General features: G+C 40.4%; 2 long non-coding RNA genes across 2 annotated transcripts; one reads left to right on the top strand and one right to left on the bottom strand.

The window, feature by feature from the left end:
- Window positions 1-31,641: 31,641 nt before the first annotated feature.
- Window positions 31,642-37,243, top strand: LOC148777612 (uncharacterized). Its single transcript, XR_016037515.1, has 3 exons — window positions 31,642-31,771; window positions 33,028-33,193; window positions 37,008-37,243. It is a non-coding gene; the product is annotated as an uncharacterized LOC148777612 (long non-coding RNA).
- A 545-nt stretch (window positions 37,244-37,788) lies between these two features.
- On the bottom strand, window positions 37,789-62,086 carry LOC148777611 (uncharacterized). The gene is made up of 3 exons (XR_016037514.1): window positions 62,026-62,086; window positions 39,539-39,630; window positions 37,789-37,887 (listed from the first exon to the last, which is right to left on the bottom strand). It is a non-coding gene; the product is annotated as an uncharacterized LOC148777611 (long non-coding RNA).
- Window positions 62,087-72,089: the final 10,003 nt, after the last annotated feature.

Here is a 72,089-nt window from a genome sequence, read left to right as displayed (position 1 = left end):
TACTAAATTAATTCTGAGCTTATGATTACCCAAGGCAAAAGAGCAGTATCATGGGACCTCTTTGTCAAGCAAAACGAAAGATGAGTTTTTAAGGAGAGAACTTTTTATAACACATTCTAAAATCAAGGACAAATTATTCACATGGATCCTAATCACGGAGACTTTGAGAAACCCACTGGATAATATCAGTTCTATAAAAACATGTCACATATATATCGCATGGCCATTTCTTACATCAACTCAAAGTAGTTGAGATTATGGTATATAACCATGTTTAAGTGATGGACAGGGAGACCTGGCATGCTGCGGTTCATGGGGTCGCAAAGAGTTGGACGTGACTGAGCGACTGAACTGAACTGAACTGAAGTGAGGACATTTGGATGAGAAATTTGGCTTATACTACCCAAATGTATTAGTTGTTGGCTAGAATGTTATCAGATGGATGGTTAGTATTCTCTTTGGCAGTTTGCAACGTCATTCATTCTTACCAAGGTTTTGACAGTTAAGATTGGGATTTCTGAAAACTACCTCAAGTACAGATGGTCCATCTTGCTTGAAAATAGATCTGTAAGGTTTTAAGATACCAAATGATGGAATCACACTGGAAAACACAATACTCTACTGTACCGTCTCACAATAATCTTTCTTAACAAATGTCCCTCTTTTTCGAACATATATTCAGATTCCTAACGGTTCATGTACTTGGTGTATTCTGCTCCTATGAGCTCATTATCATCTATTCAGTTCCTCTAAACAAAATTCTTGTACTTTTAGTCCCTGAACTTCTAACCCACCCCATATTTTGCAGTTAACAGTGGCAGCATTGCTTTTATACTGCTGCTTGACTTTATGATCTTCTTACCGTCAAATAATCATTATATGACCAAGAGAAGAAATGAGGGTTTACAACAGTATACAGCAGTAGGGTGAGAAAGGAGATTCTCAGTACTACAGTAAAATCATATTAAAACTATGTGATAAATCCCCTCCTTTAAAAATGTTTATTACAATAGTGCTATCCAAGAGAAATATTATGAGCTACATATGTGACTTTAAAATTTCTAGTAACCATATGAGAAATGAAATATTTTATGCCATATGAATAAACAAGGATGTCACAGTCATCAGTGATTGCATTCTTCCAATGTGAGCTGGTGAGTCTGAGGAAAGGAATACCTGCCATCTAGCAGCCATCTGACTACTGCCACTCCCTGCAGTCACTCCCTATGGTGAACCCTGAGAAAACTGGATGTGAAAACACAGGATCAGTTCAGCTCAGTCTCTCAGTCGTGTCCAATTCTTTGTGACCCCATGGACTGCAACACGCCGGGTTTCCCTGTTCATCACCAACTCCCAGAGCTTGCTCAAACTCATGTCCATTGACTCGGTGATGCCATCCAACTATCTCATCCTCTGTCCTCCCCTTCTCTTCCTGTCTTCAATCTTTCCCAGCATCAAGGTATTTTCCAGTGAGTCAGCTCTTCCCATCAGGTGGCCAAAGTATTGGAGATTCAGCATGAGTCCCTCCAATGAATATTCAAGCCTGAATTTCTTTAGGATTGACTGGTTTGATCTCCTGCAGTCCAAGGGACTCTGAAGAGTCTTCTCCAACACCACAGTTCAAAACCATCAATTCTTTGGCACTCAGCTTTCTTTATGGTCCAACTCTCACATCCATACATGACTACTGGAAGAACCATAGCTTTGACTAGACGAACCTTTGTCGGCAAAGTAATGTCTCTGCTTTTTAATATGCTATCTAGATTGGTCATGGCTTTTCTTCCAAGGAGCAAGCGTCTTTTAATTTCATGGCTGCAGTCACCATCTGCAGTGATTTGGAACCCAAGAAGAGAAAGTCTGTCACTGCTTCCATTGTTTCCCTATCTATTTGCTATGAAGTGATGGGACAAGATGCCATGATCTTCATTTTTGGAATAAGTTTTAAGCCAACTTTTTCACTCTCCTCTTTCACTTTCATCAAGAGGCTCTTTATTTCCTCTTCACTTTCTGCCATGAGTGGTGTCATCTGCATATCTGAGGTTACTGATACTTTTCCTGGCAATTTCAATTCTAGCTTGTGCTTCATACAGCCCAACATTTTGCATGATGTACTCTTCATATAAGTTAAATAAGGAGGATGACAATATACAGCCTTGATGTACTCTTTTCCAATGTTGAACAAGTCCACTGTTGCATGTCCGGTTCTAACTGTTGCTTCCTGACCTGCATACAGATTTCTCAGGAGGCAGGTAAGGTGGTCTGGTATCCCCATCTCTTTAAGAATTTTTCACAGTTTGTTGTGATCCACATAGGCAAAGGCTTTAGCATAGTCAATGAAGCAAAAGTAGATGTTTTTCTGGAAACACGGGATACTGGCCCCAGATAGGTGAGATGCATAATCAAAGGAATGATTTCAATGAGTCCAGACTCCCAGACAAAGAAAAGCACTAAATTTCTTAATTTTTGATTTCTGATTTTCTTTAATTAATCATCTTTTGATGTTCTGACCACCTGACTTTTGTTGCAGAACTTCCGCATAACCTGGCTCCCTGTGGTATCCTCCTTGGCGCAGTTATCTCAGGTTACCTGAGATGCTGTCTCCTAGGCTTGAAGTTCTAAAAATTCCCACCAAATAAAACATAACTGTTACTTTTCAGGCTGTGAGCATTTTTTAAGTCTACAAATTTTTAAAAAATAAAAAGAAACCAGTGAAATTAATATATTCAAAAGACTATCATTTCAGTATGTAACCAAAATTTTAAAACATTAATAAAATAATTCAATATCCAGTGTGTATTTTACAACATATCTTAATCCATTCTACCTGCACCCTAATCTGACTAGTGGCTGCTGTACTGAACAGTGTAACCCTACAGTATATATTACACATCTCTCAGGAAGCTTTTTTGGTGAACTTCAGTCTATAGTACTGAAAAATATTAGGAACATAGAGCTATTAAAAAGGAGTCAATATTTAAATTCTAAATAATACCCAGCATGCAATTACTTAGAGAATTAATTAATGTATTGATTAGTTATATTGTTCATTCAATAAATCTTTATTGAATCCTTAAAATATGCTGGACAAGTTAAGAGGTTTCTAGATTCCTTGAAGGGTTCAGTCAACAGTTACTTCCTGATTGTTTTACAAAATAACAATCAGCTTTGCCACTCCCGAATATTTAGATATGATGTAATTTAGCCTCCTTTGTGAAGGTGGAAAGAGGGACTCTGAAGGAGCTGGAGCCTACAGAGTGTCAACTTGGAAGCAGGTCCTGGAGAGCTGGCAAAAGACTAACTCCATACACTGACATAGTAAGAATAATAATTCCACAGCTGCAATACTAGGAGAGGCAGCAAGGACACCCTGATTGAACAGGGCCTGAGGGTTGAAACCAAACACAACACATAACTTTTATAACATGCTGATATTTTTAATTGTGGTAGAAACTTTACGTGACTTGAAAATCATAGAAAAAAAAAAAAGAAAAAATGCCTCTAATTCAACAACTTACAAGTATTTTCATTCCACATTTTGATGCATTTTCTTTCATCCATGCCTACTCCCCACCACTTAAGTCCCAGGTCTCACAAGTCTGAGGCATGAGAAAATGTCATGCTTGCTTTTTATACCTAACTCGGCAATGATAAGAACCACCACTGCCCCAACTGAACCCCTCCCTACCAGCTTAACCCCTGGGAACTTCTCTGCCTGACAGGTCTCCTGCATCTTGGGAACACACTCCCCTCTCCCTTCACCCCTCCAGTTTCAGCACCACGGCATCCCCCTCTGGTCACCTGGTTGTACCCGATGTCCACCATTTTCATGATGTCACTACTTTCCAGGGCCACCCGTGTGCAGTGATTCTCTCCTTACTTTAGCCCAGCCAAGGGGCTTCTATAGGTCCCTCCCTTCATCTGCTACTAGACGTGGTGGCTGAGTCCATTCAACAGCCACAGTCAGCCTTCTTCCTCCCTGGGCCGGGTCTGACTTAAGTCTCATTAATCAGAACTCTCTGGCATTGCCACACCTTCCAACTTAACCCCCAAATGAAGCTTTTCATATCCAGAACTAGCCTCTTCCCAGGACAGCCAACAGCGGGAACACTCATTCCTTTACGAAAACATCACCTTCAAGGGTATGATCTTGCCCATGGCCTCCACAGGACAATCAGGGCAAGATAATCACAGCAGCAGTCCAACAATGCTCTTCTCAAGGCTTGCTTTCTTTTTCTCTTTTTCCCTTCCTTCCTCCCTCCATCCCTTCTTTCCTCCTTTTTATAATTTTGCTTATCTAAAATGGTATGAAAATATTTTCCTGTTATAAAAGTACAGTATATTCCCATTGTGAAAATGAAAAAATACAAATAAACAAAAAGACTCATACACTTACCACTGGCGAGTTTACCATTCCACCACTCTAATATACTTATAACATCTTAAGAAGAATCTTAGACCTGAGGTAACCTCAAGTATTAGAGCCCTGGAATAATCTAAAAAGGAGTGTGCCCTCATTTAGAATTAAAAATATACCCAAAAGGGGAATTCTAACAAAAGTCTGAAGAAAACTTGAGGGCTAAATTAAATTTTGATTGATAATAAATTATCTAGTAGTATCCAGTAATTCCCAAAGTGTAGGCAGATATTTATTTATGTAAAACTTTGTTAAGATAATTTCTTATGCTGGTGTATTAAAGGAATTTTAAATTAAAAACACTTAGTTACCACTGTGTTAGACTACTGAAACTATGACCAGAAAATTATCTAAAAGTAGAGAAAGAATGTGAATTTGAACCCCTAAGTTATACATTAGTACCAGTAACATCATATTCACTTTAGAAACATAGACCTCTACTGTAACTTTTCGGCTAGTACTGCTTCCTTTCCCTTCCCTTTATGAGCCAATAAAAGCAATGCAAAACTGGGAATCAAAAAAATCTAGATTCTAGCCTTATTTTTCTCACCACCCTGGTGACTACTGCTTGATGTCAGATGGAGATGAGAAAATCTGTCTCAGGCAATTCTGTGAAGACAAAATAAGATATGTGATGTCCAGTAATTTTAAAATGCTGTAGTAACTGCATTAAATATATCATTTTCAGGAAAAATTACTTTTTAGGGGATTTTTAAAAACATAATCATTACTTGAAGCTTTTTGGTGAAAAATGACACCAAAAAGAAAGAATCCCTTGGTATTGCTCCACCCTTCTATTTTAAAATGTTGAGTTGCAGATGCTTGAGATAGAAGATGTGTGAGTGGTTAAGCTCTGTCTTTTCCACAGGCATCTTTATATTCCAGACTAACACCATTAACTTAGTTTTAGCAATCATGTTTTTTAAATGTACAAAACTCTTTTCTTGTAAATAACCTAGACAGAATGCCACATTCACACCTTCATCATTGCCACTAATTAACCTTAGAGACATTTCTCAGGACTTCAGTTATAGAACTTCATACAAAGCTAGCAAACAAAAATTTTGCTTCACGCCATTTGAAATGAAATGGGTTTTTCTAAGTTTTGCAGGTAACTTGACTAAAGAGCTGAAAGCTTCCTCATAAAAGGCTGTGATATATTCAAAATTTAATGAGGTTACATGACAAAACCCTTTGCAACCCTACTAAACGCTGAAGAACAAGTCATTTCTTTCGAACAAGTCATTTCTTTCATACAATGTACAGGACACACATGCTACCAACTGGCAAAGGAGTGTTAGCAGATTCACAAACACCCTTTCGACTACTGCCTCATCAGCAGGTATGTACCTAGAGGCCCCTGTTGTGAGAGTATGTCTGGGCACCACACACTGTCAACCCATTGCAAGATCTGTAACCATTTTTTATTCCTCGCTGCATTCACTACTCAGGGCTCTGCACTTAACATCTAGCACCTTCCCATGACAGATTATAGTTAGGTGGCATGATGGTGGTGTGAGCGTGCTAAGTTGCTTCAGTCGTGTCTGACTCTTTGCAACCCTATGGGTTGTAGCCCATCATGCTCCTCTGTCCATGGAATTCTCCAGGCAAGAATACAGGAATGGGTTGTCGTGCCCTCCTCCATGGGTATTTTATGTCTCCTGCCTTGGCAGGTGGGTTCTTTACCACTAGCACCACTTGGGAAGGAAGACATGATGGTGGATACGGCCCAATTTAAAGCATGCCAAAAAGACTCTTGTTTCCCCCTTTGATTCTCTCTGTGTGTGTCTCTGTCTCTCTCTCTCTTCCACACACAATTTGTCCAGATCATAAAATCCAACTGATATATTCTAAGTGAAGATCCCTGATTTATATACATATTTAAAGTGAAAGGGAAATCTTGAACTATTAGTCATCAGAAGCAGATTTTGAAGGAGTTTATTAGACTACCTGTCCAGTCAACCTGAAGAAGAGGAAATTACATTCAAGAATATTGAGACCAGGAGAAAATAGAAGAGCAAAATAGGTACGAAGTGTGGGCTATACCCCAGAATAACATCTAGGGGGATGCTACATGGCCGTGCCATGCCAGGGGGCCTGAGATAATCTCAGGGCACTGGGCACCTTGAGGTGGGAGAAGGGCAGAAAAAGTGGGTTCAATTCCAAGCATTTTACAACCACCAACAGACAAATCAGGAGTGTAAGCAGCCTCACTGTACAGTGAGGAAAGGCTTGCCTTACTGTACAGGACAGTGTCACGTGAATCCAGGTAACCTAGATCTCACTCGGCTGGTATTCTCTGTGTGAAAGAAACTCTGGAATACTATATGAATTATGAAGAGATGATCAATGACTCTTTATCTCAGTATTTTTAAAGTGATTCTCAGAGAGGCACAGGGGAAATAGAGAATCTATTTCCAAAGGCAAAAGTCTGAAATTCTTCTTGCAGAACAGGCCCAAACATTGGGAGGTGGGTAAAAAGAACATGAGGAGAAGGAAGGCACACACACAACATTGCAAATCTTTCTTCAGGACTATTGAGCCAGAGGAGAGATGATGACAGGAAATAGCAAGGGCCAAAATAAATAGTAAAAGAGAAAGTCACAACTCACACCCTCAGTCTGGGGATGCTGTGGCTAAGGCTCATTTCTCGCTCACTCTGACTTCATGAGTGATGCTCATGGGTTGGTGGGTGCCATCTAGACCCCAGATCTTCTTTCAGTATCAGTTGACAGAGCCTCTTCCTTTCTCTACCTACAGCTGTGTAGTTAGCACGCAGTGTCTCATCTGCGCTTGATGCTCCCTCTGTCCACTCACACCCACACACTCACACAGACACACACACAGGTACACAGGCATGGAGGCATAACCCCAGGTGCTTGCTTCACTCTGCTGCTCTTCTAGGCCAGCTCTATTTCTAGAAACCTGGTTGTACAGAGTAAGGAATATAAACTAACAGGGGCCTTTCTGCCTTCCATGGGAAAAAATCACAAGGTCCCAAGTAAGGGTACTTCCTGAGGCCTTGAACACCAAGAGCTCTTCGCTCAAATGCATTTCAGCAGAACTTCCAAAAACAAGATACTTGATAAGCAATTTAGTTTATCAAAACCAAGACAAAATGCAAATAATGAACTTGAAGCAACAGCAGGCCAAGTCAGACAGAAAACCACCACTCACCTCCTTTCCACCCCCACACAACCATCTTGCTTTCAGAGTAAGTTTCTATTACCATGGGGACTGTGCTAAGAATATATGAGAGAAAGCAAAAGAGGGCTGTCACAGGGGGGTAAATTATCTGATGGATCTGCATGGCAGGCGGTATTTCTTGTAAAAGTGTGGTTGAAGTTTGTACCCGGGTAGACAGTGCACAATGAAGATTTTTGAGATTTTTGTTGTACTTCATCTATTAGCTGCAAGTCTGAATTCATTTGAAAACAATTTGCTCTGTAAACTCCTGTTTCCAAATTAATTTCAGCTGAGAAAACCAAGCAGCCACAATATATAAAAACTTGCTGAGACACTAGAAAAATCTCCTATGAGGCTTCCTTGCTCTCATGTCTGTCCAAGTCACTAAATGCCTGGCAGCCAGTCATTCCTGGATATTGATCTGGTGCTTGCTGTGTGTGTAAGAAGCTTCACGAGATACTTTGAGGACATGAACCAGATGTATCTCTGTTTTCAAGAAGTTCACAGTCCAGGAGAGAGCTGAGTAGACACACAAGTAAATACGGTAGTGAAACCAGGGGTAATCATCAGTCAAGTCCATTTTATCTGCCTTCACTAATGTAGGTCATTTTAACTGTTGCTACAAAAGACTTGCTTGTCCTCCAAGCTGCACACAGTCAAAACAAGAAGATGTTTGCCCCAGCTGTTTTCTAGGAACTTGGAGTCACCTGTGTCTAGTTGAAGCTGAGCTGGTTAAGACTGTATTAGAGCAGTGTGAGTGTCCATATGGTGACCTTTTGACGTCAGACGGCTGAAAACTCTACCCTTAAGTCATGCTAAGTGCCTCAGTGTTTGAACGTGCAGAAACCTGTACCTTAGTTACACCTACACAGAATCATAATTAGATATTTTTCCAATCACCTTTTCCCAAGCTCCCCTTGTCTCGGATGGCCCAGCTGCTATATTCTTCATCCCATAAATAGCTGGAGCCCTTTGCCTTTGAGGGGAGTGGGATCTGAGATGTGTTTTCCCATCTCCTAGCTTGCTGCTGCTGCTGCTGCTAAGTCACTTCAGTCGTGTCTGACTCCGTGCAACCCCATAGATGGAAGCCCACCAGGCTCCCCCATCCCTGGGATTCTCCAGGCAAGAACACTGGAGTGGATTGCCATTTCCTTCTCCAATGCATGAGAGTGAAAAGTGAAAGTGAAGTCGCTCAGTTGTGTCCAACTCTTAGCAACCCCGTGGACTGCAGCCTACCAGGCTCCTCTATCCATGAGATTTTCCAGGCAAGAATACTGGAGTGGGTTGCCATTGCCTTCTCCTCTCCTAGCTTGACTGCCTTGCAAATAAACATTCTCGTTGCTGGAAGCTTCGGCATCTTAGCATTTTGGCTTGTTGCATGATCAGTAACAGTAGAAAGTAGAAAGTAATATGAACCCTAGGAGAGGCAGAGATGGGGCTACAGGAATTCACAGGGAGGGTGCACTCCTACACAGAGCTGTCAGGAAGACTTCGTGGAGGAGGTAGGTCGAGGTCTGAGGGAGTTGGGGGTGCCTGCATTCCACTCAGAGGGAAGAGAATAAGCAAAGCACCCACCAACGTCCACCCAGAGACAGAAAATGGTGTTTGGGGGTTCTCAAGGAACAGAAGCAAGGGGACATAGCTAGGGAGCAGATGTGAAAGACCTTGAAAGATAGGTGAGGAGATTTGGACTTTATTCTGAGAGCAGTGGAGACCAATGAGAATCCAGAAGCCCAAGGTAAAGGCAGGTCTTCAGAGTTTAAGTTAACATAGATGTTGATGTTGAGAAGGAGAGACCATTCCCAGGCTGTTGCAGGAATCCAGGCAAGAGGGGTGAGGGCCACCCTCTGAAGGAGTAGTACTAGAATAAGAGAGCAAATGACAAGAGAAATATGGAACACGTATGAACTCACAGGCCAAGAGGCGAGCATGGAGGGCTTTCTTCACTCATCTCGGTCCTCCACACGTTAAAAGCGGCGGTGGGGTGGGCAGCTCACCATGATTGGCAGCACCTGGGAATTTTCCTTCTGTTCCAAACAGGCTGTTTGTATATATGCTTGGAACAGTTGAGGATGAGTAAAGTAAAAGAGTGGTTCTACTCTTACAACAAAAGATTTAGGGCTGATAGAAAATAAAATTATTTAAAAGCAAAAAAAAAAAAAAATCATATGAGAAGCCATAGCTCACAAATGTTTAGACAAAGGGCATGTTTCAGAACTTTTGCTTAGATGCTTTCAGAAACATTGCTTAGATGGATATCACCAAAGGGTACTTGGGCTTCTTAATCATACTTATAAAATATCGGTAGTGCCAGGGCCTGGAGGCCGGGAGAGTCTCAAAGATCAAATTAAACCAACTTAGTTTTCCAGGTCTAACATGACAAGTCATGATGTAGATGGCTACTTTAAGCATCATTTGAGAGTGTCATGAATGTCAGAAAATACATTTCCAAGAGAGATTTTGTCGAAACAAGTTCTCACACTGCAACCAAGAATAATAATAATAATAATAATAAACAGTCACTGGGCTAAATGATGGATCTTGGAGTCTCTCTGGCGTTAGGAATGGTGGAAGGAGGTGGAACTTACTTCTTGAATATCCCGTCACTAGATGCACAGAGCAAGGCTGGGTTTTGTTTTGCTCTCCTGGGCAGATCAGTTACTGAGTTAAATCCCAACCACACTTCTGGGAGAAAAAGATTCAGGAGGTGTCAAATCAGATGTTTAATTTCCACAAAAAGTACAAGGGGGAGTATTTTAAAATCCTGTTTTGCAGCCACAATTCACTCTCTTTATGCTTGTACATTCCCATAGGTTTTTGGTCACATAAAGCCAGTGTGGAATTTGACAAGCTCTCCACAGGGTGGGAGGAAAGAGCAGCCTCCAGGGTGTTGGCTTTTAAATAGTGTTGTGTATCCAGCGAGGAAATTGATGACAGAGTCCTCTGGCATAATGCAGCATGTGCGTACTAAAGGTTTCACTACTGTGTGACTAAACCCAGCTTTTATGCTACTACTTACTTTAGTTTTTAATGCTTGCTATTTATTGAATGCTGCTTTATTTAAAAACATTTTAGTAATACTTATATATTACTATATATAAGCTATGTACCATATATTACTATGTTAACAACATAGTACATTTATATGTAGTAATATGCTAAGAGTTTATGTACATGATCCCATTTAATCCTCTCAGCAACCCTCTGGAGAAGCAGTATGCCCCCTACCATGTAAATGAGAAATGAGGCTCAGAAGCAAAGAGCATGTCGGAGCTGGGATCTGCTGCTTCCATTTACTTGCCCTAAATGACAAGCAGCTTTGCCTCCACTTTTCTCTGACCTTGCATCATCCTGCTCTTATCCTGGCTGACTCTTTTGTTCCTTCTCTCTAGCCTGTCCTTTAATGTAGGTTGTTAAGGGTTAAGGCCCCTCCAAAATTCATATGTTGAATCCCTAACCCCCAGGACTTCAGAACATGGCCTTACTTGGAGACAGGGTCTTCAAAGAAATAACAAAGTTAAAATAAGGTTACTATCGGGGGCCCTAGTTCAGTATGACCGGGTCCTCCCATAAAGGGGAAACTTAGACACAGATGCACACAGGGTGAACAAGATATGAAGATGATGCCTGAGATCAGATGACAGAGATGCTTCCACAAGCCAAGGAACCCCACAATGCCAGCACAGCCCCAGAAGTGAGGAGAGAGGCCTAGAACAGAGCCTTCCCACAAAACCCTCAGAAGGAACCAGTACTGCCAACACCCTCATCTTGGACCTACAACCTTCATGCCTGCAAGACACACATTTCTGTTGTTCAAGTCACTTACTTTGTTATGGCAATTTCTCTCTCACACACCATATAGTTAACTTGGTATCTTCTCCTGGACACGCTAAGCATTTTATGCCTTGTTCCTGTGTTATGCTACTTCTCCTTTCTGGAATACCTCCATCAGTATTCCAACTCAATTATCACCCCCTACAGGAAGCTCTCCCTCACTTTCTCTAATGCTCATTGACCAAGAAGAGTTAATCATGCCTTCCTCTGATTTATACCTGTTCCTTGTACCCGCTCCTATGGTACACAGTACCCTGGGCATTTATATGCTAACTTGTCTGTTTCCCCTACTGGGCTGTCAACCCTGGGAGGGCAACTGCCCACCTTATTCCTCTCTACTTAAGACGGAGCAGGTGATGTCCTCCTTGGAAGCTTTAAAACAGTTTCTCCAGGTGGATCCCCTCAACCACAGTCCAGGGGACTGTAAACTGAACACAAAGTGAGAGGAGACAGAATGGTGCCCTGGTTAAACGCATGGACACAGTAAGTGACAGAATGTGTCCTTCCAACAGGGCTGGGAAGTGGAAGAGAAGCATTTAGGAAAGCAGCAGTGGGAGAACCTTCCCAAGAATTTTCTGATGGGGAATCTTGGTTGTTTGGCTTCAAATCATTTCATCCACACAGGGAAAGCATTCTCAAGAGACGGATGCTTCAGTCTCTTATCTCTTTGCCGTTAAACCCTGGTCTCATCTAAGTGTCCTTGTTTGGCTTCCACGCTTACCAAGCATTGTCCTCTTTCCTCTCTGGATCTTCATACAGACCAGGAACATGTACTGTCTGAACTTATGCTCCCAGTCCTTGAGCAGCGATCTCTCTTGGCCAGCAGATTAAGTGACTTTGGATTATGTTTGGCTCCCAAGCAGTCTGATGACAGGGAGAGGAGGCTTGGATGGGGATGGTGCAAGCATGAGAACTCCTGGTCTGTCTGAGACACGCTTGTCATTTGAATGAATACAGGCATTCTCATAGCTACCCCAGTCTTTCATGGGTTTTGGTTGGCGTGACCTAGGGAGTCAGATCCATCCTGATTCATATTTATTAGTTACTCAGTGACACCAGCTGCTGAAAGAGAAACACCCTGAACGTTAGTGGTTTAACAATAAAAGTGCATTTCTCACTTGTAGCCTCACATCCACTGCAGGTGGGTATGGCTAAGGACTCTGCCCCACAAAGTGATTCAGTCTTAGCTCCTCAGTGTGTTTTATGAAGCTGGCAGTTGTGGAAAGAAAAAAATTTTGCTTTCTTGCAGAAGATAAAATGGGCTCAAGGGATGTATTCATGAGTCCGGTCTGGGAGTAGCCATATTGCAAGCACTCCAGTGCCAGTGGCCAGAATTTGGTCATATGTCCAATCTAGTGAAAGGGAGACTGGAAAATGTGTCCCAGCCAGATACTTAAGAAGAGAAGAACTTGGCAAGTGGTCAGCCCACGTAGTCTCTGCCACATGGGGGCACAACAAAATTAGATTCCAGAGATCTTTGGGCAATATCGTAACCACTTCCAGACTTAACCACCCTTCCTTCCTTGCGACACCTGCATCAAGAAGAAACTGGTTCACGTTTGTTAAAAAGATGAATGAATGTAACCTTGGACCTTTTCTCTCTCCAACTATCTTGGAAATCCTGAGGCTCTAGTTATCACCTCTAGGTGTATGGCTCCCAGTGTCCTCACCTCTCTCCTGAGCTTACACCTTACATTTCCAGCTTGTTGCTAGACATGGTCACACAGGGTTCAACCACCCCTTCAATTCAACACACCACACCTGAGCTGGGCCATCTCTTTAGTCCCGGACTGTACTTTCCTTTGCTCAAGACTAAGACAGAACCCTTGTCCGACTCAACTTTCTAGCCCTCTAAGCATTTAGTACAACACCTTACATGCTGTTGGCTATCAAGGCATCTTTATATATTTATATACATTTTTCTATTGTAGAGACATGTATTTAAATCACATTGCACTAAGATGTGCAAAAATACAGCTCCTCTATTTTTCTATAGGTTATTTGCTCTTCCTCATAAACATTTACCCCTCTAAAACACAATATGGTTGTAAACTCAGTTACATAAAATAATGGGAAATTTCCAGGTATCTGAATCTAGCGTCTTTAGGAGAATATTCCATTTTCGGATGCCACCTTTCTCCGCTTCCTGCAGGAGGCATCTGTGTCAGTGGCTGGGACCTGCTGATTCCTGGCTGGGGCAGTCTGGCCAGTAGCCCTTGGCTTATAAGGTCTGTTATTCTCACCACAGCAACATCCCAAGTAAACTCACCCTCCAGTGCTGTTAGCTGACTCCTGCACAGCTCTTCACAGGGCCCAGGAGCCTCAGGGCACCTGGGGGTGCAGGGAGAGAACTAAGTGCAGGCTTCCCTCGCCTCACCGTGCCCCAGCTGCCAAGTCTTCTCTGATGGGCCATCCGTGTTGGCCAGTGGGGAGGAGGGACATCTGGGAGGCTGCATCTTCCCACAGCCCCAGATGGAAATGAGGACAATTCCACTCTGCTCTCTACTTAGCCTTCCATTCGTCACTTCAGTCCCCTTTCAGGAATTTCCTACTGGGGCAGCTGTAATAGGTGACTCCAGGCCCACTTGGCCTATTCCTGCTGCAGTCTACTGCAGCCAGCTGCTTCTCTCCAGGTGGCTAACGGGCCCATGTACCGATTCTGCTGCTGCCCCAAGGGCACTGGCTTGCCAATGTTCTCTGGTATATACAGTGGACTGACTTCTGTGTATCACAATGTGCAAGAGAGAAAATGAGAAACACATTTTAAAAATATTTTTTAATGTAAGGAACACTTACTAAGTATCAGGCACAATTCTGAGACCCTTCCAAATATGAACTCATGTCATCCTATGAGTGGGTACTACTATCGTTCCCATTTTACTGACAAGAAAGCAGAACACAGAGTAGATGAACAACTTGGCCCAAGGGAACAGAGCTCAGGTTCAGACTTAAGAGAGAATGGCTCTAAATGATTAAGCATATTCTTAATCACCATGTTAAGGTGCCTATCACATTCATTTTATATTTTTAAAAATATTACTCCCAGTTTACCTTAAAATATAAAGGATATTTAATTGCTTGTCACATTTCCTCAGATGCATCTAATCGAAGATGTCAAGTGAAGACTTCTCTCTTGCATGAGGCAAAAATTCACATGACCAAATCTTAGTGTCAGTGATCTATAATTTGAAAAACAAATACCCATAAGACGTGATATACAAGCTTCAAAAGAACTGTTTTCTCTTGGATTCTCACCACTTTTGAAGACTTTAGAGGAATGGGGTTTACTTCCCCTTCTATAGATTCTCCTCCCACCCCTCCAGTCCAGCACTTTAGCACATGTGTGTGAACTTGAGCACACACATATACATGCACACACTCACACACTCATTGACGTCAAAAACTCACTAGAATCCTGCAAATCTACTGCAGGGCCATTAATTCTCACCAAGAGGGCCATTCTGATGCACAATTTTAAGGTGGCAAATAGTAAAGTACAGGCTTTTCGAATCACCATTTCACATTTTAGAGATGATCAGAAGATCGTGAGTTGCATTTCTGTAATAATATCCCTCTACTTCACTTACGTGGAGAAGGCGATGGCACCCCACTCCAGTACTCTTGCCTGGAAAACCCCATGAACGGAGGAGCCTGGTAGGCTGCAGTCCATGGGGTCGCTAAGAGTCAGACGTGACTGAAGCGACTTAGCAGCAGCAGCAGCAGCAGCAGTTCACTTGCATTCCCTCTCTTAAATAGGAGAGAAGGGAGAATTCCAACCAGAGTGCTGGGAACTGCACAAATCCTGCAGCCTACCTCTGAGAGTGAGCAAACTTTACTGCTATATAATAGTCCCAAGATTGAGATTATTTCTCTGCTAAAACAGTCAGGTCTAAAGCTCATCACCAAGAGTATGGACTGTGGTCAGATTGCCTGGTTATTAGACATGTCCTGAAAACTTAGTTTTTGCTACATGACTACTCCTTAGACATAAAAGCTAATGATTAACTGATTCTTTTAGGCTTTTCAAAAAAAAAAAAAAATCAATGTTTCCTGGCACTATTTAGGCCCATAACAAAGGTTTCTGGGATTAAATAAATTCAGAGAACTTTATATACTTTCTTTTCCCCTTGAAGTTTCACAATATGCATTGTCCTACTAAAGGAACCCCATAAGAAAAGAAACTTCATTAACTGCTCATAAACTGGAGTTCTCCAAACAGATTTGACAGAGAAACCCTTAAGTTTTTTTATGATGCGTGCAATCATAGTTTCTAACACAGACTCTTATCTTGAGAATTTCCCCACTGCCCTTAAAAAGAAGTCACCTTCTCGTTGTACAGACCTACAGACACAATTTGTAGTTGCTTTTGGGGTTGTTAGGTGGGTAATGACCCAAGCCCTAGAAGAAAATGAGGAAACGGTGCAGGGAGAGAAGGATGTCTTCAAGTGACTAAAAGGCAGAGGAGAAATCAAAGAATTCTTCCTACCTTCCCAGCATTCAAAATTCCTACTGCTAAAGAATTCAAGTCCAACTGGAGGAAATAAAAGAGGATATCCACATAAAGACCCTAGCTTATGATATTTACCACGTATTCAGTACCCCTTTTCTCCAAGGTAATTCATTACTGTTATAACTGTATGTACTGTTACAACTGTATAATTCATTCGTAACTGCTGTTACTAATGAAGACATTACAAAGGATAAAAGGGCCTGGCTGCCACTTCTCAGCATGGAGCTGTGTGGCACCCAGTGAAATGAAACGCTTCTGTAGCTGACAGCTGGGGAAAACCCTGCCACCACAGTCACAGTGTCGAGTGTGTCTGCCACCTCTGTGTGTGCTACTTCTGCATCTGAGAACCCCTTTTCCAATACAGCCCAAAATAAGGAAAGAAAACTGGCTTTTGCCAGCACAGAGGATTAGCTGTACTGTTGAGAAAGCCATAGGGATATTTGGCATGGACTCGGGATTTAAGAATTTTTTTTCCCTGAGGATTCTGCAGAAAGTATTTTTCTATGAAGGGTTTAATGAGAGTTGCTTTTCCCCACATTGGTCATAGAAGAGAATCGGGATGTTAAGTGCTGATCCAATTTATACTGCCATTTGATCCCGTAAGTGCTGGACAAGACTTAGTTACTTATGGAAAAGAGCTCCTGCCAGATCAAATACTCCCAAAGCCAAAGTCACAGGACTCTGACTTCACATGCTCTGTTTTGCCACCATTCATTTTGCCTGTTAGACGGTTATGAACTCCCCGAGCAAGGAGGCTGTCCACCATACAACCTCATCTCTTGCTGAGACAATTAGTAGTCAGGCCACTTATGCTCTTGCAAAGCTTTTCCTCATGAAGATCTCTCCAAGTGGATTCAAAGGAGTCCCTTGCTGCCTTTCTCATCCTTGTCCTATTCGTTCACATCCTGCATCAAAACTGAAAGCTTAAGTCTGTATGGAGGAATACTGATGCTGAGTGGTATTTGGCGTGTCTGTAACTGTTTGTTCTAGTTTGTGGGAAAGGCTGTGTGTACACTGTGCAGGTGTTTATTGAATCCTTGTATCTGACAAACACCCTTCTTTACGAAATACTCTGCAGACTATTTATACTATATGCTATCTTGGATTAAAATTTTCGACAGGGCTGGATAGGTGCCTTTAAATCTAATAGGCACTGGATCATGTTTCCTGAACTGCATTCCCTGGAACATTAGTAGCCATGAGTACTAGAGGCTTTAGGATAAAAGGGTCCATTTTCAAAGTTTAAAGACCACTTCATTTTCAGTGCCCCTTTGTATGAGGCATAAAATTCTCTAATGCTGAAAACACCTGTCATACCTATCATAAAGAATCATGTTTAACTGCAACTTAGTGTATCTCTAACTTACTTTACTTTGAAGTTCAAAATTCTTGTAACAATCCACAGGCCAAGTAAGATAATAATATTCAACATCTTGGAAAAGGAAACACACGGCTGGAAAGCTAGGTGATCTTCCTCCTCATAAGGTCCCTGCCTTGAATCTCTCCTGGTCATCACCAGGAGGATCTGACACACCACTCTGATTTTCTCGCTCCTCCACTGATTAGGATACAGGTATGTTGCTGCAACAGAGATACGAAACAGCGGTGGCTCAAACAGAACAGAAATTTATCTTTCTCTCACCTAACAGTCTGTACATTAGTAGTTTAAGATTTGAATAGTTCTGCCAAAAAGACAGAGACCTAGGCTCTTTCAGCCTCAGTCCTCTGCCATATGTAGGCTGTCTTCCCATCCACATGGTCCAAAGTGTCTCACCTCCATGTCTATATTCCAGGCAGTCAGAAAGAGGGAAGGAGTAGAGAAGAGAATTCTTCCTTTCAAGCAAGCTGAAAGTCGCATTTATAGCTTCTGCTCATATACCATTGTGAACTTCACTGCTTAATCCCACTGACCTGAAAAGAAGGCTGGAATATGTATTTTTTTCCTGACTCTGGTGGCCACTGCTACACCACAATGTTCCTCTGGTGTAGGAGAAAGAAAGAATGGATACTGGGGAATAGCTAATTGTCTCTGCCGCTCATATGACACCCCATTTGATCCTTAGCAAGATTATTTTGCGGAGAGTCAGACACAACTGAGTGACTGAACTGAATTGAACTGAAGATTATTTTGAGGCAAAGATTTTTATGCCAAGTTTCCAAATGAGAAAATTAAGGCTCAGAAAACACAAATAGTATTGTATAAAATAAGAGACAATGAGAAATCATTCATAGTTTGCATATTGTCACCATATCAAAAACTGTTCGTTTTAATGGAGAAGGAAACGGTAACCCACTCCAGTATTCTTACCTGGAGAATCCCATGGACGGAGAAGCCTGGTAGGCTACAGTCTACGGGGTCGCAAAGAGTCGGACACGACTGAGCGACAGAACAGAAGCTATTAACAAGGTAGCCTACATAGTTACATGGATTCTGAGATGAGATTCCTGAGTCAGAGACAAAGAACCCTGTTACTCCTGGCACAGCAGATAGCACAAGCTTCATGGTCTTTTGGTTCTTCTTGCCCTGGAATTCCATGGGGCATTAGAGGATGGTCCAGGGAAATGGTGCCATACAGTGACTTCACATCATAGTTGAGGAAATCCAACTTAGGAAATTCCAACAAAGAGTCTAAAAGAAACCTGTCCAATCTTCATTTTGGAGGCAAACATTTTCTTTAGTATGGGCTTCCCTGATGGTTCACTGGTAAAGATGGCTCACTACTGTAACGCAGGAGACTTGCAGGAGACACAGTTTGATCCCTGGGCCAGGAAGATCCCCTGGAGAAGGAAATGGCAACACACTCCACTATTCTTGCCTAGAGACACCCATTGCTAGAGGAGCCTGGTGGGCTACAGTTCATGAGGTTGCAAAGAGTCAGACATGATTTAGTGACTAAACAACAACAACAATTTTCTTTAGTATCCTAGTAAATAATCAAATCTCTCTACCATGGAAGAGAGATAACCTCCAACATGTTTCCTGGTGATATAAATATCCTTGAAAAATAGCTCAAGACAGGTAAAAAAAAGGTGGTCAGTCTCTCTGTTAACAAGGCATGCAGAAACATGGGAAACTCACGAGAATTTTCTACCAATATATTTCTATTTCAGTGACAATAAAGATACCTTTCAACAAGTCTCCCAGAGAATGCCACTATACCTCCATCATGGCAGTTCTCCCATTTTATTGTATTTGTTTCTACCTGTGGCTCTCCACACTAGAATGCCACTTCCTTAGAGGCATAGCACATGGTTTTTACTTTTATATCCATAGCACCTAACATATTTCTTGAAATCTAGAGCATGTTCAATAACGATTTTCAATGAAGCTTTTGTCTATAGTATATTAGAATGAGGTTTACTAAGAGATAGAAAAAAATCAGCAGACATCAAGTGGTTACTGAATTCACTTAATGTTTCCTTTGCCCGAATCTCAGGATGGATGGTGAATTTTCATGATTCAGGCCTCTAAGACCACTCCCCTGACTGCTCTATAAAAAATATCACTCTAGATAAGTTATCACAGAACTTTTCAATATCTGACATCATCCTCTTTATTTCCTTACCTGTTTCTTATCAGGCTCCCCACCTAGGATATAAATGCTATGAACCTATCCAGTTCCTTACTATATCCTTACAACCTAATACAGTCTTGGACCTCTAACAGGAATTTCATTAATTTTTTGAACAAATTTAAGAATAAATTCATCAAATATTTCCTGAGTTCATACCATTTGCTAGGAACAAAACATTTTATACTGTCTTAGTAGCTCACAAGGACTACTATTATTTCAGGGGGCTAATATAATTCTGTATCAGGGTTGACTGGCAGGATTGCTTTTATGGGGGCAATATGCTTCCGGTTCTCATGTCAGGAATTCTACTGCCAACTTGGGCTGAGTCATGCACAACTTCCCTGCCCTGTCCTTGCTGACTAAGGTGCCCTGTGCCAGCAGGCAATTTCAATACCTTCCCCTCCCAAGTCATCTTCTCACTCCCAGGGTGACCATCTTCTTACTGGGCATGCTCAGCTCTAGTCAAGTGCCTCAGAGACCTTTCTGATCAATTCTGTGAGTCCCACAGATTCAAGGACACTGTGCCCTTCCCATGAAGATTAGCCCCTAGTTCCTGGCTCATTTTCACTGGACCCTCTCTTACCATTCCCTGACCTTCTTTCTGCTTGTACTACAGCAATCTTGCCCATAAAGTCTTTCCTAGGGATCCTCTGGGGCTTCCCAGGTGGCTCAGTGATAAAGAATCTTCCTGCCAATGCAGGAGACGCAAGAGACATGGATTCAATCCCTGGGTCAGGACAATCCCCTGGAGGAGAAAATGGCAAGCCACTCCAGTATTCTTGCCTGAAAATCCCATGGACAGAGGAGCTTAGCAGGCTACAGTCCATGGGGTCACAAGAATCAAACATGACTTAGTGACTGAGCACAGGGATCCTACAGCCACTATGGAGAACAGTGTGGAGATTCCTTAAAAAACTGGAAATAGAACTGCCATATGATCCAGCAATCACACTCCTGGGCATATACACCAAGGAAACCAGAATTGAAAGAGACACATGTACTCCAATGTTCATCGCAGCACTGTTTATAATAACGAGGACATGGAATCAACCTAGATGTCTATCTGCAGATGAATGGATAAGAACGCTTTGGTACATATATACAATGGAGTATTACTCAGCCATTAAAAAGAATGCATTTGAATCAGTTCTAATGAGGTGGATGAAACTGGAGCCTATTATACAGAGTGAAGTAAGCCAGAAAGAAAAACACCAATACAGTATACTAACGCATATATGGAATTTAGAAAGATGGAAATGATAACCCTGTATACGAGACAGCAAAAGAGACACAGATGTATAGATCAGTCTTTGGGACTCTGTGGGAAAGGACGAGGGTGGGATGATTTGGGAGAATGGCATTGAAACATGTATATTATCATATGTGAAATGAATCACCAGTCCAGGTTCGACGCATGATACAGGGTGCTTGGGGCTGGTGCACGGGGATGACCCAGAGGGAGGATAAGGGGAGGAGGGAGGTGGGAGGGGGGTTCAGGAGGGGGAACTCATGTACACCCGGGGCAGATTCATGTCAATGTATGGCAAAACCAACCAATATAATATTGAAAAATTAAAAAAAAGAGAAACTCCATGAAGTGTCAGCACTGTTCTCAGAAACAAAGTAGTCAATTTGTTTGATAAGGATGTATCAATACTCATTTAGCTCATTACTCACTCACTTCCAAAAATAATAAAACACACAAAAATGTCAATACTGAACAATAAAAACAGTAAGATCTCTCAGAGGGGAAGGTCATTATAATTCATTTAAACACTGACAAATATTGATACCTGTGGTGAGTGTGGAGATGTGGCATGATGAGAATAACCAGAAGGAAATGAGTGGTATATCTAATTTTTCAAACCACCATTGATTCTAAATGAATTATGACAGGAGAGATTTATACATGATGCTAGGTTAAAGGCCTTATAGTAACATATATTAAGTATTTCCTCAATTTTATAAATGAATAAATTACCTCAAGAAGTCAAATAATTTACCCAGAGTCATTAAGTAAGCTTAGAGTCAATTCAGGTTTTCCAACTTTATTTCCATTGAATTTATCTCCCTTAGAGATTACTGCAGCATTAAGAAGATGGAAACTAGAAGAGCTAGAAATAGAGAGCTCAGGTGAAACAGAGGGTTCAAGCATAAGTTCAAGGCTCAAGTGGAGAGGCACTGGGAAGCGTGTAGGCCATGACAGGTCAAGCATTCCTGTGTATTTTAACCACACAAAACAAGGTTCTAGTTAATGCTGAATAGCCCTCCAAAAGTCTCAATCATTGACATGTGTGCTTATTTAAGACTTTTTAAATGGAAAACAATTTATGTCCACTTTAATTAAAAACTGTGCCAGTAATAAGAATCATTCAAATTTCAGTCACATACAATTTGTGTCAGAGAATGGGCATCAGAAAAAAAAAAATCTCCAGTAAGAGATCCTTGCAACTCAAAAACACATTTCCCCCTGAATCTTATTAACTATAGTTAAAAGGGAGCATTTTTAAAAGAAATAGAATAAACTTAAGTAAAACTCTGAGTTATATGGCCTCTTAAAAATTTTAAATGTTTTAAAAGCTCAATTATTTTGAGCTCATGTTTGCCTATGTAATGAAATGAATGCTATTTATGACAACATCTAGAAGAACAGTTCTCAGGGGTTGGCTTTATTACTGTACATTAATTAAAACTAATTTGCCATTATTCTCTATTCTTTAGCCTTTTTCTAAAGATTTTCAAACAGACACATGTACACACACACACACACACACACACTCCTCTTCCAGAGAAGAAATGTAAAAGTATTTCACCTTCATCATATCCTATCCAGCTTCCCCTATAGCTCAGTTGGTAAAGAATCTGCCTGCAATTGAGGAGACCGGGGTTCGATCCCTGGGTTGGGAAGATCCCATGGAGAAGGAAATGGCAACCCACTCCAGTATTCTTGCCTGGAAAATCCCATGGACAGAGAAGCCTGGAAGGCTACAGTCAGTCCATAGGGTCTCAAAAGTTGGACACGACTTAGGGACTAAAACACCATATATCTTATATCCTGAGAAGATACCTGACTTCTAGTTTTCAGAGAGAAAGGGTCAAAAGATAATAAGGAAAAGCAGGACTTAATTGCCCCTGCATAGTCAAGGCCAATGCAAAAAGATAATGCCTACCTTTTCCAGGTATTAACCGTTCATTTTTGCTCTTAAGAGTGTTAGAGGGTTGGAATAGCTTTTTAAAAAGTATCTAAGGCCCTGAGTTTTTCATTTTGGTGTTTGAAGCTATGAGAAAATATATGACTCAAAGCTCAATACTGAGAAAGATACTATTTCAAATTAAATAGGGCCTTAAAAATAGAGGCCCCTTTATTTCCATTTCTCATGGAATGTCGAGATTCGCATTCTCTTTCCCCGTTAAATGGCAGCCTGACATCAAAAATGTGGAGGATGCGCTAGCATTGTTGCCATCTAATCTGATATGCAGTTTGCTGCTGCTGCTGCTAAGTCGCTTCAGTCATGTCTGACTCTGTGTGACCCCATAGACGGCAGCCCATCAGGCTCCCCCATCCCTGGGATTCTCCAGGCAAGAACACCATTTCCTTCTTCAATGCATGAAAGTGAAAAGTGAAAGTGAAGTCACTCAGTTGTGTCCGACTCTTTGCAACCCCATGGACTGCAGCCTACCAGGCTCCTCTGTCCATGGGATTTTCCAGGCAAGAGTACCGGAGTGGGGTGCCATCGCCTTCTCTGGATATGCAATTTACAAATCAGCAAAAGTATAGAATATGTTGTGGGAGAAAATTCTGTTGCAGTGACAGCATCCTTTACCTGGTATTAAGCAACAAGGCTGCATTCTGTTTCATCGGCAAGAAAAATTGTGATTGTCAGGCTGTGTGTATGGAGCCAGCTTTGATTATTCCTTTTTGCCAAGTTAAGAAATTACCCTAAACTTGCATGCTGAGTCGCTTCAGTGGTGTCTGACTTTTTGTGACTCTATGGACAATAGCCCACCAAGCTCCTCTGTCCATGGGATTCTCCAGGCAAGAATACTGGAGTGTGTTGCCATGCCCTCCTCCAGGGAATCTTCCTGACCCAAAGATTGAACCTGGGTCTCCTGCATTGTAGGCAGATTCTTTACCATGTGAGCTACCAGGGAAATAGACCCAACTGACAGGACTCTGCTTGAAATCATGAGAAATATAGTTGTAAATTTATTTTCTAATTATCAGAAAATATCTGAGAAGGAGAATTGACTCTAGAGACATAGATGGCCTAATGGAATAATTAAAATTATAATTAAATAAAACCAAGTCATCCCAAGGCTATTAATTCCTATAATTCCCCCCAGGATTTTGGTTGCATTTGAGGGATGGAGGCTGAAGAAATTACTTTTCAGGATTTTCCATTGTGAGAGAGTCCTCCACACTTTCAGAAGTAAGAAAGGCTAAGAAGAAGTAAATACCAGGGCAAACAAAGGAGATATTACACCTCTCTCTAATTAGTCCTACTTTACCATCAATGGCCACACAGCCATTGTATTTGTCATCATCAATTTCCTCATCTTGAGAATTTCTGAGCCAGTAACAACATGCCTCACAGAGTTGTTAAAAGGTCAAATGATACCATGTATAATAAGTGTTATGGGTATATGTGGTGTTTAGTATCATCATTTAAAATTTTTGTAAAAATTCTTAGAGAAGTATAGTTGATTTACAATGTTGTGTTAATTACTGCTATATAGCAAAGCGACTTAGTTATACATATATATTCTTTTTCATATTCTTTTCCATTATGGATTATCACAGGTTATTGAATATAGTTCTCTGTGCTATATAGTAGGATCTTATTGTCTATCCAGTATCATCATTAATATGTGTAGTGAATCAAATGGGAAAGCAAAGAGTATTCTAAAAAAGCTGAAGAAGATGATATTAAATTCATTGAGCTGGGTGATAAAGATAGCAGAGTTTCTGTGTAGAGTTGGAAGTTAAAATTGGAAAAGCCTCCGTGTACACTGAGAAGGGGACTCTGGAATGGAGACAGAGGGTGAGGCCTCAAACAGCTTCTTCTCTCCTATTAAGTGCAGACTCCAAAATGTCTGTCATAGGTAAGGAATAGAGTGATTAAAATGAGGGAAGTCTGTGAAGAAAAGAGTTTTCATTCCACGGGCCATATAAGCCATTCACCCAGTTTAGAAAGTGACCCAAAGGACTCTTAACTTCATATCCCTTTTGTTATTGCTTAAAAATCAGTAGCTTCCCACTCATCTGGATGGCTAAAATCACAATAATAGATGATAAAAAGTGTTGACAAAGATGCAGAGAAACGAACTTCATACACTGCTATGGCAATGTAAAACAGTGCAAGCTGTTTGTGAAACAGTTTGAGAAACTTCATAAGGTTAAACATAGGGTTACAGTTACACTTAGCAATTCCTTCCTAGGTGTATAATCAAGGTAACTGAAAACTACATATACAGAAAACTTCTGTGAGTATTCTTAGAGGAAGTATTCATAATAGCCAAAAAGTGGAAATAACCCAAATGCCCATCAACTAATGACAGGATGAACAGAATGTGGTAAATCCATACAATGGAATATTATTCAGCCATAAATAGAAATGAACTATTCACCTAGGAAACATTATGCTGAATGAAAGAAACCAGACGCAGAAGTCCACATACTGTATGAATAAATTTATATGAACTGTCCAGAACAGGCAAATCCAGAGAGACACAGAATAGTGGTGGCCAGGAGACCAGGGGATAAAGGAGATGAGGACTGTCAAATAGTGTGTATAGACCTTCTTTTTATTTTTATTTTTTTGAGGTAATAAAAATGTCCTGGAATTACAAGGTGGTTGTGGTTGTACAACTCTGTGAATGTATTAAAAACCATTACATTTTATAATTTAAGAGGGTGAATTTATAATATGTGAATTAGATCTCAATTTAAAAATTGCATGAGAGAAAAATCAACTGCTGATTTAACACATTATACTAAATTAAGCTGAAGGCAAATGGAGTCTTAAGTTTTTACAAAGACTTTAGTGAGTCTACATGTGTCACATAATTCCTTTCTACTCTTTCATTTTCCTTATTCAAAGGAAGAGAGGAACAACATCTGTCACCCATATTTGTGATAAGGCCTGAGTGTATTTTTGAAAAGCCTATGTTTTCCAGTAAAAGGTGACGTACAAATATAACGCAACAAATACAGGAAATGGTGAACACTAGGTAGCTTTAAATAGAGTCACAGTGTGGCAGTCAAATCTTAAACACACAGGCAAGTATTCTTTTCCAGCAGCCAGGAAGTGGCCCATGCGATGTTTCATGGTTCCAAGGGGATCGGTCACAAGGACAAAGCCTGGGACACACACACATAGCTTTGAGATTCAAGCACTAGGTTATCACTTCAATTATCACGGTGTCCTGAATATTAAATTCTGTCTTCAAAATAATCTTGATAAAATCATCAACCCTGATGACTCATTCAGAAAATAATACCCAACAGTCTTCATCTGGCTAGGAAGAAAACTGGTGCTCATGAGGTGCTGTTCAGGTCACTTTTGGTGCAATCAAAGGGATGGAGGACGAGATCCTCTTCCTTCAGATGTTTTCCAAGGCAGCGGACAGGAAGAAGATACTAGAATATGAAAAGGGTACCTTAGCCCATTTTCTAGGTCGTAAACATTGTTAGCTTACCGTTCCTCCGAAGAGAGACACAGTCTAGGAAGGGCTGTGCCTTGAATCCTGAGTTCCAAACAACCATCACAAATCCTGGCTGCCTATCCTTCAGTTCAGTTCAGTTCAGTGGCTCAGTCGTGTCCAACTCTTTGCGACCCCATGAATCACAGCACGCCAGGCCTCCCTGTCCATCACCAACTCCCGGAGTTCACTCAAATTCATTCCATCGAGTCGGTGATGCCACCTAGCCATCTCATTCTCTGTCATCCCCTTCTCCTCCCGCCCCCAACCCTTCCCAGCATCAGAGTCTTTTCCTGTGAGTCAACTCGTCACATGAAGTGGCCAAAGTATTGGAGTTTCAACTTTAGCATCAGTCCTTCCAATGAACACCCAGGATTGATCTCCTTTAGAATGGACTGGTTGGATCTCCTTGCAGTCCAAGGGACTCTCAAGAGTCTATCCTTAATTCACTGTAAAATTACTGTAATTACTTAATTCACTGTTAAATCACAGTCTAAGAAAAGAATCCTCCTGCTCCTCAGTTGCGATTTACACAAATGGGTCGAGGATTCCTACTGTGTGAAATCCAAAGCAAGGAGACTCTTGTTACATGGCTTCATTGTGCCACCTTCACTCCGCACTGCTATGCAGACGCACATAGAAGAGAGAATGTGTACTGTGTACCTTCATCGGGTAAAAAATGCCTGCTTCCTACACCCCTAATTTATCCTCAGGCCTCCAGCTAAAGGAGAGGTAAAGCTGAATTACATGTTGGACAGAAAGACGCTGGATCTACTGGCCCATCTCTTCACTCCAGTCCTTCCCTCCTTTTGAAACAGCCAGAAAAGTGGAAAGGACAGACAAGCTAAGACTGATGTGGAAATATAAACACACATGATGAAGCTAAATATTTGTGTCTTTAGGGAAACTTTCTCTTCTATCTCCCACATTCCCCTCTCATCCCACAGAAGAAGGAACTTTCACCAACTATCTCAGAAATGCTGTCAAGGAAACGTCTGTTCTTCCCAATCCCTCTTTCCTTAATCTTCCTTATGGAAATGGAAGTGATTACTAATCTGATTGGTTTATTTGCCTCGAGCCAAGAGGCAGGATCCTACTGTCATCTTGGATACCTGAAAGCAAATTGAGGTCTGGGTTTTACCAGTGCTGGATATCTGTGTTCAATAGTGGCAAACATCTTCTGTGTTCCAGTTCTCACGTGATAAGTAGATCAAGCACTGGGTTTACCAGTTAATGATACGAAGCTAAAAAGAGGGCAAAAATCAAGGGCTTGGGGGCGTGAGGTATGGGAGCGAGAAGGGGAAGAGAAGAGGCAAATGGAGCTATTCATGATTATGTGACTTGCATATTGTTTGCAACAGTTTAGGTTCAGCAACGCTGAACAAAATCCCAAGTAACAATGGGTTAAAAAGATACACATTTACTTTCATTCCCCTCAAATACTATTTGGAGATAAGTTAGCCAGGACTGGGAATGCTGCCCACAGTTATCAGGGACGAATAATTTAGTTTCAACTTCATATCCTAGGTGTATAGCTTCTATTTTCAAGGTCACCATGAGGTTGCAAGGTAGCCACTGCAGCTCTAGATATTTCATCCACAATCCAGACAACAGGAAAGAGGAAGGGGCCAGAGCAAAGGACATGCCTCCCAGGTGAATCAGAGGTTCCCTGGGAAACCCACCCACAGTGTCTGCTTCCATCTCACTGGCACCTCTGGCTGCAAGAAGCTGGGATGTGCAGTCTATTATCTCGACATGGTACTGGCAAAATAAAATCATACCAACCACGGTGTAGGTTAGGAAGGAACAGGTAGGGAATGTCTGACTAGTCCCACAGGGCAGAGGAGAAGATGGAAAGGGAAGTTAAGACTCACTCCCCAGTGTATCCAGAACACAAAAGAACTGGCAATTTTCTTCCCCTGTAATCTAAAGATGAATAGAAAATCGAGGGATTTCTCTGAATAAAATAGGACCACCACTCTATTACACATACACATGCAAAAACAGATCCAAACAGATAAAAAAAATTTATCTTTCATGGATAAATGCAAGAATAGGAATATGGCTATGGAGGAAAATGCTTCCTTTCACAGCTGTATCTTCCAGTCAAATATCATTTTGTGTGCATGTGTATATCAATGCAGCCCAACCCTACTGAGGTCCCGTTATAAAAGTCAATAACCCAAGTTCGTTCCAGGGATATTCCCAAAGAACAGGTAGGGATCAGCACTTCCTTGGATCCTATCAGTGGCATCACGAAATTAATTCTTCAAATCAGTATGTGCTGGGGTCGGGGGTGGGGGGGGTTGGCGGGGCAGTCCTTCTGGGAAAGAGGCCTGAGCATGGAGGCCAAGCTTCAGGGAACAATGGGATAGAGACAGACCAGACAGGACAGGCCATCGGGAACACTGTGCAGAAAAATTCCCGCCACCTCTGCCAGCTCCTCAACTGCCTGTGCAAGGGGATTTCTACTATGACTCCATCAGCTGGTTTATCTTGCCAGAATGGCATGTTGAGAGGAGACTATTTACTTGCCAGTTCAATCAGTCTCTCTGGCTACTTGATATAGCAGCTTTCAAAACATAAAGTTGAAAAATGTTAAAGCTTGGGTTATTCTTTTCAGGAAGATGATGAATCATTCTATAGACAGGAATAACAAAGATTCCTGGGAAGAAATACAGCAGAGAGGCTACCGCGATATCCTTTGGAGGAGGCACTGGGACTCCCTTCATGATCTTTGTCCCAGAATTCAAGGACCATTGCTCTGGAACTCTATTAATACAGATACATTAAAATTGTTGTTACTGGAAGTGTTACACACTTATGCTGTGCAAAAACTGACTATTTTCAAATGGGCAAATGCAAGGGTTTCAAATAAAGTTTGACATAAATCCACAGAATGATGATGTTTATTTTTTCAAAAAGACAGAAAAATTTAAATCTGCCTAACAATGATTTTATCTTAAGAAAACTCAGTTGCTAAGCCTTAAAATTGCATTTACTACTGCTGTTGGTTTTTGATAACTGTTAAAAGTGAAAGTCGCTCAGTCATGTCCGACTCTTTGCAACCCCATGTTCTATAGGAATTCTCCGGGCCAGAATTCTGGAGTGGGTAGCCTTTCCCTTCTCCAGGGGATCTTCACAACACAGGAATTGAACCAGAGTCTCCTGCACTGCAGGCGGATTCTTTACCAGCTGAGCAACCAGGGAAGCCCTGTTAATATGGGTGTTTTTAAGAGTAGCAGCTTCTGAACTCAGGGTTCTCATTGTTCAAGGGATAATAGTAAAAATCCTACTTTCACGTACTTCAGGTCCTCAGAGGCTACAATTGCCAACACAAACTCTGTGCCTCGAGTTCTTGGGGTCATCTCATGGTTCAACTAGGCTGCCCAATCTCAGGCCCTGGTGTCTCCAGATATCAGCAAGAATTAGTGCACCGAAGCTTCATCTTGGTCAAACCCAAGATTGTCCTCAGGCATAAGTATCAGAACTTTTTCTCTTTGCATTTGGCTGAATACCAATTGTCCATTTGCAAAAGGAGTGGTTTATGTAAATGTAATTGATGCATTATATCAGCAAATAGGTTACTTGCAAGGATGTCCCACTGCTTAAATGCTTGCTCAAGGGAATTCAGTAACACTGACTATAAGGCACAGTGAGTGCTAAGGTTTAGCTCTGCCCACAACATCTGCCCACAACTGATTTAGATTTGTCCACATTTGATTCCAGAACACCAGCCTGAGGGCTGGATGGAGGTGAATGAGACAGTCAGTTACAGAAGCTGGCCTTTCCTTTCCTGGAAATTTAACTGTCAGCAGTCAGGTTAGAACACAGGAGCAAGAAAATCACCCGAGTCTCTTCTTTTTAATGAAAAGGACTTAGTTATCTTGTAGAAAATGTGCTTTAAAAATTGATGTCTCTGAGGCTGAGATAAATGAGATAAACTGAAGGGGGCAAGAAGCAGGGGTCAGCAAATGTATTATTACCAGTTTCACACTTACTAGATGTCTGACCCTGACCAGATTTCTTAAGCTCACTAAATCTTAAGTTTTCTCACCTCTAAAATGGGCGTCTTGGTGGTATTTCAATTTTTGGAAGGAAAATGTTTTATATGTAGCCTTGAAACAAAGAGCAGAATGCCTAATAAATTGTTAAATTTCCTTATCTCCCCTCTAGAGGAACATATGTTAATAGACCAGAAGATATTTTTTAGTAACCATAGCATGCCCTGAAATGCCCAGTTTTACCTCTGACTTATCAAATGCTTATATAATGATGATACTTAAATCAGAATCACATGGAAAACTTGTTGAAAGTGCATTGCCTCCCCATATCAGGAGGTTGGGATTCAACAGTTTTGACAAGGAATATGCATTTTTTTACCAACCTTGCTGATGATTTGGAGGCATGTCCAAACTTGAAACCCAACAGGATAGGGCGGTGTCAGTATAATAACAGAAAAGAATCATTTTTATTTACTCTAATAACGTTATCATTAAAGTAGATTAAAAGATACATCCAATCAGTTAATAAAATTACAAATCTAGGCTTTAAAAAATGTAAGTACTGCTGAAATCTCTTAGTGATTCAATTTAGCTAAGCCATGAAGTAGAAACTGTAAAGCTTCTTGATTTCACAGATGGTAGAATTCCAGTTCAAATGTCATGCCTCTCTGTGAAACCTCCCTGACAGTCTCATCCTCCTGTGTGGGATTAATTAAATCTCTTGATTTCTGGCTGTTAGCAAATTGTATTTAGATTCACTGTTTACATGGCCCTACCTACCATGAGCTTCTGGAGGGGAAACACTAGCCATGCGATCGATCTTCTCCCCTTTTCAACATAGTACAGGCACACACGAACCATTAAGTAAACAAGTACTGAATTTCACCATAAACTTCTTAAACAAATTTACACTTATTTTATAAAACTAAGAATATGTAGAAAATTTAGATGTAACTACTGGCAACATTTTGATATATTTGTTTGAATTTGCAAGTCCATTATTCTCTTTAAGAAAAGATGTTTCCTAATCTCAAGTTGTTTCTCCTATGAAGGAAAAGTGAAGCAATTTGCTTAAAAACTTCCCCCGAAGTTAAATATTGATTTAGCAACTCTTATTAATATAATCCCCTCTTCTCTACTGTGTAACTGTTTTTAAATGGATTGGCAATGGATGAATAATAAGCAACTCCCTTTACAAATATTAAAAGACACCATTCAAACAAAACAAAAACCTCTTTCCACATGAATTTAGTGAGGCCTTAATTATTCTTTCTAAGCACACAGTGTTGTAAAACGTGGAATACACACACTCAGTTTACCCCCTGCTGAAATGACATGAGAGAAGGTTCTAGGGAAGTGCTGAAGGGCACTGGTAATTGCTCACTCACTTGTCATGCCTCTAAATCAGCAGATGAGCCAGAAGCAAAGCGGCAGCAGCGGCAACAGCACTCAGTTTTGTGGGGAGGTGGCTTCCATAAACGGTTCCCTCTCCTTAGGGAGCTCACAGGCTGTGGAGAAGACAGACACGTGGAAAATTAATTACCAGGTAAGGTGAGAAATGCCTTGTGGAAGGTACAGAGTTGTGCTATGGGAGAGAAGAAAGAGGAAGAGCCGGCTGCCTGAGGATCAGGGCTGATAGACTGGAAGATGTCTGATTGGGGTCTTAAAGGTGAATAAGAATTCACCCGGAGATATTCATAAGGTTAGGAATTGTGTTTACTGAGCTTGCTTTTTAGGTAGTTCAGGTCTGCACCCTCATAAAGAGTCTTTTTAAAAGTTTAACAATAAAATATATGAGCCGATAAAGGATCAGGGGGAGTACAGTCACCTCAGCAGATGCTAACAGCCCAGCAATAAGTTTAGACCATGATATCTAGTTATACTCATGAAAATGCACGCAGCAGGGTGACCAATTTACCAGCAGAGGAAAAAGGAAAGACGCATAGAATACGCAGGATTTATTCATTTTCCCCAATAAAGACTAAGCTCCTTCACATGCTTTTGTTAATTCATGACTTTTCCGATTTATAGTCCAGAGACACATTACGCTGTTTTTAAACAGCTGTTGTAAGTAACACACAAGATTTTATTTAGACCACATCACCTGAATTTTTATTTCTGCCTCATTCAGCTCAATGTTGTTACATTTGTTGGAGTCATAAATTGGGTATTTACTTAGATTACTTAGCGACACCAAGTGGCAGAGGCTGGGACCAAAGGCTACTTTAGCAGTGAAGCGTGTGCATCTATCTTCATGTTTTGCTCCATGAAAGCCCTCATACTCCAAGTGTTCTCTTCAACTCATTCTAATGACAGGCAGTGGTTAATTCTATGTGTCAACCTGACTGGGCCAGTAGGTTTCCAGATTAAAAATTATTACTGGGTGTGTATGTAAGAATGTTTCTGATGAGAATAACATTTGAATCAGGGCACTCAGTAAAGCAGATCGCCCTCTCCAAAGTGAGTGAGCACCATTCCTTGAGGACCTGAATAGAAAAAAAAAAGGCAGAGAAAGAAGGGATTATCCCCTTTGCTTCCTGTCTGTCTGCTTGAACTGGGGCTTTGATTTTCTCCTACCCTTGGACTGGGGTTTATATTATACCATCCGCTCCCCTGGCTCTCAGGCATTCAGACTCAGACTGGAATTATATCACTGGCTTCTCTGGGCCTCCAGCTTGCTGATAGCACATTGTAGGACTTCTCAGCTTCCATAACTGTATGAGCCAATTCTCCATAATAAATCTTTCCAGATCTAAAGCTATATACCCAGCTAAATATCTAACTGGTTCTGTTTCTCCGGAGAACTCTAATGCTAGATTCTAAAGCAAATCCATGCAAGCAGCTTGACCTGAAATAGAAGTGATAAGAGAGAGAAAAAAGCGAAAGAGAAGAGCAAGAGGGATGGAGAGAGGAGAAAAGACCTCTGGTTGAAACTGAAGAGCTGTTTTAAAGTTGCAGAGGAGCCAAGGTCAGTTATGAGGGTATTTATTATTTGGCCACATTCATAAGAAGAAATGGGGCTTCCCAAGTGGTGCAGTGGTAAAAAGTCCACCTGCTAATACAGGAGATGCAAGAGACATGGGTTCAATCCCTGGGTCGGGAAGATCCCCTGGAGTAAGGAATGACAACTCACTCCAGTATTCTTGCCTGGAAAATCCCATGGACAGAGGAGTCTGGCGCGCTATACTCCATGGGTCGCAAAAAGCCAGACATGGCCTAGTACACAGCATACACACACACATAACAGGAAATAGAGAAGTCCATTGTTGATTCAGAAGATGTAATGAGAACCTCTGGCAGTCTGAAGAAGAAAGACTCAATATTTTGTTCCTACCTTTTCCACTCAGATTTGAGAATATAGAATAAACATGTCTATGATAATTTCAAAGTCCAAGATACATCCAAATGTAGACTTCAAAAAATTATTTTCATAAATTATAAAATGCCTTTCACACATCTCAATCTCTGTCCCCTCTGTCCCTTCTTTATTCACCTTATCACATCCACTTGCTTTTCCCACTAAATGGATGTCTTGAGATGTGAACATTAATCTCATTTAGAGCAACATTCAATGTTGCTCTAAAAATAAAGTGGTGATTTGCTACCCTGGCATATCCTGTCAGAAAACCAATCAATCTACCAAAGTAATAAAAAAGCAAAACAAGTACAGTCATTAGTAAAAAGTAATTTAAAAAACAAAAGTATAACAAAGTTACTAGAAGAAGTGAGGGTGCATGTGACAGCTTTACATGAGCTGAAGGTTTGAATCCCGGACAAATCTCATCCAGGGGTTCTGTAGGAACTCAAGCAAGATGCTGCTGCCTTAAATCTTTGAGAAAACACACAGAACAGGAATAATGTTACAGTACTGGACTCAATTTTAAAAACTAGAACAGATTTCTGAAAATGCAGACCAGGGAACCCTCAACATGGTTTTATTGTTTAGTTCCTAAGTCATATCTGACTCTTTGCGACCCCATGGGCTATATAGTCTACCATGCTCCTCTGAACATGGGCTTTCCCAGGCAAGAATACTAGAGTAGGTTGCCATTTCATTCTCCAAGGGATCTTCTCAACTCAGGGATCAAAACTGCGTCTCCTGCCTTGGCAGGTGGATTCTTTACCACTGAGCCACCTGGGAAGCCCAAGAGGAGCTGGCCCTGTTTTTCATGGCCCAGTTCCCTTTCCAAAAGTAGAGTTCATCACCTATGTGTTTAGCCCTTTAAGTTTCTGGGCCCATAGGAACTTTATCTGAAACATTAGGAGCTACTTGCTCCTTGGAGGTGGAATTCAGAGATGGTGTTGTGTGGAGCAGCCTTGATTCTGAGGTCCAAGTGTTTTGTGGGCACCTGGGTGAACTGAAGTGTTTCTGGGACACCAAAATACCAGGCAGCAAGACTGATTGTAACCTCTGCCTATTGAGGGTGTGTGGCATTGATTGGTCTCCATCTCTTTCCCAGAGAACTGAGGAAAGTAGGGAATGACCATGAGGATTCTCTACATTTTTAAAGGATCTTCCCCAACGTCATGAAACATGACAGTGGGATTTCAGGCAGGTGTGGGAGATATTTGGAGGAAAAGAGAAGCACTGTATTGTGTCCTAAATAAAACTGATAGGAAAGTCTTTATTTTATGAAAACCTCCTGTTACTTATATTTTTAACATTTAAGAAAACAATGACAAAAATCAGATACCTGTTAATATTTAACAGCCCTACTTTAAAGTGGTGCTTTATCCAAAATAATACTGGGCAAGTAGCAATCATTTATTAATATTTTGGTAAAAAAAAAAAAACCCTGATATTTTCAAGTTGTTACAAAAATAATTAACTGTTAAAATACACATTATAATACTTGGATACTTAATCCCAATCTTTATATGTCCTCACTGGCAAAAGATAATATTGTTTTATTTCCTCAGAACAGAGTCTGACCTATGCTATCTTTTCCCATGGAGTCACTTTGAATAAAAACGTGTTTGACTGAAAGGCAATACAAAGTTGAAGTATTTTGTCACTGTCAACATTAGTAACATCAATAACAGTTATTAAAATCAATGTATGACTAGACTACAAAATATTTCAAAAATAAGATGGATTAGCAGATACGTGGGAGGAATAATAGAGGCATGTGACAGTGGAAGCAGAGTGCAACGTTTATGGTAGAACTGGAGAGTCCCATGGGTGGAGGAGCCTGGTAGGCTGCAGTCCGTGGGGTCGCTAAGGGTCAGACACGACTGAGAGAGTTCACTTCCACTTTTCACTTTCACACATTGGAGAAGGAAATGGCAACCCACTCCAGGGTTCTTGCCGGGAGAATCCCAGGGACGGGGGAGCCTGGTGGGCTTCTGTCTATGGGGTCACACAGAGTCGGACACGACTGAAGTGACTTAGCAGCAGCAGCAGCAGCAGGTGGTGGGTGCATGGTGTTCACTTTAAAATCCTTTCACCTTTGCTATCTGTGTTAAAATTTTCATAATTGCATATTGGGAAAAAGTCAGTGGGAAGCAAAACAACATAGTTCTATGATTTAAAAAATTAATGTATGGGATTTCTTCAGAATTATTTTACCAGATATTCATTTGATAAAGAAAACTATAAGAAGTCTTTCCTTATACTGACAATAGTCAACACAGCTTGACCTTCATGAAAAAGGAAGGATATATATGTGTTTATCTGAATTATCAATATATGTGTGAACGTATTTACCTGGATTATCTGTATGTATGTATACACATATACATGTATATATATGTATGTGTGTGCATATGTATTAGAGGATGCAGAGAATGAAGGGGTGATAAAGAATAAGATAAAGGAACCATGGAAAACTGCAAAAGCTTTAAACAGATCTGAAAGGTGAGGTCTGACTATTTTAGATTACAAAAGCCACCAAAAGAAGTTCTGTCTAAAATATGTTGACGGAAACCCAGCGCAAAATGAATATGAAAATGCACTTCCATGTTTCTACTAGGGTTAGGGGATTTAATGATTTGCTCCCCCAGCCGAGGATCAGATTCACTGGTGTGACACTGACACATTCACTCCTCTAAAGCTCGGATTCAGTGCGTCTGGGATGGGACTTGGGCATCCATATTGTTATTAATGCCAGAGGAGATTCCCATGCACAGCTGGTTTTCAGCACTATTTCTTTGCCCCTGAAGTTGCAGACAGCAAATTATTTCTTAGTCATGAGAGCAGCAGACCTATAAATTTCTCTTTAAATTATTAGTCCTCGCTGTTCTTTCCTCCCATTTCATTCAGCTCTGTTCTGTTAGTTGAAAAGTTGTTATTTTCTCCAGGGCTCCAATAAACCATCATTTCAAACCTGAAGAAAATAAGTTTATAAGATCTAATTGTGGTCTTAAAAAAAAAAAAGACTTGAAATAGAGAAGAGGAAGTTGGTCAAACAGGGCTTCCAAAGAAGAAACAAACGTGTAAGGAGAGGGGAAGAGAAGGGCAGTGGGTTCATAAACCCTGGGGAAACACTTTTTTGTCACAATGAAGCACTCTTTAGAGATCTGAGGTAGAATATCACGTCAGCCAGGTTAAAAAGAGTGGAGGGTGATCACACATGGCAGTGTGCCCGCATGAGTTCTGGTTTATGTCTACAGGGCCAGGGTAATTATTAACAACGGACCTTTACTGACTTTAGATAAGAAATTACAAGGTCACCCCCAAGGTTAAGTAAGAGTGTTTGGAAGATCAGATTATAAATATGTAAATATAGACTTTAGCAAGTTTCTTAACCCCTGAGCCTTTGCACCTTCATTTGCACCTTCAGAATGCTATCTTGAAGATTATTGTGAGGCTTCAATCAACGTGAAACGCCTGGCTCCAAGGCTGCCACTGTGTGGGGGTTCAACAAGCAGCAGTGGTTCATCCCACAGCTTGGAACCCAGACTGCTTGAAGTCAGATCAAGACTCCATCACCTCTGTGCACTGTGACTTGGAACAATTTCCTTGCCCTCTCAATTTCTCAGCTTCTTTCCCGTAAAATGTACATAAGGAGAGTCTTTGCCAAGCAGAATTCATTATATAGATAAAATGAGTAAGAATAAACTTAGTGCCTTGAACAATACTTGGCACATAGTATCAGTATCAGTTCAGTCGCTCAATCGTGTCCAATTCTTTGCAACCCCCTGGACTGTAGCACGCTAGGCTTCCCTGTCCATCACCAACTCCTGGAGCTTGCTCAAACTCATGTCCATCAAGTCAGTGATGCCACCCAACCATCTCATCCTCTGTTGTCCCCCTCTCCTCCCGCTTTCAATCTTCCCCAGCATCAGGGTCTTTTCCAATGAGTCGTTCTTCACATCAGGAGGCCAAAGCATTGGAGATTCAGCTTCAGCATCAGTCCTTCCAATGAATATTCAGGACTGATTTCCTTTAGGATTGACTGGTTTGATCTCCTTGCAGTCCAAGGGATTCTCAAGAGTTTTCTCCAACACCACAGTTCAAAAGCATCAGTTCTTTGGTGCTCAGTTTTTTTTTTTTATGCTCCAACTCTCACATCCATATATGACTACTGGAAAAACCACAGCTTTGACTGGACGGACCTTTGTCGGCAAAGTAATATCTCTTTTTCAATATGCTCTCTAGGTTGGTCATAGCTTTTCTTCCAAGGAGTAAGCATCTTTTAATTTCATGGCTGCAGTCACCATCTGCAGTGATAGTGGATATTCAGTAAATATATTATTATTAATCAAAAGAGATTTAGATTTTTAATTTCATACCTTGTGGATAAAATGACATCTTAATTTGAAGGTTTTCTTGTGGTACAAAAATATTTAGGGCAATACTAAGACTCATAAACTACTGGCTTCCATTTTGGCCTTTTCCATTCTATTATTCTACATTCATGAACTAGAGCTATTCTTTCTCCTTTTAAAACTGTGTTTGTGGTTTGTTTGTTTGCATAAGCACTCAGAACCTCTTCCAAGTTGTTCTCTTGCTGTCACTACTGTCCTAGTGCCCATTCTAGGATATTGAGTTACATTCTAGGATATTCTAGAGTTACATCTGGGCATGGCCTTGCTGTCCCTGCCTTCTTCATGAGATGAAGCGTTGGAGAAGGAATAAAAGAGCATGGACTATGTGTTAAATAGGTGACTGTGCCCAGAAACTAAAGGGAAACTGACAGCAGAGAATGTTTCAACCAAATTTTTCAGCCCAAAGGAGTCAGAAAGAATCAGAGCATCTAAGTAATAGGGAGGAGGGAGTTTCCTTCTCTTTATGTAAGTAAATTAAGGGGGCAGGCTAATATCAGAGTTGGATTAATATTTATTTATTCATATAACTACATCTTTCAATCATAGACAATTGGAAAACTAATTGCCAAGTTTAATTTTATTAGTTTTTATTAATAGAAAAAACTTTTTATATTGTTTGATTAGCTCACACTGGTAGTTACTTGTAGTGAGTGAAAGAAAGATGCTTAACTTATAAACAGTTTATTGGAAGAACTTAACTTAGTGGGATACAAGCAGATTGCAAATTTGTTGTTTAAAATATTCTTTCAACCTGTTCTTCCCCACCCCTGGATGAAATCTTGGTCATTCTCAGATAATAAATTGTGAGTTTCATTTTCAACACACGCATGCACGCACACACACACACACACACACACACACACACACATGCACTCTCTCTCCAGAGTAATATTAAAATTTCAAACTCTTATCTGATTTCAAATTTTTACCTTTCCCTGGCCTGAAATGACCCTATTTCCTAATAAGGTCACATTCTTAGGTAATGGGGGTTAGAACTTCAACATACGTTTTTGGTGAACCCGGTTCAATCCATAACATGCCTGCGTACTATTTCATACTATTTCACTGCCTCTCTGAGAAACGTTAAGAGTGATGGAAGTCTTGAGAGCAGAGAGAACAAATTATTTTGAGTAGAGAGTGAATCCTACAAACCACCTTGAAACAACAGTTGCATTATTTCTACCTTCTGTCACAAAGTTTTACTCAAAATAAGTTCTTTAAAGTATGACCATCTTAATAAAGATGCTTTTACCATGATGAAGTTTAACAGAGGCAAAGCCTTACACTCAGTAAAATGTGTATTTTTACATTAGGGATTTGACTTTACTATATGGAAAACAAAGGTTAATTTGACCAATGTTGGGAGAGAAAGCAGACAAGCAAGTCCAGCTTTGTGCAACTAATTGTCTACGTTTAACCAAAGGGTTGTGTAGTACTGACTGCAAACAGCGGTAGAGAAAGCCAATTTCCACAAACAATTTGTGCTTCCTCTTCCAGAGTGTGGAGCGGTTACTCACCCAGAGATTCTATGACTACTACTTACCAAAGGAATGTGAGCTGAAGTGACATGTGTTAACTTCTAGGTTGCATGATCTCATTTTCCATCCATCAACTGGAGCAAAGGACATCAAGGCTCTAGAGGCATAGATGGAAGGAATCTAATGAGTGAATTACTGTGTAAAGGAAAACTGTCCACCAATCAGGGCACTCATTAGACCATTAGGTTTGGGAGGTATAACTCTCAGCTTAGGGTTTACGTGGTGCAGTAGGTGCTGCTATCCTACCTAGTTAATACAGAAAGTTGCCCCTTAACACAGAGTTCAGTTCAGTTCAGTTCAGTTGCTCAGTCGTGTCCGACTCTCTGCGACCCCATGAATCACAAAACGCCAGGCCTCCCTGTCCATCACCAACTCCCGGAGCTCACTCAAACTCATGTCCACAGAGTCGGTGATGCCATCCAGCCATCTCATTCTCGGTCGTCCCCTTCTTCTCCCGCCCCCAACCTTTCCCAGCATCAGAGTCTTTTCCAGTGAGTCAACTCGTCGCATGGGGTGGCCAAAGTATTGCAGTTTCAGCTTTAGCATCAGTCCCTCCAATGAACACCCAGGATCGATCTCCCTTAGAATGGTCTGGTTGGATCTCCTTGCGGTACAAGGGACTCTCAAGAGTCTTCTCCAACACCATAGTTCAAAAGCATAACACAGAGTACACTGCAACAAAAACCAAATTACACTTGTCTGGAGGTCAAGTGCAGGCAGTGAGGAAAGATATTGCAGATTGGAAAAAATGGAAATCAATACTATAACAGGGGCAAAATATTTGGTAACATTGCCACTTGTTATAACTCAGACAGACTAAATGCTTACTGAGCCTGTGTCTTTAGGAAAAGTGGTTGGAAAGACTATTAATGTGAGGAACCTTTTCTTCTTGCTTTTAGCAAAATACAGCGAAACAAACAAAAAACATTACACAAAAATAGGCTGATTTGAAATCACAGTTGGAAATCACAAGGATGAAAAAGCTAACTCCTCTAGCATCTAAGAAGTAGAAAACTGAAAAATAAAACTTTTGAGAAACAGAAGACTGTCAAGAATCCTAAGGTAAATTGATTCAGTCCCATGGCAAAAATCAGCATAAAGCTATTGAAGTCCCACCCAAGCCAATTCTTTTGGATGTGTCCAAAGCAGATACTATTAAGGTGGAAAACAGGGGCTTGGGGAGAGGAAACAGTCACATATTTAAGTCATATGACCTTTAGAAATTAATTTGGGATGTGATTCCTGATACATTTAACTGAATGGAAACAAACAGATAATTCTACTATGTTTCTGAGGGCTCGTTGCTGCAAAAAAAAACAAAAAACAAAAACCTCCCTATAGTAGTCCACCATTATTCAAGTCTTCAGGAAGCTTCCATAAGCTTCTTATCCTTATCCATCAGAGGGCAGACAGAATGAAAATCACAATCACAGAAAACTAACCAAACTAATCACATGAATCACAGCCTTGTCTAACTCAATGCAACTATGAGCCATGCCATGTAGGGCCACCGAAAACGGACAGGTCATGGAGGAGTGTTCTAACAAAACGTGGTATAATGGAGAAGGGAATGGCAAATCACTTTGGTATTCTTGCCTTGAGAACCCCATGAACAGTATGAAAAGGCAAAAAGATATGACACTGAAAGATGAATGACCCAGGTTGGTAGGTGCCCAGCATGCTACTGGAGAAGAGTGGAGAAGTAACTCCAGAAAGAATGAAAAGGCAGAGCCAAAGAGAAAAAAACACCCAGCTGTGGATGTGACTGGTGATGGAAGTAAAGTCCGATGCTATAAAGAGCAATATTGCATAGGAAGCTGGAATGTTAGGTCCATGAATCAAGGTAAATTGAAAGCGGTCAAACAGGAGATGATAAGATGACACTGACATTTAGTAATCAGTGAACTAAAATGGACTGGTATGGGCGAATTTAATTCAGATGACCATTATATCTACTACTGTGGGCAAGAATCCCTTAGAAGAAATGGAGTAGCCTCCACAGTCAACGGAAGAGTCCAAAATGCAGTACCTGGGTGCCATCTCAAAAACTACAGAATGATCTCTTTGTTTCCAAGGCAAACCATTCAATATCACAGTAATCCAAGTCTATGCCCTACCATTAAAGTCAAAGAAGCTGAAGTTGAATGGTTCTGTGATAACCTACAAGACCTTCTAGAACTAACACCCAAGAAAGATGTCCTTTTCATTATAGGGGACTGGAATGCAAATGTAGGAAGTCAAGAGATACCTGGAGTAACAGGAAAGTTTGGCCTTGGAGGACAAAATGAAACAGGGCAAAGGCTAATGAGAATTTTGCCAAGAGAACTCACTGGTCATAGCAAATAGCCTCTTCCAATAACACAAGAGATGACTCTACACATGAACATCACCAGACTGTCAATACTTAGCAGATTGATTATATTCTTTGCAGTTGAAGATAGAAAAGCTCTATATAGTCAGCAAAAACAAGACCAGGAGCTGTGGTTCAGATCATGAATTCCTTATTGCCAAATTCAGACTTAAATTGAAGAAGTAGAGAAAACCACTAGATAATTCAGGTACGACCTCAGTCAAATCCCTTATGATTATACAGTGGAAGTGAAAAATAGATTCAAAGGATTAGATCTGATAGACAGAGTGCCTGAAGAACTATGGACGGAGGTCTGAAACACTGTACAAGAGGCAGTGATCAAAACCATCCCCAAGAAAAAGAAATGAAAAAAGGCAAAATGGCTGTCTGAAGAGGCCTACAAACAGCTATGAAGAGAAGCAAATGGCAAAGGAGAAAAGGAAAGATATACCCATTTGAATGCAGATTTCCAAAGAAAAGCAGTGAGAGATAAGAAAGCCTCCCTCAGTGATCAATGCAAAGAGATAGAGGTAAACAATAGAATGGGAAAGACAAGAGATCTCTTCAAGAAAATTAGAGACACCAAGGAAATATTTCATGCAAAGATGGGCACAATAAAGGACAGAAACAGTATGGACCTAACAGAAGCAGAGAATATCAAGAAGAGGTGACAAGAATACATAGACCTATACAAAAAAAGACCTTAATGACCCAGATAGCCACGATGATGTGATCCGTCACCTTGAGCTGGACATCCTGAAGGGTGAGGCCAGGTGGACCTTGGGAAGCATCACTACAAACAAAGTTAATGAAGGTGATGGAATTCCAGTTGAGCTATTTCAAATCCTAAAAGATGATACTGTGAAAGTGCTGCACTCAATACGCCAGCAAATTTAGAAAGCTCAACAGTGGTCAAAGGACTGCAAAAGTTCCATTTTCATTCCAATCCCAAAATAAAGGCAATGCCAAAGAATGCTCAGATTACTGCACAATTGTACTCATCTCATATGCTAGCAAACTAATGCTCAAAATTCTCCAAGCCAGACTCAACAGTACATGAACCAAGAACCTCCAAATGTTCAAGCTGGATACAGAAAAGACAGAGGAACCAGAGATAAAATTGCCAACATCTGATGGATCATTGAAAAAGCAAGAGAATTCCAGAAAAACATCTACTTCTATTTCATTGACTATGCTAATGCTAAAGCCTTTGACTGCGTGGATCACAACAAACTGTGGAAAATTCTTAAAGGGATGGGAACACCAGACCACCCTACCTGCCTCCTGAGAAATCTGTATGCAGGTCAAGGAGCAACAGTTAGAACTGGACATGGAACAATGAATTGGTTCCAAATTGGGAAAGGAGTGTATCAAGGTTGTATACTGTCACCCTGCTTATTTAACTTATTTGCAGACTACATCATGCAAAATGCCGGGCTGGATGAAGCACAATCTGGAATAAAAATTGTCATGAAAAATATCAGATTGCTAGGAAAAATACCTCAGATAGGCAGATGACACCACCCTTATGGGAGAAAGCAAAGAGGAACTAAAGAGCCTCTTGATGACAGTGAAAGAAAAGAGTTAAAAAGCTGGCTTAAAACTCAACATTCAAAAAACTAAGATCATGGAATCCTGTCCCATCACTTCATGGCAAATAGATGGGGAAACAATAGAAACAGTGACAGACTTTATTTTCTTGGCCTTCAAAATCACTGCAGATGGAGATTTGCTGCCATGAAATTAAAAGACACTTGCTCCTTGGAAGAAAAGCTATGACAAACCTAAACAGCATATTAAAAAACAGAGACATTACTTTGCCAACAAAGGTCCATCTAGTCAAAACTATGGTTTTTCCAGTAGTCATGTATGGATGTGAGAGTTGGACTATAAAGAAAGCTGAGTGCCAAAGAATTGATACTTTTGAGCTGTGGTGTTGGAGAAGACTCTTGAGTCCTTTGGACTGCAAGGAGATCAAACAGTCAATCCTAAAGGAAATCAGTCCTGAACATTCATTGGAAGAACTGATGCTAAGGTCCAATTCTTTGGCCACCTGATGCAAAGAACTGACTCATTGGGAAAGACCCTGAAGCTGGGAAAGATTGAAGGCAGGAAAAGAAGGCGATGGCAGAGGATGAGATCGTTGGATGGTATCACCAACAAGATTGACATGAGTTTGAGCAAGCTCCAGGAATTGGTGATGGACAGGGAAGCCTGGCATATCAGAATCAGACACGACCAAGTGACTAAACTGAATTCAAGTCTTAAAACCCTTGGAACCCTAAACTTCCATGGGTGAAATAATTAGCAGTGAAAACTCTACAGATCTTTTGAATAATTCCTAAATTCCACTTCAGATGGGCCTTGGAGAGTATTAAGGGGAAAAAAATAGTTTTTCAGAAAACGAAGCCAGGTTCCACAGAGCATAAGAGTTTCTCCCAGAGACAAAGTAAGAAGGCTCTAATCTAGAAATGCCACCTACTCCTTACCCAGCTGGCTCCTGGATCCTTTTGATACACTCCCATTAATTTTTTTAATGATGTTCTGTTTTTTCTGTTTTGTTTTGGACTTCTGTTGTCACAGTCCTAGAGTTAGATATTATTCCAAGGAGTTCAACTTCATCTTTGTGAGAAATGGCATTTAGTAACCAGAATAGTTGCACTTATTTCTATTGAGATGTCTTTATTTCTAGGCTTTTTCTGCAGGCAACCTGAGGTACTGAAGGAGTGAGAGATATATTTATTTATATCTTACTGTCCACGAGTTTATGCTAATATCTCCAATTGCAGTCCAGCTCCAGATGTTTCCGTCATCCTGCTATCCATATTGTAGCTCTTAATAAAAGTGAAAAAACTGGCTCCAATTTTCTCAGTATATTTGCTCATTTGTTCAATCTTGATTTTACACAGAAACTTTCAAGTTGCTAACCCATACTACTACTGAAAAAAACAAACAAACAAAAAAAAACACCCTCTAATTGGAATTCATACCTGTTTCTAATTCTTTTTATCTTTAGTCTGATAAAAGACAAAAAGCCAATGTATATATTCAAAAGTCACTTGATTATTCATTTTATCTATTCAGTGTTAACTTTGTTACTTTTTGGAAAAGAGTCAAGTTTATGTGTTTCTGTTTTTATAACATTTTGAAGAGTTTTCATATCCTTGTTAATGCAATTAGATACTATTTTTTATTATGTTCCAATTCTCTCCCATCTCCTCATTCTTCTCCCATCCACTCATATAGGTAAGCAATTTCACTATTTTTATTTCTCCTTCCCACATTTCTTTTTGCACATTCATGTTGTATAAACTATGTTATATCTTACAGTTGAGACCATGAATATATATAAAATAATGAGAAATATCTCTACAGAGTGATATGGAATAATTTCTATGGTGTACTATGAAGTGAAAATACAAAGTGCAAAAGAATAATAGTTCTTAATAAGATAATAAACTATAATATGTTAACCTAATAATAGAATTGGGAGAGTAGAGATCTCTTCAAGAAAATTAGAGATACCAAGGGAATACATCATGCACAGATGGGCACAATAAAGGACAGAAACAGCAAGGACCTAACAGAAGCAGAAGAGATTAAGAAGAGTCAGCAAGAATACAAAGAAGAATTATACAAAAAAAGGTCTTAATGACCCAGATAACCATGATAGTGTGGTCATTCACCTAGAGCCAGACATCCTTGAGTGTGAAGTGAAGTGGCCCTTAGGAAGCATCAGTATGAACAAAGCCAGTAGAGATGATGGAATTCCAGCTATTTCAAATTCTAAAAGATGATGCCATTAAAATGCTGTACTCAACACGCCAGCATTTCCAGTATTTGGAAAACTCAGCAGTGGTCACAGGACTACAAAGGGTCAGTTTTCATTCCAATCCCAAAGAAGGGCAATGCCAAAGAATGTTCAAACTACTGCACAATTGCACTCATCTCACATGCTAGCAAGGTAATGCTTAAAATCCTTCAAGCTAGGCTTCAACAGTACGTGAACTGAAAACTTTCAGATGTACAAACTGGATTTAGAAAAGGCAGAGGAACCAGAGATCAAATTGCCAACATCTGTTTGATCATTAAAAAAGCAATAGAATTCCAGAATAAACATCTACTTCTGCTTTATTGACCATACCGAAGTCTTTGACTGTGTGGATCATAACAAACTGTGGAAAATTCTAAAAGAGATAGGAATACCAGACCACCTGACCTGCCTCCTGAGAAATCTGTATGCAGGTCAAGAAGCAAGTTAGAACTGGACATGAAACAACAGACTGGTTCCAAATTGGGAAAGGATTACATCGAGGCTGTATATTGTCACCTTGCTTATTTAACTTATACACAGAATAGATCATGCAAAATTCCAGGCTAGATGAATCACAAGCTGGAATCAAGACTGATGGGATAAATATCAACAGCCTCAGATATGCAGATACCACTCTAAAGGCAGAAAAGGAAGAATTAAAAGTCTCTTTTTGAGGGTGAAGGAGGAGAGTGAAAAAGCTGGCTTAAAACTCAACATTCAAAAAACGATCATGGCATCTAGTCCCATCACTTCATGGCCAATAGATGCTGAGAAAGTGGAAACAGTGAAAGATTTTATTGGAGGGGGTTCTCCAAAATCAGTGCAGCAGTGATTGCAGCCATGAATTAAAGGACTCTTGCTCCTTGGAAGAAAACCTGAGACAAACCTAGACAGCATATTAAAAGCAGGGACATCACTTTGCCCACAAAGGTTCATAAAGTCAAAACTATGGTTTTTCTAGCAGTCATATACAGATATGAGAGTTGGACAATAAAGAAGGCTGAGCACTGAAGAATTGATGCTTTTGAATTGTGGTGCTGGAGAAAACTCTTCAGGGTCCCTTGGACACCAAGGAGATCAAACCAGTCAATCCTAAAGAAAGTCAACCCTGAATACTCATTGGAAGGACTGATGCTGAAACTGAAGCTCCAATACTTTGGTCACCTGATGTGATGAGCCAAACTTATTGGAAAAGACTGTGATGCTGGGAAAGACTGAGGTCATGAGGAAAAGGGGGTGACAGAGGTGACGTGCTTGGATGGCATCACCAACTCAGTGGACACAAGTTTGAGCAAACCCATGGGAGATACTGATGGACAGAAAAGTCTGGCATGCTGCAGTTATGGGGTCACAAAAAGAGCTGGACATGAGCTGACTGAACAACAATAACAGAATATAATATGTTAACTTTTGTGTAAGGGAAATAAAAATATTCATGAATATACAAAGAGAAATATAAGAAGAGTAAACCAGAAACTAATGAGATTAACTTTCATAAAGAGAGCCTTTTGTATTAAAGTCTATTTTTTCTATTTTTATTTTTTTTAATTTCTTTTTGGTTTTTGTTATAAGATTTTTAAAATTTATTTATTTGGAGGCTAATTACTTTACATTATTGTATTGGTTCTGCCATACACTGACATGAATCTGCCCCGGGTGTACATGTGTTCCCCATCTTGAACCCCCCTCCCACCTCCCTCCCCATCCCATCCCTCTGGTTCATCCCAGTACACCAGCCCCGAGCATCTGGTACCATGCATTGAATCTGGACTGGCGATTCGTTTCACATATGATAATATACATGTTTCAATGCCATTCTCCCAAATCATCCCACCCTCACCCTCTCCCACAGAGTCCAAAAGACTGTTCTATACATCTGTGTCTCTTTTGCTGTCTCACATACAGGGTTATCATCATCATCTTTCTAAATTCCATATATAAGCGTTAGTATACTGTCGGACACGACTGAGCGACTGAACTGAACTGAACTGAACTGATACTGTATTGGTGTTTTTCTTTCTGGCTTACTTCGCTCTGTATAATAGGCTCCAGTTTCATCCACCTCATTAGAACTGATTCAAATGTATTCTTTTTAATTGCTGAGTAATACTCCATTGTATAAATGTACCACTGCTTTCTTATCCATTCGTCTGCAGATGGACATCTAGGTTGCTTCCATGTCCTGGCTATTATAAACAGTGCTGCAATGAACATTGGAGTATATGTCTCTTTCAATTCTGGTTTCCTCAGTGTGTATGCCCAGGAGTGCAACTGTTGGGTCATATGGCAGCTCTATTTCCATTTTTTAAAGGAATCTCCACACTGTTCTCCATAGCGGCTGTACTAGTTTGCATTCCCACCAACAGTGTAAGAAGTTTCCCGTTTCTCCACACCCTCTCCAGCATTTATAGCTTGTAGATTTTTGGATAGCAGCCATTCTGATTGGCGTGAAATGGTACCTCATTGGGGTTTTGATTTGCATTTCTCTGATTATGAGGGATGTTGAGCATCTTTTCATGTGTGTGTTAGCCATCTGTATGTCTTCTTTGGAGAAATGTCTGTTTAGTTCTTTGGCCCATTTTTTGATTGGGTCATTTATTCTTCTGGAATTGTGCTGCAGGTGTTGCTTGTATATTTTTGAGGTTAATTTTTTGTCAGTTGCTTCATTTGTTATTATTTTCTCCCATTCTGAAGTCTGTCTTTTCACCTTGCTTATAGTTTCCTTTGCTGTGCAGAAGCTTTTAATTTTAATTAGGTCCCATTTGTTTATTTTTGCTTTTATTTCTAATATTCTGGGAGGTGAGTCATGGAGGATCCTGCTGTGATTTATGTCAGAGAGTGTATTGCCTATGTTCTCCTCTAGGAGTTTTATAGTTTCTGGTCTTACATTTAGCTCTCTAATCCATTTTGAGTTTATTTTGGTGTATGGTGTTAGGAAGTGTTCTAGTTTCATTCTTTTACAAGTGGCTGACCAGTTTTCCCAGCACCACTTGTTAAAGAGATTGTCTTTTCTCCATTGAATATTCTTGCCTCCCTTGTCAGAGATAAGGTGTCCATAGGATTTATGGATTTATCACTGGGTTTTCTATTTTGTTCCATTGATCTATATTTCTGTCTTTATGCCAGTACCATACTGTCTTGATGACTGTGGCTTTGTAGTAGAGCCTGAAGTCCGGCAGGTTGATTCCCCCAGTTCCATTCTTCTTTCTCAAGATTGCTTTGGCTGTTTGAGGTTTTTTGTATTTCCATACAAATTGTGGAATTATTTGTTCTAGTTCTGTGAAAAATACTGTTGGTAGCTTGATACGGACTGCATTGAACTTATAAATTACTTTGGGTAATATATTCATTTTCACAATATTTATTCTTCCAATCCATTAACATGGTATATTTCTCCATCTGTTAGTGTCCTCTCTGATTTCTTTCACCAGCGTTTTATAGTTTTCTACATATAGGTCTTTTGTTTCTTTAGGTTGATATATTCCTAAGTATTTTATTCTTTTTGTTGCAACAGTGAATGGAATTGTTTCCTTAATTTCTCTTTCTATTTTCTCATTATTAGTGTATAGGAATGCAAGGGATTTCTGTGTGTTGATTTTATATCCTGCAACTTCACTATATTCATTGATTAGCTCTAGTAATTTTTTGGTAGAATCTTTAGGGTTTTCTGTGTAAAGGATCATGTCATCAGCAAACAGTGAGAGTTTTACTTCTTCTTTTCCAATTTGGATTCCTTTTATGTCTTTTTCTGCTCTGATTGCTGTGGCCAAAACTTTCAAAACTATGTTGAATAGTAGTGGTGAGAGTGGGCACCCTTGTCTTGTTCCTGACTTTATGGGAAACGCTTTCAATTTTTCACCATTGAGGATAATGTTTGCTGTGGGTTTGTCATATATAGCCTTTATTATGTTGAGGAATGTTCCTTCTATTCCCGCCTTCTGGAGGGTTTTTATCATAAAGGGATGTTGAATTTTTTCAAAGGCTTTCTCTGCATCTATTAAGATAATCATATGGTTTTTATTTTCCATTTTGTTAATGTGGTGTATTGCATTGATTGATTTGCGGATATTGAAGAATCCTTGCATCCCTGGGATAAAACCCACTTATTCATGATGTATGATCTTTTTAATGTGTTATTGGATTCTGATTGCTAGAATTTTGTTAAGGATTTTTGCATCTATGTTCATCAGTGATATTGGCCTGTTGTTCTCTTTTTTTGTGGCATCTTTGTCAGGTTTTGGTATTAGGGTGATAGCAGCCTCGTTGAATGAGTTTGGCAGTTTATCTTCCTCTGCAATTTTCTGGAGGAGTTTGAGTAGGTCTTCTCTAAATTTTTGGTAGAATTCAGCTGTGAAGCCATCTGGACCTGGGCTTTTGCTTGCTGGAAGATTTCTGATTACAGCTTCTATTTCTGTGCTTGTGATGGGTCTATTAAGATTTTCTATTTTTTCCTGGTTCGGTTTTGGAAAGTTGTACTTTTCTAAGAATTTTTCCATCTCTTCCAAGTTGTCCATTTTATTGGCAAATAATTTCTGATAGTAGTCTCTTATGATCGTTTGTATTTCTGTGTTGTCTGTTGTGATATCTCCATTTTCATTTCTAATTTTATTGATTTGGTTCTTCTCCCTTTGTTTCTTGATGAGTCTGGCTAGTGGTTTGTCAATTTTATTTACCCTCTCAAAGAACAAGCTTTGGCTTTGTTGATTTTTGCTATGGTCTCTTTTTTTTCTTTTGCATTTATTTCTGCCCTAATTTTTATGATTTCTTTCCTTCTACTGACCCTGGTGTTCTTCATTTCTTCCTTTTCTAGTTTCTTTAGATGTAGGGTTAGGTTATTTAGTTGACTTTTTTCTTGTTTTTGAGGTACGCCTGCAATGATATGAACCTTCCCCTTAGAACTGCTTTTACAGTGTCCCAGAGGTTTTGGGTTGTTGTGTTTTCATTTTCCTTCATTCCTATGCATATTTTGATTTCTTTTTTGATTTCTTCTATGATTTGTTGGTTTTTCAGCAGCATGTTGTTCAGCCTCCATATGTTGGAAATTTTAATAGTTTTTCTCCTGTAATTGAAATCTAGTCTTACTGCGTTGTGGTCAGAAAAGATGCTTGGAATGATTTCATTTTTTTTTTAATTTACAAGGCTAGATTTATGGCCCAGGATGTGATCTAGCCTGGAGAAGGTTCCATGTGCACTTGAGAAGAAGGTGAAATTCATTGTTTTAGGGTGAAATGTCCTATAGATATCAATTAGGTCTAACTGGTCTATTGTATCATTTAACATTTGTGTTTCCTTGTTAATTTTCTGTTTAGTTGATCTATCCATAGGTGTGAGTGGGGTATTAAAGTCTCCCACTATTATTGTGTTATTGTTAATTTCCCCTTTCATACTTGTTAGTATTTGTCTCACATATTGCAGTGCTCCTATGTTGGGTGCATATATATTTATAATTGTTATATCTTCTTTTTGGATTGGGCCTTTGATCATTATATAGTGTCCTTCTTTGTTTCTTTTCACAGCCTTTGTTTTAAAGTCTATTTTATCTGATATGAGTATCGCTACTCCTGCTTTCTTTTGGTCGCTGTTTGCATGGAATATCTTTTTCCAGCCCTTCACTTTCAATCTGTATGTGTCCCTTGATTTGAGGTGGGTCTCTTGTAGACAACATATATGGGGGTCTTGGTTTTGTATCCATTCAGCCATCCTTTATCTTTTGGTTGGGGCATTCAACCCATTCACATTTAAGGTAATTATTGATAAGTATGATCCCATTGCCGTTTACTTTATTATTTTGAGTTTGAGTTTGTACACTCTTGCTGTGTTTCCTGTCTAGAGAAGGTCCTTTAGCATTTGTTGGAGAGCTGGTTTGGTGATGCTGAATTCTCTCAGCTTTTACGTGTCTGTAAAGCTTTTGATTTCTCCTTCATATTTGAATGAGATCCTTGCTGGATAGAGTAATCTGGGCTGTAGGTTATTTTCTTTCAACACTTAAAGTATGCCCCACCATTCCCTCCTGGCCTGAAGAGTTTCTATTGAAAGATCAGCTGTTATCCTTATGGGGATCCCCTTGTGTGTTATTTGTTGCTTTTCCCTTGCTGCTTTTAATATTTGTTCTTTGTGTTTGATCTTTGTTAATTTGATTAATATGTGTCTTGGAGTATTTCACCTTGGGTTTATCCTGTTTGGGACTCTCTGGGTTTCTTGGACTTGGGTGATTATTTCCTTCCCCATTTTAGGGAAATTTTCAACTATTATCTCCTTAAGTATTTTCTCATGGTCTTTCTTCTTGTCTTCTTTTGATTTGGATGATTCCTATGATTCGGATGTTGGGGCCTTTGACATTGTCCCAGAGGTCTCTAAGATTGTTCTCATTTCTTTTAATTCGTTTTTCTTTTTTCCTCTCTGTTTCATTTATTTCTACCATTCTATCTTCTAACTCACTTATTATATCTTCTGCCTCCGTTATTCTACTGTTGTTTCCCTCCAGAGTGTTTTTTATCTCATCTATTGCATTATTCATTGTATATTGACTCTTTTTTATTTCTTCTAGATCCTTGCTAAACCTTTCGTGCATCTTCTCAATCCTTGTCTCCATGTTATTTATGTGTAACTCCAATTTGTTTTCAAGATTTTGGATCATTTTCACTATCATTATTCAGAATTCTTTAGCAGGTAGGTTCCCTATCTCTTCCTCTTTTGTTTGGGTTGGTGGGCATTTATCCTGTTCCTTTACTTGCTGGGTATTTCTCTGCCTCTTCATCTTGCTTATATTGCTGTGTTTGGGGTGACCTTTCCGTCTTCTGGCAGTTTGTGGAGTTCTCTTTATTGTGGAGTTTCCTCACTGTGATTGAGGTTGGACGTGTGGCTTGTCAAGGTTCCCTGGTTAGGGAAGCTTGTTTCGGTGTTCCGGTGGGTGGAGCTGGATTTCTTCTCTCTGGAGTGCAATGAAGTGTCCAGTAATGTGTTATGAGATGTCAATGGTTTTGGAGTGACTTTGGGCAGCCTGTATATCAAAGCTCAGGCTATTTTCCTGTGTTGTTGAAGAATTTGTGTGGTATCTCTTGCTCTGAAACTTGTTGACCCTTGGATGGTGCTTGGTTTCAGTGTGGGTATGGAGGCGTTTGATGAGCTCCTATCGATCAATGTTCCCTGGAGTCAGGAGGTCTCTGGTGTTCTCAGGATTTGGACTTAAGCCTCCTGCCTCTGGTTTTCAGTCTTGTTCTTGCAGTAGCCTCAAGACTTCTCCATCTGTCACTTCCAAGGTGGTTCCCTCTGTTTTAGCTTCTGTTTGCTGGTCTCTTCAGTGTTTAATTCCCGCCCTGACACTAGGGGGCAGTGGTGGACACTTCTTAAGGCTCACTTGTTCAGTCGTGCTATGGGAAGGGAGGAACACTGCAGACAAATATCTCTGGCGTCTGTGGGGCGTGCTCGCAGTGTCTCGGCCACACTGGGTTTGCCCCAGCTCACAGCATGTGTGCTGTCCCAGTCTACACTGCACAGGCTCTAGTTTGCTTGGCTGGGAACTGTCTGAGGCCAGCACTGTGTTTCATGCACATCCCAGGTCTAAGCTGCTCAGGTTCAGGTACTCGGGTACTCCACAAAGGCTCAGACTTGGTTGGGCCTGCGTTTTGTGCCCTTCCCCGGTCTGAGCAGCTCAGGTGACCAGGTGTTTGGCGAGTGCAGGTGCTGTGACTTATCGCCTCCCTGGTCCCTCCCACTCGGTTTTCTGGGTGTACAGCCGGCGCACCTTCTCAGGTGGATGTCGACTGGCCAGAAACCCAAGAATTCTTGTTTAGCAACGAAGCCTGTTTGCAGTTTGGTATCGGATGCCTCTTTGGGGCTGCAATTGCCCCTTCCGGCTCTGGCTGCCCTCCCCTGCCTGTCTCGGCAAGGAATGGGCTGCCTGCAGCTGGCTATCTGCTCAGTCCTTTGTTCTGTGAGCAGGTCTGGCAGAACCTTAGGTTAGGGCTTTTCGCCTTTTCGCAGGGTAGCTATCCCACAGTCTGCTTTGCTATCTCCAGTTAGCTCTCTCAGATTGCCCTCATGGCATTCATGCCCGGTCCTCTCTCTAAGCAATGGAGCCCACGCCTCCCTGCCCAGCCCCCTCTTGCTAATGGCAGATGCGGGTGTCTGTGCTGCTTCTCCACTGGGAGTTACTGCTGGGTGCATAATCTGTGGGTTTTAATTATTTATTTCATTTCCCTCCTAGTTATGTTGCTCTCTGAGGTTCCAAGGCTCGCCACAGACTCACCAGTGAGAGTATTTCCTGGTGTTTGGAAACTTCTCTCTTTTTTAATTCTCCCTTGCTGGGAAGGAGCTCTGTCCCTACCTCTTTTGTCTCTCTTTTTATCTTTGATGTTTTTTCCTACCTCCTTTTGAAGACAACGGGCTGCTTCTCTGGGTGCCTGATGTCCTCTGCCGGCATTCAGAAGTTGTTTTGTGGAATTTACTCAGCGTTCAAATGTTCTTTTGATGAATTTGTGGGGGAGAAAGTGGTCTTCCCTTCCTATTCTTCCGCCATCTTATTCCCTCCTTCCTATTTTTAATATAGGCAACTCATCTTATTTTTGTTAGTATTAGCTTTGTATATCTTCCCCATCTTTAAGTCTGGCCATTTCTGTGTGTGGCAACCACAACAGGGTACTGCTCAACTCTTTTAACAGAACCTGTTGTACAGAGGTCATTGACTGACAACCTCCATTGCTGCACTTTCAAATCCACCACAATTTTCCCACCAAGGACCTGTTTCATCAGAGATGTTCTCAGACAAGGACTGAGAACAGTGTAGGTAGTAGAGACTCCACTGAAGCCCAATGTGGGGGTCACTGTAATGATTCTTCTTTGCTATGAACTCCTTTGGTCTTAGGACTTCCCTGGTGGCTCAGCAGTAAAGAATCTGCCTGCAATGCAGGAGCCACAGGAGGCAGGGGGTTCAGCCCCTGGGTCCGGAAGATCCCCTGGAGGAGAGCATGGCAACCCACTCCATTATTCTTGCCTGGAGAATCCCCATGGACTGAGGAGCCTGGTGGGCTACAGTTCATAGGGTCACAAAGAGTTGGACACCACTTAAGTGACTTAGCACAGCAGAGCACCATTGGTCTTTCTTGGAACTGTGCTGCTGTCTGAGGCTCCTACTATTCTTCTTTTCCTCTCTTCCCTTTTACAGGGATCTGACCTGCCTCACTGCTGGAAGGCTCTCTGCTTATATTTCTACTCCCTTTCCCTAAATCTTCCATAGGCATTTTTCCTAATAAATCTCTTAGGCATCTGATCCCTTCCTTGCATAGGCGTCTCAGGAAACTGACAGTGTAAGAACATGTTGTGTGTCTTGTAAAACAATTTATATTTTAATTTTCAAAACCAATATATCATCCATTTAACTGGTTACTGTAGTTTTATTATATTCCTTATGATAGTAGAATTGTTTGTCCTTTTCTGTGTTGATTTCTATGCATTGTGGTTTTTTAGGATTTGATTTTTATGTTCCTATGTTTAGGAAATTGTACTTTCTATTGCCATTTGTTTCATCTTATATTTCCAGAGGTTCACCAAATGCATGTTTAAGGTCTGAAATTAAACACTACTTTATCCCTCTTTTCAAGTAATGCAAGAATCTTAAAACACTTTAAAGCTTCTCACTCCCACTCCACTCACAATTTACATACCGTTCTTGTCCAGTGCTTGGGTTTGCATTTTAACCTGTCACATTAGCATGCGGTGTTTACTTTAGATTTATCTATGTTCATGTTCTTTGTTCAACCTTTTTCTTTCCGTCCCAGGCAATATTTTCCTTCCTCCCAGAGTACATATTTCATCAGATATTCTCATACAGGTCTGTTGATGATAAAACTCAGTCATTGTTATCTGAAAATATATTTCTTTCACCTTCATTTTTAAAAGAGAGTTCTGATGGGTGTGCGGTTGTAGGCTGACAGTCATTTTCTCACTAGCATTTTGAAGACTGGCTTTTTAATTATTCAACTGGCTCCTGGCTCCCATTGTTGCTTGAAAGTTTGCTGTAGGCCTAATCATTGCTCCCTTGTGGTGTTCTCTCTTTTCTCTCTGGCTGCTTTTTACTTTTGATAATAATCCATTTCATTATGATGTATCTGGATGTGCATTTCTTAAATATGCCGCATAATTCTCTGAGATTCATAGCTATAACCACTTCAAATGTTCCTCTTCTTTATCTTCTTCCTCTGAGACTAATTAGATATGTTGGACATTATCATTCTATATTCTATAGATCTCACCTTCTTTTTAAACATATTTCATATCTTTGTGTCATTGTGCTACATTCTAGATAATTACTTCTGGTATTTTTTTTTTAGTTCACTAATTTCTCCATTGTGTATAATTTGTAGGTTAACTTTTCTCCTGGGCTATTCTTTTTTAATCATATATTTCTTCATTTGTGGCATTCTACTGTGCTATGAAAAATTTTCTGTTGTTTTTCATATTTGTGATTTTATCTTTTATTTTTTGACTATTCCATAAGCTTCAAAATCTGAAGTTCCTAGAAGTATAAATATGTATATTTTCCACTGAATATTCATTAAGGTACTTTGATTCCATATGAGCTGGTCAATGTTTAATTGCAATCTCCTATTTGTCTTAATACATAGGAATCCTGCAGGCCTAACATGGATATATTTTCTACAGTGAAGTATATTTGTCTATTCCCGCCAGAAGTCAAAAGATGTTACAGATTCAGACAACTTTAACTCCCTTTTAGAATGTTATGCTAATAAAGAATCTCATTTTTTTTTTTTTTACTAATTACTAATAGATAGATGTGTATGGATGTGAGAGTTGCACTGTGAAAAACGCTGATCGCTGAAGAATTGATGCTTTTGAACTGTGGTGCTGGAGAAGACTCTTGAGAGTCCCTTGGACTGCAAGGAGATCCAACTGGTCCATTCTAAAGGAGATCAATCCTGGGTGTTCATTGGAGGGACTGATGCTTAAGCTGAAACTCCAATACTTTGGCCACCTCATGAGACAAGTTGACTCACTGGAAAAGACTCTGATGCTGGGAGTGATTGGGAGCGGGAGGAGACAGAGACGACAGAGAATGAGATGGCTGGATGGTATCACCGACTCGATGGACATGAGTTTGAGTGAACTCCAGGAGTTGGTGATGAACAGGGAGGCCTGGTGTGCTGTGATTCATGGGGTCACAAAGAGTTGGACACGACTAAGTGACTCAACTGAACTGAATAGATAGATTTTACCTTTATTTTTGATTTTTTCTTAGATATGAAAGTTACCCAGGAATATATTTATTCCCAACTGTTAGAGATTTTCTTAGTCACTTTAAAAATATTTATTTCTAACTTTATTGAATATTATCAAAATTATGGCCTATAATATATATGCTGAAACTTTCATTAAAATTTTCTTTATGGTCAAGTGAATGTCCAATTTTTATCAAAGCTTTGTCAACATAATAGCAAATGCATTGTCAGATATTTGGGTTTCTTGTTGTCAAGATATTCTATGTGGTCACTTATTTAGAGGTGTCAGAGCTCATGCTGAACCAGATACACTGAATTCTGCTGTAATGATTGCATTTCTGTCATGCATACCTTGCATGTGTAACTTTTTGCTGTTATAATTATCTTGTTAGATTACTGTGCGGCATATAGTTTGATTACTAGTTCATCTTATTCATAGGTGTGCTTTTAAAATCTTTCTATATGGGTATCTGTATATGTGTGTATGTAAACTCTATCTCGAATTATATAAATATTTCCATCCCCACCTCTCATAATCAAATGATAATCAAATGAAAATTTCCCTACATCTTTGAAAATAAGACATTGAATATTAATTTCTGGTTTTCCCTCAACACTCCTATGAGACTTTAAAAGAATGACTTAATTTTCCCCTTCTTTCCCAATGACCAACTCCTGGGTTTGCTTAAGTTATTTAATTGTTAATAGTTCTTGGCTAGTATTAGAGGCTCTTTCCTCAAAATGTAAGAGTTCTTACTCAGTACTAACATTACACTGCCAGATAGTCTATCATTATCTATGTGTGGGTTAATTTTCATTGTTTACTACCAGGCCTCCCCTCCATATTTGTGGGACAAGGACAAGAGGACAAATGAATGTCCACATACTTCATGTATAAACATATGATAAGTCAAGTTAACAAACTATTAAATAAAATATTCTGTATTTCCCAGTGTTGGAAATATATTCCTATAAAATGACAAAATCAAACAGTATAGGTAAAGCTATAGTTTTTAAAAACCAGTAGTAAGGAATTCCCTGGCAGGGACTCTGTGTCTTCACTTCCAGGTTCAATCCTGAGACTAAAAAGAAAATGTAATCACAAATATAAACACCGAATATAATTTCATCAAAAATTAAAATGTTTATTTTGTGTTTTCAAAAATATCTTTCAAATATAAACTATCTTTTAAAATTAAAACTAAAATATAATTTATAATTAAGAAAATCTTGAATTAAGCTTATTTTTAAAAGGCTGAGTTTTGATATAATTTTAAACATATAAGAAATCTTACTCTTTTTTTTCAAAAGTAAAACTATTCTCTATTTTAGTATTCAGCTTCCATCTAGTATTGAAGATTTCAAAATACACAACCTACTTCATTCATGTTATGTCTAATCTACATATGTGCAGTTAAAAAGTAATTTGCATTGTTAATAATGCAAAATATTTCTCAGTCTCAATATTCAACTACTACAAATAGTAAGCAAAATTTTTATTACCTAAAGAGCCAGGAATTGAAAGAGAAGCAAGAAAAAAAGTAAACCCTCAGTTCAGTTCAGTCGCTCAGTCGTGTCCGACTCTCCGCGACCCCATGAATCACAGCACGCCAGGCCTCCCTGTCTATCACCAATTCCCGGAGTTCACTCAAACTCATGTCCACAGAGTCGGTGATGCCATCCAGCCATCTCATTCTCTGTCGTCCCCGTCTCCTCCCGCCCCCAACCTTTCCCAGCATCAGAGTCTTTTCCAATGAGTCAACTCGTCGCATGAGGTGGCCAAAGTATTGCAGTTTCAGCTTTAACATCAGTCCTTCCAATGAACACCCAGGATTGAGCTCCTTTAGAATGGACCAGTTGGATCTCCTTGCAGTACAAGGGACTCTCAAGAGTCTTCTCCAGCACCACAGTTCAAAAGCAGCAATTCTTCGGCGATCAGCTTTCTTCACAGTCCAACTCTCACACCCATACATGACCATGGGAAAAACCATAGCCTTGACTAGACGGACCTTGGTTGGCAAAGTAATATCTCTGCTTTTTAATATGCTATCTAGGCTGGTCATAACTTTCCTTCCAAGGAATAAGCATCTTTTAATTTCATGGCTGCAATCAGCATCTGCAGTGATTTTGGACCCCCCCAAAAATAAAGTCTGACACTGTTTCCACTGTTTTTCCATCTATTTCCCATGAAGTGATGGGACCAGATGCCATGATCTTTGTTTTCTGAATGTTGAGCTTCAAGCCAACATTTTCACTCTCTTCTTTCACTTTCATCAAGAGGCTTTTGAGTTCCTCTTCACTTTCTGCCATAAGGGTGGTGTCCTCTGCATATCTGAGGTTATTGATATTTCTCCTGGCAATCTTGATTCCAGCTTGTGCTTCTTCCAGCCCAGCGTTCCTCATGATGTACTCTGCATAGAAGTTAAATAAGCAAGGTGACAATACTTGACATACTCCTTTTCCTATTTGGAACCAGTCTGTTGTTCCATGTCCAGTTCTGACTGTTGCTTCCTGACCTGCATACAGGTTTCTCAAGAGGCAGGTCAGGTGGTCTGGGATTCCCATCTCTTTCAGAATGTTCCACAGTTGATTGAGATCCACACAGTCAAAGGCTTTGGCATAGTCAATGAAGCAGAAATAGATGGTTTTCTGGAACTCTCTTACTTTCTCCACGATCCAGCGGATGTTGGCAATTTGATCTCTGGTGCCTCTGCCTTTTCTAAAACCTGCTTGAACATCTGGGAGTTCATGGTTCACATATTGCTGAAGCCTGGCTTGGAGAATTTTGAGCATGACTTACTAGCATGTGAGATGAGTGCAATTGTGCGGTAATTTGAGCATTCTTTGGCATTGCCTTTCTTTGGGATTGGAATGAAGACTGACTTTTTCCAGTCCTGTGGCCACTGCTGAGTTCAGTACTAAGGAAAAATGATACTTCAACATGGAAGATCTATTGCATTCGTTATCTCAGAGGAAGGTTTGAGATTCCTCAAAAAACTGGAAATAGAACTGCCATATGATCCAGCAATCTCACTCCTGGGCATACACACCAAGGAAACCAGAATTGAAAAAGACACATGTACTCCAATGTTCATCGCAGCACTGTTTATAATAGCCAGGACATGGAAGCAACCTAGATTTCCATCTGCAGACAAGTGGATAATTCCAATACTTTTTCCAAACCTAAGTACTGTGTCCCACATCCTCCATGCCCTGGGAGAGCTCTGGAGAAGCATGTCCCTGGACAATGCTCATCTCAACAGTGGGTATTTACAGTCGTGGTTTGTGTACACAGACTGTGAGCACTAGCCCTAAGCATCTAGGGGGATCTAGATCTAGGGCTATCCAGTAAATTTATTTCAGACTGTCATTTTCAGTCAATTTATTTCAGTCTGTCTGTGATCTAAGGACCCCTGTAAAGCATGAGGCCTAGGTGAGGTCCCTCTCTCTTACGGGAAGGTGAAGGAGGTCTCTATTGTCCTCCCTTCTTCATATTCCCTTAAGAAAAGGAACATGCATTTTTCAAAATTCTTCAGGTGGATGTATAGGGATATACTCCCTGAATTCTTGAATAGCTACAAATGTCCAGTGACAGCACCAGAAGAGAGGACAACTGGCCAGTACAGGATCTCTGAATGTAGTTCTTTCTTGCTGCTGTTCATTTTCTTCTGTCTTTTGACTTGCAGCTTTGAGGTAGTCTAATAATAATAGCAATATTAGTATTACTGCTACTCTGTGTCAGGCACAGTTCTATATAAGTGCTATATATCAGTTAACCACCGGTTACTTTAATCCTCATAAAATCTTAGGGATTAAATACCATTGTTATCACTATTCTATATGAGAAAACAGAAATACAGTTAAGTAATTTAATCAAGGTCACACAGGCAGTAAATGGAGAAACAAATAAAAACTAGGCTGTGCATTTCAAGTCATTATGCTTAGCCTCTGTGCCGTTTCACTAATAACTTTTTAATTCTTTTTCTTTTGGGGAGGTGCCTTATTTTCTGTCTGGAAGAATAAAAGTTTTTCCTTTCATGCTTGCAGTTTCAGAATTTTCCCACAACATGCCCAGTTATGTTTTCTGTTTTGTGTTTATCTTACCAAATTTGCCTGGAATTCAGATCTTCTTTCAAACTGTACTCAGGGAGGAAGCCCCAAACCAGCTACCTGAGAGTCATCAGACCCAAGAACCCAAGGCCTCCCTCCCTCTGAGTGGAGGGGAAGTGAGAGGCATTTAGGCGGTCCTCACATTTCCAGAATCTGCCCTTATATTTGAAACAACTTATGCAAGAATGCAGTAATAACTAGATTTACACCATATTTCCCTTCCAAAATCATCACATTTTCATTCATATATTATTCATATATCTCATAAAATACCACAGCCTTTTCTTCAGCTTTAAATTTTAATCTGAACATTTTAATCTATATATACATATCAAAGATATACAATTTAACTGAAGACAGTTTTAAATGACAAAGTCAAAGAAGAGTGTAGGATGGCAAGAATCAGAAATGAAACCCGAATAAACTTTGGCACTCACGAATTGCATAATTTTATGCTTTCAAGTGGTATCTTGGTTTCTTGATAATCTTGTAACTGTGGTGTAGTCATTTCTCAATGTATAAAAATCATAAAATTTCTCAGGCACTGGCAGATCAAAGCAGGGCTTTAAATTCACATGGAAAAAAGACACAGCTACACCAAAATCTGGACAAGTTTGAATGGCTTTCAGAGTTCTTAAACAGTTACTCCAGAAAACAGAATGGGGATGGGCACTGAGAAAGAGCAAAGCAGAAGAGGAAGCAGGCAGAAGGGTGGGATACAGCAGTGGTTGGGAAAGGACACTAGACTAGGAAAGAGGTCACTAATGGAATATTTTCAATCACAGGATGAGAAGTCTCTTGTAGGACAGACAAAAAAAACCTGTGAAATCAACGTTTTATTAATTCCCTGCCTTATTCAAAGAAAAGTTTAGGAAAGCTCATTAGAACACATTGAATCTATCAACATTGCATAATTAGGAGTAAACAGAAAAGATGAAAAAAAGGAGAGTGTGCACTGAAGCATACAAGGTTGAGCTCACAGACCTGGGTTTGGGTCCCATGTAGCACTAGCCAGCAGTCTGACCTTAGGAAGTGGGCAGCCTCTCAAGGCCTCCATTTCCTCATCCGCAAAAGGCTAGCAGAAGGACCTCTCTCATACAATGGCTGTAATAATGAAGCAAAAGATGTAAAAGGTTTAACATGTCAGTATACCCATAAGTACTTAAATACTTTATTCTTTTATTAGTGTTCAAAGTTTTGTTCCGTGACAAGTACCCAGAATACAGCTCTTCCTGTTTGCCAGTTAAATATGCATACTAACGCATATATATGGAATTTAGAAAGATGCAAATGATAACCCTGTATACGAGACAGCAAAAGAGACACAGATGTATAGATCAGTCTTTGGGACTCTGTGGGAGAGGGTGAGGGTGGGATGATTTGGGAGAATGGCATTGAAACACGTATGTTGTCATATGTGAAATGAATCACTAGTTCAGGGTCAATGCATGTTATAGGATGCTCGGGGCTGGCATGCGGAGATGACCCAGAGGGAGGATAAAGGGAGGAGGGAGGTGGGAGAGGGGTTCAGGAGGGGGAACTTTTGTAAACCTGGGGCGAATTCAAGTCAATGTATGGCAAAACCAACCAATATAATATTGTAAAATAATTTGCCTCCAATAAAAATTACTTAATTACAAAAAAAAATGCCTTAATAGAAAATTGAGCTGGGGCAGAGCCAAGATCCTTTTGAAAATACATAAGTGCTTATTTACAAGGACAATCATCAACATAGAAGGTTTCTTAACTCTATTTGGAGGTGAATTAAATTAATATTTATGTTAGGCCATGAGTCTCCTTAGAAAACATTTATTGAGCACCAAATAAGCCAGAGATGGATGAAAAATCAAATGCATAAAGTTCTATGTCACATTCAAAATTTTAGCCCAGAAAAAAGTTTAAGATTTATATAAGTAGACAACTATTTTGGCCACATGGAATGTCAATAAAATAGCCACACAACTGCCTGACTTTAAGCAATGAGGCTTCCTATAATGAACTATTTACCAAATATACACCATGGAAACCAAATGAAGTCATTTGCTCTTTGTCACTTTATCAGAAAGGCCTACCCTGGTTGTTTTTTCTTCCTGGCACTTGTCACCACCTGACATATCCACTTAGCTGTTTATATTATATGTGGATTAACAGTCCCACCACCGCTGCTGCTGCTAAGTCACTTCAGTTGTGTCCGACTCTGTGTGACCCCATAGACGGCAGCCCACCAGGCTCCCCTGTCCCTGGGATTCTCCAGGCAACAACACTGGAGTGGGTTGCCATTTCCTCCTCCAATGTGTGAAAGTGAAAAGTGAAAGTGAAGTCGCTCAGTCATGTCTGACTCATAGCGACCCCATGGACTGCAGCCCACCAGTCTCCTCCATCCATGGGATTTTCTAGGCAAGAATACTGGAGTGGTTTGCCATTGCCTTCTCCGGTCCCACCACTACCGTCCCCATCCCCCTATATTGTAAGCTCTGTGAGATCAGGGACTTTGTTCCTTACACTGCTGCCTCCCCAGTTCTGAGGTACCTGATATATGCTAGATAATTAATAAATTATTAATGAATCAGTGACTGACTGGCTGAATCAATGATTATCTGTTCAGCTGGTAAAAGCTACATGACACCATCACAGATAATGATCTTAACTTTGGAATATTTGATTTATAATACTTCCTTCTTTTGCTGATTAAAGAGTAGGCTAATTTACCTATAAAATTTACTCCTGATTTGAGATAATGGACTCAGTGTGCCATATTGTACACCAAAATACACCAAAATAATGCATTATTCCAGAATTTTAAATAAAAACATGGTTCTATTTTAGTACAATAAAATTTCTCTGATAATCCCATAGCAGTTCAGTTAGTCAGTTCAGTTGCTCAGTCATGTCTGACTCTTTGTGACCCCATGGACTGCAGCACGCCCGGCTTCCTTGTCCATCAGCAACTTCCGGAGCTTGCTCAAACTCATGTCCATCGAGTCAGTGATGCCATCAAAACAACTCATCCTCTGTCATCACCTTCTCCTCCTGACTTCAATTTTCCCCAGCATCAGGGTCTTTTCCAATGAGACAGTTCTTTTTATCAGGTGGCCAAAGGACTGGAGTTTCAGCTTTGGCATCAGTCCTTCCAAAGAATATTCAGGACTGATTTCCTTTAGGATTGTTTGTTTGATCTTCTCACAGTTCAAGGGACTCTCAAGAGTCTTCTCCAACACCACAGTTCAAAAGCATCAATTCTTTGGTGATCACCCTTCTTTAGAGTCCAACTCTCACATCCATACATGACTACTGGAAACACAATAGCCTCGACTAGATGGGCATTTGCAGGCAAAGTAATGTCTCTGCTTTCTAGGTTGGTCATAGCTTTTCTTCCAATGAGCAAGCGTCTTTTAATTTCATGGCTGTAGTCACCATCTGCACTGATTTTGGGCCCCCCAAAAATAAATTCTGCCACTGTTTCTACTGTTTTCCAATCTATTTGCCATGGAGTGATGGGACCAGATTCCATGATCTTAGTTTTCTGAATATTGAGTTTTAAGCCAACTTTTTCACTTTCTTCTTTCACTTTCATCAAGAGGCTCTTTAGTTCTTCTTTACTTTCTGACATAAGGGTGGTGTCATCTGTGTATCTGAGGTTATTGATATTTCTCCTGACAATCTTGATTCCAGCTTGTGCTTCATCCAACCCGGCATTTTGCATGATGTACTCTGCCATATAAGTTAAATAAGCAGGATGATAATATACAGCCTTGATGTACTCCTTTCCCGATTTGGAACCAGCCTGTTGTTCCATGTCCAGTTCTAACTGTTGCTTCCTGACCTACATACAGATTTCTCAAGAGGCAGGTCAGGTGGTCTGGTATTCCCATCTCTTTAAGAATTTTCCACAATTTGTTGTGATCCACATAGTCAAAAGCTTTGGTGTAGTCAATAAAGCAGAAGTAGATGTTTTTCTGGAGAAGGCAATGGCACCCCACTCCAGTACTCTTGCCTGGGAAGTCCCATGGATGGGGGAGCCTGGTAGGCTACAGTCCGTGGGGTCGCGAAGAGTCGGACACTACTGAGCGACTTCACTTTCACTTTTCACTTTCATGCACTGGAGAGGGAAATGGCAACCCACTCCAGTATTCTTGCCTGGAGAATCCCAAAGATGGGAGCCGTGGGCTGCCGTCTATGGGGTTGCACAGAGTCAGACACGACTGACGTGACTTAGCAGCAGTAGCAGATGTTTTTCTGGAACTCTTTTGCTTTTTCGATGATCCAATAGATGTTGACAATGTGATCTCTGGTTCCTCTGTCTTTTCTAAATCCAGCTTGAACGTCTGGAAATTCATGATTCACGTACTATTGAAGCCTGGCTTGGAGAATTTTGAGCATTACTTTGCTAGCGTGTGAGATGAGTGCAACTGTGCGGTAGTTTGAACATTCTTTGGCATTGCCTTTCTTTTGGGATTGGAATGAAAACTGACCTTTTCCAGTCCTGTAGCCACTGCTGAGTTTTCCAAATTTGCTGGCATATCGAGTGCAGCACTTTCACAGCATCATCTTTTAGGATCTGAAATAGCTCCACTGGAATTCCATCACCTCCACTAGCTTTGTTCGTAGTGATGCTTCCTAAGGCCCACTTGACTTCGCATTCCAGGATGTCTGGTTCTAGGTGGGTGATAACACCATCGTGGTTATCTGGGTCATGAAGATCTATTTTGTATAGTTCTGTGTATTCTTGCCACCTCTTCTTAATATCTTCCGCTTCTCTTAGGTCCATACCATTTCTGTCCTTTATAAAGGACAGCAGTTAATGTCAGAATCCTATAAAAGCAGTTAATCAGACATACTGTTCTTCAGAATGTGATCATCTATGGGGTTTAGTTTATCGAGGTTATTTTCACTAGTGTCTCAGGAATTGTTGAGGTTGAAGCAAAAAGAATTATAGGGATTCTATGAGAGCCCTACTTTGATGGCTTTTTAAACCACTCTGGTAGATATTGACTCCTTGGAAGGAAAGTTAGGACCAACCTAGATAGCATATTAAAAAGCAGAGACATTACTTTGCCAACCAAGGTCCATCTAGTCAAGGCTATGGTTTTTCCTGTGGTCATGTATGGATGTGAGAGTTGGACTGTGAAGAAAGCTGATCGCCGAAGAATTGATGCTTTTGAACTGTGGTGTTGGAGAAGACTCTTGAGAGTCCCTTGGACTGCAAGGAGATCCAACCAGTCCATTCTAAAGGAGATCAATCCTGGGTGGTCACTGGAAGGACTGATGCTAAAGCTGAAATTCCAATACTTTGGCCACCTCATGCTACGGGTTGACTCACTGGAAAAGAGTCTGATGCTAGGAGGGATTGGGGGTGGGAGGAGACGGGGACGACAGAGAATGAGATGGCTGGATGGCATCACTGACTTGATGGACATGAGTTTGAGTGAACTCTGGGAGTTGGTGATGGACAGGGAGGCCTGGCGTGCTGCGATTCATGGGGTGCAAAGAGTCGGACACGACTGAGCGACTGAACTGAACTGAACTGAACTGAATAAAAGATGCAGATTTTATTTCTGTAGTAACATAATTACTGTTAGACTCAGTAAATGACACAAAGTTTCTTTAAAAACCCCTAACTTTACTTCAAGTTTATTCTTTGAAGGACTCCCCCTTACCATTCCTGATGTATTTGTAGGCAGTATGCATCAGTGCTCAGTTGCTTCAGTCATGTCCGACTCTGTGACCCTATGGAATAGAGCCCACCAAGCTCCTCTGTCAATGGGATTCTCCAGGCAAGAATACTGGACTGGGCTGCTATGCCCTCCTTCAGGGAATCTTCCCAATACAGGGATCAAACACCCGTCTCCTGTACCATAGGCGAATTCTTTACTGCCAAGCCACCAGGGAAGTGCATATTTATAGGTTAGGGACCCACAACTCAGTTTATACAGTCAAGACACTTATCCAGTAACCTTCCACGTAAGTGAAAATGGTTAAAAATGGCTCCAGAATTAGTAGGCTTGGGAGAAAATCCTGCTTCTGCCACATACTTGATCTGCAATCTTGGTATTTAGCTTAACTTTTCTGTGCCTAGTTTGCCCCATCTGTAAAATGGGGATGGTAACAAGAGCACTCCCTTTTTTAGACTATTGAGACGATCAGGAGTTCATTCAGCCAAAGCACCTGAGACAATGCTTGGCCTGTAACAGCAGAGCACAGGATTTTTCTGGATTAACTTTGATTTCCCAAGAGAAATCAAAAGGATTTCAAAATTATAAGACAGGGAATTATCAGAATTACCTGCATCTGCTTCATAAAGTTTCATGGAGCAGAAGTGATTCTAGTTTAGGGAAGTGAGTTTCGTGAGTTTCCATTTCCATTTCGTTCTTTAAATTGTTCTACATGACTCCCTAGAAAGTAGGAATGATCCAATTCAAATGACTGGCAAAAGTCCCAAGTTCTGGCCCTTGATTGGAGTAGATTCTGCTTCAAACAAGGATGTTTTGTTCCTGTAGAAAGAAAATACCTTGTGCAGTTTAAGATTAGATACCTAGGAGTCAATGATTTATTCATTTCTCCTTTGTCTAATGGAAAGGACAGAAATGAAATTTGAGGCTCTTATCCCTCAAAAGAAAACATTATTATATTTTTTTAGAACTTCAGACACCAACTAGAATACACTTTCTACTTTCCTATGACAATCAGTTAGTATGTAGTGTTTTAAGATTAATGCTTACATTCTCCAGGAAACAGCATTCAACACTAGAAGTACAACTGTTTCCATGGGGACTCTTAATTTTTTTACTTTATCGTGGTAAGAATACTCACATGAGCTCTACGTTCTTAACCAATTTTAAGTGTATGTTATTAACTGACGGGACAATGTTTTATAGCAGATGTCTAGAGTTTATTTGTCCTTCTTAACTGAAACTTGATGCCTGTTGATGACTCCCCATCCTCTTCTCCTCCAGCCTCAAGTAACAATTTTAGTCTTTGATTTTATGAATTTGACTATTTTTAGATACTAAACTAATCACAGCATGCCAGGCCTCCCTGTCTATCACCAATTCCCGGAGTTCACTCAAACTCATGTCCACAGAGTCGGTGATGCCATCCAGCCATCTCATTCTCTGTCGTCCCCGTCTCCTCCCGCCCCCAACCTTTCCCAGCATCAGAGTCTTTTCCAGTGAGTCAACTCGTCGCATGAGGTGGCCAAAGTATTGGAGCTTCAGCTTTAGCATCAGTCCTTCCAATAAACACCCAGGATCGATCTCCTTTAGAATGGACTGGTTGGATCTCCTTGCAGTCCAAGGGAGTTGGTGATGGACAGGGAGGCCTGGTGTGCTGTGATTCATGGGGTTGCAAAGAGTCAGTCACGACTGAGCGACTGACCTGAACTGAACTGAAACTAAGTAGAATCACGTGATATTTGTCTTTCAGTAGCCTGGCTTATTTTCACTTAGCAAAATGTCCTCAAGATCCATCCATGTTGCCATATCTTACAGAATCTCCTTCTTTTTAAAGTATTCCATCCTTTGTGTATACCACATTTTTCCATCCATTCATCAGCAGATGGACATTTAGGCTGTTTCCACATCTTAGTTATTGTGAATAGTGCTGCAATGAATATGGGAATGATACGTCTTTGAGATCTCAATTTAAATTATTTTGGATAAATGCTCAAAAGTAGGACTGCTACATCACATGGTAGTTTTAATTGTTTGAGAAACTCTCATATTTTTTCCATAGAAGCTGTACCATTTTCTATCCCCACCAATAGTGTGAAAGGGTTTTAATTTCTCCACATCCTCAACAATTCTTGTCTTGCATGTATATATATATATATATGTGTGTGTGTGTGTGCATGCCATCCTCACAGACAAGAGGTAAAGTCTCAGTGTGGTTCTGATTTGTATCTCTCTGATGATTAGTGACATTGAGCACCTTTTCATATACGTGTTGTTCATTCCTGTGCACTCTTTGGAGCAATGTCTATTCAAATCCTTAGCCTAGTTTTTAATTGGATTATTAGTTTTCTGGTATTGAGTTGTAGGAACTCCTACATTTCCTGTATTTTGGAAATTAACCCTTTATCAGATATGTGGTTTGAAAATATTTTCTTCCATTCTGAAGGTTGCCTTTTCATTATGTTGATTATCATAGGAAATCTTTTTGGTTTTGCATAGTCTCACTTATCTATTTTTATTTTTCTTGCATGTACTTTTAGTGTCGTACTCATGAAATCATTGCTAAGACCAATGTATACAGCTTTTCCCCTATGTGTTCTCTAGGAGTTTTATAGTTTCAGTTATAATATTTAAGTCTTTAATACATTGGAGTTATTTTTTGTACATGGTGTAAGATAAGGGTCAAATATTTTTATGTAAGACTATCTAGTTTCCCCGCGTCTTTGTTGAAAGAGACTGTCCATTTCCCAATAAGATTTCTTATAGACATCTTTGCAAGGACATTTCATGGTAACTAAATAGAATATTGTTCTTTTGAATGTTTTCAGCCTTCAATTTCATTTAACCTGTTTCCAAATAGCTTTATTATTTAGAATTCTGTCCTCTTCTCACATCTAAAAAAACAGGACTCTTATCTGAGCAGATTCCCTTTACAGATATTTGTTGATTACTATACATTGTAGCTTTTAGGCTATAAAAAGAATTTCATTTGTCTGGATTGAATCAGAAATAAAGTTTCTAAAGTTATACAGAACTCAATAAAAGAGAATAGGAAACAGACTTTTAAGAAAGGCACATTAAAACAGCTGCCCTCTGCGTCTATATTTCCATGCCCTCGAATATGTGTCTGTTGATATACAATCGGGATGAAATGGTTCATGTGGAAAAAGGAAGCTGAAATATTTACCACGGTGCTGACAAACAATATGACATTGCTGGGGTAAGGGGTGATATGGGGAATGCTGCCCGTTATCCACCCAAGCCATTTTGGCTTTCTTCTCAGCTAACGGTCTCCTGATTTGTTCAGTAGGGACCTCAACCAGGGATGAACCATAACTGATCTACCTCATACATTCTAATCTCATTCCTCTGGGATAAGACTGATTGATAATAGGCATGTGATATAGTTCAGCTAATGAGGTGTGGAGAAGCAAGACAGAGCTCCTCTGCCTGACTAAAAAGACAAAGTTCTGTGGAAAGGAAAGCTTAAACTTTCTTTTTCTGTCTGGAATATGGCTCTGGGTTTTGAGATGCAACCAATATTTTGTAATATGAACAAAAAGCCTGAGGATGAAAGCTACAGATGATGAAGCAGGAAAGCAGAAAGGTCAGAGTTCCTTCAAACAGCTGTTTACTGAGCAGCTGTATCTATTCTGAGCAGCTGAATCTAACCTACTTCTGCCATTGGAATTTTTCTAAGAGAAGAAAAATACTCATTTTTTCAAGTTCCTGAATCTAGGTTTGCTGTTTCTTACAAATGGTTGTCTGAAACAGGTGCACTCTCCTGAGGTTTTCTGTAAGTCCACTGCTAATGTTCTTGTCTGGAGAATCCCAGGGACGGGGGAGCCTGGTGGGCTTCCGTCTATGGGGTCACACAGAGTCGGACACGACTGAAGTGACTTAGCAGCAGCAGCAGCAGCAACATAGTGATATGTTAGGTTTTGGGTTCCCTCCAAAGTAGAAAAGTAGGCCTGAGATGAGGATTCAGATGCAAGTAGTTCATTTTAGAGGTTAAAAAAAAGTAAAGTTAAGAAAGTGAAACACAGAAGGGAAGGCCACCAAGAAAGAGTGCATCATCAAGATAGCTACCACTGTGGGAAAACTCTAGAGACCAATGGGAAACACATGCCTCAGGGAGCTGTAAGGAAGCTGAGTTATTTATACACCAACTCACCATTCATTAGTTATACACCAACTCATCCTCCTCCCAGGGAGAGGCCTGGGAGGCTTAATTCCCTGGCAAACCTGTCTACCATGTAGGAAGCAAATTGGACTTTAGCAATCAGAAAAAGTCCTCAGGAAAAGAAATGCAGGGACTGGTAGTTGGAAGTCCAGCTAGCATGCTAAGAGATGAACTAAGAGATATGGGTTAGACATCTGCTTCAAGTAATGAGTTGCTGTTACGGACAACACATGCGTACAGTTAATGATTACATTCTCTGCGCTGGTCTTTAATAAGGGACATTTTAGAAGCACCGAACAAACAGAAAAGGCAATGGCAACCCACTCCAGTACTCTTGCCTAGAAAATCCCATGGATGGAGGAGCCTGGTAGGCTGCAGTCCGTGGGGTTGCTACAAGTCAGACACAACTGAGCGATTTCACTTTCATTTTTCACTTTCACACACTGGAGAAGGAAATGGCAACCCACTCCAGTGTTCTTGCCTGGAGAATCCCAGGGACAGGGGAGCCTAGTGGGCTTCTGTCTATGGGGTCGCACAGAGTCAGACATGACTGAAGCAACTTAGCAGCAGCAGAACAGACAAAATCTGCCTTCCTGCAGATGCCAAATCTAGGTCAAGTCAAATTCTTCCTTTTCTGATAATTCCCCATTAATGTGCCTCAACTGAAAGTAATTTATTATGTCTTCCTGTACTTAAGGCTGATAGTAAAATGGAAAAGGTATGTATTCAACATACCTTTTGCTTAAGACCTTGATTAACGTTGGCCTAGGTAGGGAAGCGGAGAAGGCAATGGCAAGCCACTCCAGTACTCTTGCCTAGAAAATCCCATGGATGGAGGAACCTGGTTGGCTGCAGTCCGTGGGGTTGCTAAGGGTCGGACACGACTGAGCGATTCACTTTCACTTTTCACTTTCACACTTTGGAGAAGGAAATGGCAACCCACTCCAGTGTTCTTGCCTGGAGAATCCCAGGGACGGGGGACCCTGGTGGGCTGCCGTCTATGGGGTCATACAGAGTCAGACATGACTGAAGTGACTTAGCAGCAGCAGCAGCAGGTAGGGAAGAGGACTGGGATTTGAGTTACAGGTGAAGAACAAGATTCATTCTCCATCTGTACCCAGTATGATGTTTCCTCCATACCCTTCCATCTGGTTTCAGGAAGGGAAATCCTTCTGTTTTTACACTTTACTCTTTTG

The sequence above is a fragment of the Moschus berezovskii genome, chromosome 6 (genome assembly GCF_049115385.1).
Source record: "Moschus berezovskii isolate FMDL1 chromosome 6, NW_MosBer_1.0, whole genome shotgun sequence".
Classification (NCBI taxonomy): Eukaryota; Metazoa; Chordata; class Mammalia; order Artiodactyla; family Moschidae; genus Moschus; species Moschus berezovskii.
Note: the sequence above shows the minus strand (reverse complement) of the source record. Positions and strands in the feature narration are given on the sequence as shown.